We start from the raw sequence: 72,089 nt of genomic DNA on the forward strand, positions 1-72,089 counted from the left end.
TCTGAGCCCTCTCCAATTTATCAACAGCCTTCTTGTATTATGAGCACCGGAACGGGACACAGGATTCCAGCAGCGATTGCACCACTCTCAAATACAGAGGTAAAATAACCTCTCTGCTCCTACTCAAGATTCCCCTATTTATGTCTCCCAGGATCCCATTAGCTCTTTTGGCCACAGCATCACGTTGGAAGCCCACGTTCAGCTGATTATCTACCATAACCCCCAAATCTTTTTCAGAGTCACTGCTTCCCAGGATAGAACCCCCGCATCCACCAGTAACCTGTCCTCTCCATTATTTACCACTCCTCCAATTTTTGTGTCATCTGCAAACTTTATCAGTGATCATTTTATGTTTTCTTCCAGGTCATTGATAAAAATGTTAAATAGCATGTGCCTAGGGCCAAGAACCAATTCCTGCGGGACCCCACAGAAACGGACCCACTTGACAATGATTCTTTGCTTACAATTACATTTTGAGATCTATCAGTTAGCCAATTTTCAATCCATTTAATGTGTGCCATGTTAATTTTATATTGTTCTAGTTTTTTAATCAAAATGTTGAGTGGTACTAAGTCCAACACCTTTCAGAAGTCTAAGTGAATTGCATCAATGCGATTACCTTTATCAAGCAAATTTGTAATCTCATAAAAAAGATAGGCTCTATTTCCATAAATCCGTATTGATTTGCATTAGTTACATTACTCTCCTTTAATTCTTTATTAATTCAGTCCAAGAGCAGCCACTCCATTATCTTGCCCAGGATCGATGTTAGATTGACAAGCCTGTAATTACCTGGGTTTATAATTTTTAAAAATTGGGACAATGTTAGCTTTCTTCTAGTCTTCTGGGACTTACCCCATGCTGGAAGACTTATTGAAAATCAATGTTAATGGTCCTGCAAGCTCCTTTTAAAACTCTTGGATACAAGTTTTCTGGACCTTAGAAAAATAAGTCATAAAAATGTCTAACTTCAGTCGTCTGTTCTCCAGCAACACTAGTAGAATGGAAAGTGTGTTATTACCATATGATGAGACTATATCTGTGTGTTCCCCAAATACAGAACAGAAATATTTATTGAACACTTCTGCCATTTCTGCATTACTAGCCATGATTCTACCATCTCCATCCAGTAACAGACCAATACCATTGTCAGGGGATTCTTTTTCTTCCAATTATATTTTAAAAATCCTTCTTATTGTGCTCAACTCTGCTGGCCATACATTTCTCCTTGTGTTCTTTGTTTCCCTTATCCATTTTATACCTTTCCTAAATTCTGATTTATATTATTTACTATCAATTTCCCCTTCTTCCATTTGTTATATATATTTTTTAATTTTTTTAAAGCGGCCTTCACTTTCCCTCTAAACCAGGTCATTTTTTTTAACCAGCACAGCCTCCTTCCTTAATTGTGGGGTTGTGGCTTTTACGGTATCGGAAATGATTATGTGACACTGTGTACCTCAAAGTAAGCACCCTGGAACCCACATATTCACTGTTGTCATATAATTATGATATGTTTTGTACAAAGTATACCCTGTAGGGTATCATTTTAAAAGTCTTGATCATAGAAGATTAGGGTTGGAAGAGACCTCAGGAGGTCATCTAGTCCAACCCCCTGCTCAAAGCAGGACCAACACCAACTAAATCATCCCAGCCAGGGCTTTGTCAAGATGGGCCTTAAAAACCTTTAAGGATTAAGATTCCACCATCTCCTTAGGTAACTCATTCCAGTGCTTCACCACCCTCCTAGTGAAATAGTGTTTCCTAATATCCAACCTAGACCTCCCCCACTGCAACTTGAGACCATTGCTCCTTGTTCTGTCATCTGCCACCACTGATAACAGCCGAGCTCCATCCTCCTTGGAACCCCCCTTCAGGTAGTTGAAGGCTGCTCTCAAATCCCCCCTCACTCTTCTCTTCTGCAGACTAAATAAAAAACGGTCACTTACCTCTCGTAACTGTTGTTCTTCGAGATGTGTTGCTCATGTCCATTCCAGTAGGTGTGTGCGCGCCACGTGCACGATCGCTGGAAAGCTTTTCCCCTAGCGGTACCCGTCGGGTCGGCTGTGGAGGCCCCTGGAGTGGTGCCTTTATGGTGGTGTATATATGTCCCTGCTGATCGGCCGCCTGCTCAGTTCCTTCTTGCTGGAATATTCTGACCGTGGGGAAGTGGGCAACACATCTCGAAGAACAACAATTACGAGAGGTAAGTAACTGTTTTTTCTTCTTTGAATGATTGTTCATGTGCATTCCAATAGGTGACTTCCAAGCAGTTACCCAGGGGGAGGGGTCAGAGTTCACCTGATTGCTGGGTGCAGGACTGCCCTACCAAAACCAGCATCATCCCTCACCTGCTGGGTGATGGCATAGTGTGAAGTGAAGGTGTTGCCACCTGCAGATATCCTGTAAAATGCCAAGGCATGTCTAACTTCCAAGGAATGGAACATGCGCTCCCTGTTAGTGGCATGGGGCTTAGGAAAGAACACAGGTAAAAATATATCTTGGTTCACGTGAAACTGGGATACAACCTTAGGCAATAACGCAGGGTGAGGCCGTAGCTGCTCCTTGTCCTTATAAAATACCGTATGAGGAGGTTCAGAGGTCAGTGCTCTGAGCTCGGATACCCTTCTAGTGGAGGTTATGGCCACCAGAAAGGCCACCTTCCAGGAGAGGTAGGGCAGAGGACAGGTAGCCATGGGCTCAAAAGGGGGCCCCATGAGTGAGGACAGGACCGGGTTGAGCTCCCACTGGGAAACGGGCCGACATACCAGGGCATAAACTCTGTCCACGCCCTTAAGAAACCTGCCCACCATGGGGTTACCGAACACTGACCCACCCACTGTTCCCGGGTGAAAGGCCAAAATGGCCGCAAGGTGTACCCGCAGGATGATATCGCTAACCCTTGGTGCTTGAGATATAAAAGATTGCCCACAATAAGGGGAATTGAGGTTGATTGTGGTTCATTTCCCCTTTGTCAAGGACAAATGGAGAAACGCTTCTACTTAGCCAGGTACGTGGCTCGAGTTGAGGGTTTCCTACTTCCTAACAGGACCTCCCTCTCTGGGTCTGAGCACTGAAGCTCAAGAGGGTTCAGCCATGGGAGGGAGCGCTACTAGGTGGTCCACTGAGAGGTTCAGTAACATGGTGAACCAGTGCTGGTGAGGCCACGCGGGCACTATGAGGATCAAAGAAGCCCCATCCTGACGAGACTTGAGGCACACTCTGCACATGAGAGGGAATGGTGGGAACGCGTACAGCAGGTGACCCGTTCATGACAAGTGAAAAGTGTCCGCGGCGGAGCCTGTGCTGTGGTTCAGGAAGGAGCAGAACCTCTGGCACTTCCTGTTGCTCCATGTCACGAACAGGTCCGTGTGGGGAGAGCCCCACCTCTGGAAAATGGAGTGAGCGATGTCTGGTCTGAGGGACCACTCGTGTCCATGGAACAAGTGACTGAGGCAGTCTGCCAGCTCGTTCTGCGCCCACAGAAGGTGCAATGCCTGCAGGTGTATAGAGTGGGTGATGCAAAAGTCCCACAGCGCGAGGGCTTCCTGACACAGGGGACAGGAGTGAGGACCCCCCTGTTTGTTTATATAGAACATCGCTGCAGTAATGTCCGTGAGCACTGATATGCACGTGCCCTGAAGGCAGGCCTGGAACGCTTGGCACGCCAGACAAGCCGCCTTCAGCTCCCTTACGTTGATGTGCAGCGATAGCTCTGCCTGGGACCGGAGGCCTTGGCTTCTGATATTGCCCAGATGTGCTCCCCAACCAAGCACATCTGGGCAATATCCGTGACCAGGGAGAGCGTAGATTGGGGTTTGGCAAAGGGTACGTCCCCACAAACCAGTTGTGGTTGTAGCCACCAGGGGAGAGAGTGGAGAATCCAAGGCGGGAGAATCACTATTGAGTCCAATGGGTCCCTGCCCTGTCTGTGCACCTGTGCTCACCAGGCCTGGAGGGGCCGAAGGACAGCCTGGCATGCTGTACCACGTATGTACAGGCTGCCATGTGCCCCAATAGCTTCATACAATTTCTGGCTGTGGTTGTGGGCAAGTGGTGTAGGGTCTGGATAATGTCCGTGAGCGCTTTGAAATGCAGTTCCAGAAGGAACGCTCTCACGTGCGTGGAGTCCAACTCTGTCCTTTGTGTGGGGGTCAATGTGGTCTTGGGCTCATTCAATATAAGTCCCATCGTGTGAAACGTAGCCCGGGCCAGGGACACGTGCTCTGCTACCTGTGCTTGGGACTCGGTCTTGATGAGACAGTCGTCCAGATACGGGAATACCTGCACCTGGCGCTTGTGGAGGAAGGCCGCCATAACCGCCATAGACTTGGTGAACACCCGGGGGGCCACTGACAGGCCAAATGGGAGCACCCTGAACTGGTAGTGCCGGCCACTGACCACGAATCTGAGAAAGCATCTGTAGGCTGAGATAACAGCAATATGAAAATATGCGTCCTTCAAATCGAGGGCAGCGTACCAGTCTCCTGGATCCAGGGAGGGAATGATGGCAGCCAGAGAGACCATGTGAAACTTCACCTTCTTTATGAACGTGTTGAGATCTCATAGGTCCAGGATAGGCCGAAGCCCGCCCTTGGCCTTGGGGATGAGGAAATAGTGGGAGTAGAACCCCTTGTCCCTGAATTCGTGGGGAACCTCCTCTATTGCCCCTAGAGAAGGAACGATTGCACCTCTTGTAAAAGGAGTTGCTACATCATCTATCAGTAGGCTGCCTCCCCCATTCAGTAAGGGTCCCACACTTTCCCTGACCACCTTCTTGTTGCTAACATACCTGTAGAAACACTTCTTGTCCTTCACATCCCTTGCTAGCTGCAACTCCAGTTGTGCCTTGGCCTTCCCGATTACACCCCTGCATGCTCGAGCGATATTTTTATACTCCTCCCTAGTCATCTGGCCAAGTCTTCACTTCTTGTAAGCTTCCTTTCTGTGTTCAAGCTCACTGAAGATTTCACTGTTAAGCCAAGCTGGTCGCCTGCCATATTTGCTATTCTTTCTGCAAATTGTAATGGTTTGTTTCTGCAACCTCAATAAGGCTTCTTTAAAATACAGCCAGCTCTCCTGGACTCCTTTCCCCCTCATGTTATTCGCCCAGGGAATCCTGCCCATCAGTTCCCTGAGGGAGGCAGAGTCTGCTTTTCAGATGTCCAGGGTCTGTATTCTGCTGCTCTCCTTTCTTCCTTGTCTCAGGGTCCTGACCATTAATATCCTGTTGGATTGTATGTGCTGTCATTGTATGGGAAGTTATGAAGTTTTGCTGTGTGCGTTATTGAAATATGTTGTGAGATGCCCACAGCCAACCTTTCAGTTACAGCAAAGGACCAGCCAGAGCCGTGCTGATGGCCCATTAAAGGGAATCCACTCTCCGAGTGGCCATCCCAGAGACTTCTCTGAGAGAGCAGATATCACTTCATGGCAGGGATCTCTCTAGCAAGCTGGAAGAAGGTATAACAAGAGAGACAGTGACATCATTACCTGGCCTTTCCCACATGCCCCCTCAACACCTGGAAGAAGGTCTGGAAGACAAAGGCTTTGAACTGGGGAAAGGTGGCTCTGGCCTGTGTACTGAGGAACTGTTACCTTCTGGTACCATTTGTCAGGATGAGACATTTTTTTGATTCAACTCTTGCTTAGACTAAAAGTTTAGGATTTAGAATGTATAAACACGCATTTTTCATGTTCTTACATCTCTGACCTTTATGTCTTCCGTTTATAATCACTTAATCCATCTTTCTGTAGTTAATAAATCTGTTTTTTGTTTTACCTAAAACTACCCATGGCAGAATCGTAACCTTAGTTATGAACTGCCAGGTCTCGTCTCTGACTTCCTCTCTCAGATTCCTTGGAGGCCAGCTCCCTCCTTCCTTGAACTTGGTGTCCTGGTGTTTCCCAACACTGGCTGTCTAGGACCTCCTCAGCTTCTCTGATTAGTGGGATGTGTTTGCATCCCACTAAGAAGCACTTGGTAATTATTGGGGGGCGGGGAGAGTTGGAAACTTTCTGGCTTGAATGAATCATGGGGTTCTCCATGGGCAGGATGTGAACCCCCCCTTTGGGAGGCTGGCCCCTCGGCCCTGCCCCTTCCCCCCCAACACCCCACCCCACCCCTTCGCCCCTCACCCCCTGGAGTCCTCCCCCCACTGTGGCTGGAGGAGCCCCAGCTGAACCATCCCAAGCACCGGCCCGCCTGTCCACCCTAGCCACCTTGAGCCGTGGGCCCCTGGCTGGCCTGCCCCAGCCGCACCGGTTGCCCCATGTCCCGGGCTGGTGGCTGCCCTGAGCCCCAGGCTGACCCCTGGGCTGCCGGCCATCCTGAGTCATCCCAGGCCACCGGCTGCCCTGGGCCACTAGCTGGCCCTGGCTGAGCCCCAAGCTCCAGGCCGCTGGCCCAAGCTGAGCCCCTGCCAGCTTTGGGGCAGAGGGGGAATGAGGGTGGGGCCGAGGGTGGGTGGGGCCATGGCCTGGGTTTGGGGAGACTTAGCCTCCCTTGCCTATTACACCCACCACGCATGGGGTTCTCCCCAATTAAAGTGTTTCCATATGCCACCGATTCAGGCTCAGCAAATATGATCTGTGCATGAAACCAGCCAGGCATGGGCCTTTGATCTAAGGACTTTGCCTTGCCTCTTATTTCAAGGGGGTTACCTCATTCATTTGGAGCTGTGCATAACTGATTCCAATAGTAGGATCCAGCTTCCTTATCGCCCAGAAGAATTTACTCTGTAGCTGCAGAAACTGACACACACAGCAATAGAGATGCCAGCAGAACTGACTGGACCTTCTGTCTGTCGTCCACCACCCAGGATGGGTTTCACACTGCTTCAGTCAATAAGCTGAGTTCCTTCTTCCCATGGATGTTTGCAGCATAGGGAATGGGGGTCGGGGTGGAGATGGAACCTGAAAAGACTTTCCTGATTCAGAGTTTCCCTTTCACTTCAGTTTTTCAGAAGAGAGGGGAACACCTGGAGCATGAGGTTACATCCCTGACCATCTTGGCTAATAGCCACTGATGGACCTATCCTCCAGGAACTTACATAATTATTTTTTAAAACCCAGTTATAATTTTGGCCCTCACTACATCCCCTGGCAACAAATTCCCCCGGTTGACTGTGCGTTGAGTGAGGAAGTACTTCCTAATGTTTGTTTTAAACCTGCTTCCTGTTAATTTCATCCGGTGCCCCCTGGTTCTTGTGTTATGTGAAGGGGTAAATAAGGCTTCCTTGTTCACTTTCTCCACACCAGTCATGATTTATAGACCTCTAGCACATCTCCCCTCGGTCACCTGAACAGTCCCAGTCTTTTTACCTTTTTCAATTCTACTTTATCTTTTCTGAGATGAGGTGATCAGAATTGCGCACACTATTCCAGGTGTGGGCATAACATGGATTTACAGAAAGGCATTATGATATTTTCTGTCTTATTAGCAATCCCTTTCCTAACGGTTCCTAACATTGTTAGCTTTTTTGATTGCTGTGGACCACAGAAGTTGATCCAATAAAAGATATTCCCTCCCCCACCTTGTCTCTCTAATATCCTGGGACTGACCCAACTACACAGCTCTGCATAAAGCCCGGCATGACCTTTACTGGGTCAGGATTTTGGTTCTTTCCCCATGTTTTGCATATAATGAACATTGAACCTTGTCATTAATATTGCTATTTCCATCTTGGGGATGTATTTAGATACGTGTTGTTCTATTATATGCTTATATTTTACATTAAAAAATAAAACTAGTTAAAACAAAATCACATGGCTTTTCATTCCTTGGGTTCTGGTGCCATCATGTGGCCATTTTGTTCCACTCCTGCCAATTAAAAGCTCTAGCATTTTGTAAAGAAACGTTAGTTCAGGGGTCGGCAACCTTTCAGGAGTGGTGTGCTGAGTCTTCATTTATTCACTCTAATTTAAGGTTTTGTGTGCCAGTAATACATTTTAACGTTTTTAGACGATCTCTTTCCATAAGTCTATAATATATAACTGAACTATTGTTGTATGTAAAGTAAATAAGGTTTTAAAAACGTTTAAGAAGCTTCATTTAAAATTAAATTGAAACACAGAGCCCCCTGGACCGGTGGCCAGGACCCAGGCAGTGTGAGTGCCACTGAAAACCAGCGCATGTGCCATAGGTTGCCTACCCCTGCGTTAGTTCCTTGGGAGAGACCCTGCAGGGGAAGCTGCATTCATTTAATCTTAATAATTAAATAAAATAAGAGTGAAATATTCCCCTGGCAGCTGAGTCCCAAGCTGCCTGCCATGCCTCTGCCCAGCTCGCAGCCCAGTGGTTGCTGATGCCCCTCAGCCCCAGGGTGTGAAGCCATGGCATGGTGCACTCCTTGCTCTTCCACAAACTTCTGCAACCTCGTGATCCAGGAATCACCCAGAGTCCACATGTTGGCAACCCGGCAGCGCACACATTTCTTTCCCCTCAGCAGTGCAGGTACCTGTGCTGTCAGTTCCAAACCTCTGCACTGTGTCTCTTTGGAAACACCACATTATCCTGCCCCAAGAGTAGGAATAGCAACTCACCTCCCAAGAGGCTAGTAAATTAAAGATTTTTTGTCAAGCAACTGGCCCCTTCCAAAAGGACAAGACCTCCCAGAACCTGGCTCAAGGGGTGGGGGAAGAGGTCCGTGTAGATGGGCATGGGCCACCCAGATCCTGACGCACACATGGGGGGCAGCCAGAGGAGCTCAGACACCCCCCATATCCGTTTATAAGAGGGATGCTGGAAGGGGCAAGAGCCCCCCAGATCTGGGCACTCATGTGGGAGAGGAGAATGTAGGGCTGAGAAATGCCTCTGCCCCTATTCTCATCCAGTCGCTCTGCCACTGATCCTCGTCCTGTACTTAACCTACCTCCATCCCGAGCTTTAAACTTAACCCTAACACTGATTCTAACTTCAGTTCTACCAGAGGACGGAGGAATAGGACTAAGATTATCTTGAATATTTTTGTACCATCTGAAAACCTTGCCCTGCACCTATATCTTACCCTACCCTAATCCTAACCCTACGTGTACAATGAACCCTAATCATAACCCTACACCCAAACCCTAGAAGTGTCACAAATCTTAACCCTTACCGTCGCCAACCCCAACCCTGGCCCAAACACCAACCTCAGTCCTAACCAATGTTCCCTCTAAATTTTTCCATCCATGTGCGGAATTAATTTTATGTGCAGCAGTATCAAGGTAAAGTGTGGGTGTGCACCACCAGGAGAAACAAAAAGCCTAGATAGAATATACATATTTTAAAAGTTACCGGAGGGATAATTACTCCAGCCAGGACAGGTTAGGCATTTTAGAACTCAGTACTCAAAGATTTAAATTTAAGCATAAGAGAGAAATAAAATTATGAAATGCACAGACCAGTTAAAAACCTAAAATAACAGCACTGTGAAAGAATAAAAGCTCAGAGAATATATGTGCATTGCAGGAAGTACCAAGAAGTAACACCACCAACACAAGAATGTGTTGGGAGGTGAGTGTGAAAGAGCCAAAGTTTGTGTGTGACACACAGAGACTCTGTGCGTGTGTCTGAGACTGTGTGTGTGAAAGACAGACTGTATGCGTGAGACACAGCATGTAAAAGTGAGAGACAGTGTATGTGTTTGTGACAGTGTGTATGTGTGAGAGACACAGACTGTGTGTGTGTGTGTGTGTGTGGGCTGCTGGGGAAGTCTGAGAGACCGTGCACTGCAGTGTTTTCCCCAGGAATTAAAATTAGGGGGGGGTGTTCTAATTTACAGGGGCAAGGATCAGGGTTGATGAGGGGTGAGACTGTGAGGGTGAAGGTGGACTGTATGGCACATTGTAAAAACTGAAAAAATGTTTCATGACCATTTTATTAGATTTAACTCATGTTTTAAAATCTTTGCACAAATTAAAGTTGGCTACTCAAGCCTTCTATGAAGCACTACAATACATCCTTCTTGGTTTCTTGTTATAATTTTGCACAACTCTGTTAATGAACTTCTTGAATGCAATGCGTTCATCTTTGGTGGCTTCTCATGTGTCTGGTACTTCCATTCCTTCAGTTGATATGCTCATTAGTTCATTCAAATGATCAGGCACAAGGCGACTTCTTTCAAAACACAAAATTCTATTCAATGATGAAAAAGATCGCTCAGCTGTAGCTGTTGTGACTGGGAGTAGCAAGAGATTAATTCCTACTTCTTTCAGCCCAGGAAACAGAACACAAAGATCGGGTCGAGCCACTAGTGATGATAAAAAAGAAGTTGAAATCAAATCTTCATTCATTCGTCGTATGATATTCCACTCTGTGTTCAAATTCTCTATTCTGTCCTGAGCACATGGCAGCCCCATTGCTGGTAGAGCCTCACTCCACTCAATTGTCGGTGTTTTATAGGACAGGGATCTGTAAAAGCTATGTAGAGGTTGAGTAGAATCTAGAAGTCGCTGTTGTCGATTTTTAAGCATCAAGTCTGTGTACTTTTTCAGTTGTCTTCTTGTCCTATTCACTTAAGGATTCAGTATAAATGCCTTCATTAGTCAACTTCTGAACTGAAGTCTTTGCTTCTTCCAGTACTTGTTCAATGGATAGCTCTCTGATTGATCCAAATGTAGCTTCTATTGCTGGACAAAGATCTACTACTGTTGTAGCAGATGCCTGGATGGCATTGTTTAATGACCCAAGTGGTTTCAACAGTAGACTTACGAGAGGGAGAATGGCAATAGTCTTCTCTGAACGTAGTAGCAAAAGTAATCCACCAGCCTCACTACTTAGATCCATCCCATCTTGGTAGATACTTTCCAAAGCCAGTAATAATGGCTGGAGTAATTTTAAGACAACAGCCAAAGATCGCTCATGAGAAAGCCAGAGGGTTTTCCCAGGTTGGACTAATTTGAACTTCAGTCCTAGTGTATCTTCTATATTTTCCAAGATATTCAGTGTAGACGAGCTCTTCGTTGCTCTACGGCACTAATTCGCGGGAGACCACTCTTTCAAACACCAGGGCCCTTTTATTTCCTTGTATTTTCCCACCACCACGTATCTACAGCTTTATACAGTTCGCTATCAGGCAGGTAGCCCCTTGGGGAACAGCTTGTTCTTACAGCTAACTGGGGGCAACAGGCCCTGACTCCTCACTTTCCTGTTCCTCCCCTCCTCCTTCCTTCCTGCTTTATAGGCCTTCCCCCATCAAGCTCACAGGTGTCTCTCCTTTAGGGCTTTAATCAGCCACCACCTGGCAGCTCCAATCTCTTCCCCTTACTCGGAGCTGAGCTAGCAGGCTCTGAGCTAACGGGCTGAGTCAGTGCCTTTTGGCCAGCACCCTGTTGCATTCAGTCTTTTTGGACTCTTGCTGAAAAAAATAATATAATGAAAACTTTAAATGTATAGCTTTTTAAATGTCTTTTGAAGAGTCTGCAGCTCGTACTAGATATTGATTTCAATTACAACACAATACAAAGTGTACACTGCTCACTTTATATTTCTTTATTACAAATATTTGCACTGTAAAAACAAAATAGTATTTTTCAATTCACCTCATACAAGTACTGTGGTGCAATCTCTGCATCACGAAAGTTGATCTTATAAATGTAGAATTATGTACCAAAAAAATAACTGCATTCAAAAACAAAACAATGTAAAACAAGTCCACTCAGTCCTACTTCTTGTTCAGTCAAATGCTCAAACAAGTTTGTTTACATTTGCAGGAGATAATGCTGCCCGTTTCTTGTTCACAATGTCACCTGAAAGTGAGAACAGGCATTTGCATGGCACAGCTGTAGCCAGCGTTGCAAGATATTTACATGCCAGATGCGCTAAAGATTCATATGTTCCTTCATGCTTCAACCACCATTCCAGAGGACATGCTGACGACGGGTTCTGCTCGATAACAATCCAAAGCAGCGTGGACCAACGCATGTTCATTTTCATCATCTGCGTCAGATGCCGACAGCAGAAGGCTGATTTTCTTTTTTGGTGGTTCAGGTTCTGTCATTTCCGCATAGGAGTGTTGCTCTTTTAGGACTTCGGAAAGCATGCTCCACACCTCGTCCCTCTCAGATTTTGAAAGGCACTTCAGATTCTTAAACCTTGGGTCGAGTGCCGTAGCTATCTTTAGAAATCTCACATTGGTACCTTTTTTGCCTTTTGTCAAATCTGCAGCGAAAGTGTTCTTAAAATGAACATGTGCTGAGTCATCATCCGAGACTAACAGAACATGGCAGAATGGGGGTAAAACAGAGCCGGAGACATACAATTCTCCCCCAAGGAGTCATGAATTTAATTAATGTTTTTTTAAACGAGTGTCAGCGTGGAAGCGTGTCCTCTGGAACGGTGGCTGAAGCATGAACGGGCATACAAATGTTTAGCATATCTGGCACATAAATACCGCTTGTTTTTGAGCGAAGTTATGTAACAAAAAATAAAATCTACATTTCTAAGTTGCACTTTCAAAATAAAAAGATTGCACTATGGTACTTGTATGAGGTGACTGAAAAATACTATTTTAAAAATAATTTGTACAATGCAAATATTTGCAATAAAGTGAGCAGTGTACACTTTGTATTCTATGTTGTAATTGAAATCAATATATTTGAAAATGCAGAAAAACATCCAAAATATTTATGAAATTTCAATTGGTATTCTATTGTTTAGTAATGTGATTAAAACTGTGATTAAATCACCATTAATTTTTTTTAGATTAATTGACAGCCCTAAAAATAACCATCCAATCCTCCACATTGTATTGCTTTGCAAAACCTACATTATTCACACACGAGTCACATGAACAAGCGGGATGGCTACCTTTCCTTTTGCTGAGCGGCCAGCGCTGGTCAGAAAGGGGGGCAGCAGGCCTTTCTTCAAAAGCAATAAAACTTTCATAACAACTGGAACATTAGCAAGTCCATGGAACTGGCTCAGAAGCAAGACGACATTTCTGATTAGACTGAATCCTGGGCAAGGAGGAGGGGAATTTTGCACACAGCACATGTACGAAAACCGCTGTTTCAGGCCAATCCTGGTTTATGTTGTGAGAAGGGCACAGGAGATGGTTGGTAAGAGGGCCAACAGAACTGAAACTGCCAGCTCTAGAGCAGCCAACATCGCTAAAGCTGGCTAGGTAACATTGTTCAAGCACAATACAGGAGAGAAAAAGCTTTAGCTATCATTCTCCTCCTTTAGTGACTGCTTAAGCAAGCCCTAGGAGGTTCCACAGGTGACTGCTGAAAGAGGAGTGTCTAAGGCACCAGGGAATGGGACAGTACTTGCACCCCCACGCCCCCCAGGAGAAAAAAGGAGATTGACAAGGAGGTAGGCAGTAAGAGGAGCCTACAGTCCAGTTTTGTTTTTAAAACAAACAGCTACCTGTTGACTTGCAGAGAGCACACTCCAGGTTATGCCTAGAAGAAGGGCATTAGCACCCAGACCACGATGGGGATTTATTGCAGGGATTCTTGCCTCAACCAAAAAAAAAAGGAAGGTCTCTTTAGTAAAATAGGAGGACTCTTAACCAAGCATATTTTGAGGTCAGAGAACTTCTGTTCCAAAGGATTTATTTCCACAGCTGCTGCTTCAACTCAAAATAGAACAGAACAGATTGAAACTAAAGTAAAAATGGCATCCTTGTCCATCTCCACTCTCAGCTTCCATCCCAATGGGCTTGTTGGTGGCACCAGGAATAGCCCAGTATTAACAAAACGGTGGAAAACAACAGTGCCAATGAAGGCTCCCTGTATCAGGCCTCTGTTTGTCCGAACCGCTTCCATGTTTAGACTTTAATTAACCCCACAGGCCAGATGGAAAGAATGGAATGTGTGGCAACTAGTTATCAGTGCAACACTGATACCAGGAGGCAATTATAAAGCCTGCTTGCACCTGGCTGAAGGAAGTAAAACAAAATAACCGGTCGGGAAAAAGTTACTAACGAGCTAAAGTGGTTTTTGCCAAGTATGATTTAACCTGCGTAATGTACTTGCTATATGGGAACTAGAAGGGAGGGAAGAAGAGGGGGGGAAGGGGGGGGGGCTGGGCAGTGGGGGTAATAGAAATGCTTAGCTAAAATCATGTATAAAGAAAGAGAGCTGCTTGTATGGAGTGTGCTTGATTTGAGACGTGTGTGTCTCCGAGCATCCTGCTGCTTTGAGATCTCAAATAAACCTTTGTTTGCTTCTCCACCTTGGTGTGTCTATTGGAGCGAGGCACACCGGGCAACGAACCACTGTTGCTGTCGCCTCAGGCCTTTGTGCCGGCAACAGGCTGGATGGCCGTTGTATATGCAGTTGGACTAAAAAACAGAAAACTGAGCAAGCCAGTGTGCCTGAATGTACAGTAATGATCTAAATGACAGCAAATGTGTAGCTTGCTGGGGAAGGGTCCTGCCTCGTTATATGAAGAACGCTGCCATTTAAGGTGCAGCACTGCAAATTTCATGGCCAAATGGTGCCCATACAAGCATAAAGTCCGTGCACACTCAAGCTGTAGTTCTCTTTCTACGGACACTTTCTTCTCAGCAACAGACCTGGTTCTGCCACCACTCAGATCCCAGCAGTCCCACAGAACTTCAGCTCCTACGCTGGCAGAAACCTCCCCTGTGATTCTATAGATTTGGCCAGGCCAGCTCTGCTGCAACCCCTTGCCTCCTCTTTCCTCTAAGGCTCAAGGGCACACCGGGAAGGGCTGAACCAATTTTTCATTTTCTCGGCTGCTCAGAAGTTTTCCTGATTTGATAACATTTTTCAAGCACAATTTCATCTGCTACAGCAGATGAAAGAGAGGACTAGAAATCTAGGGTGCTCACAAGCATAAACAATGCTTGAGAAGCATGGAGCATTCTGACACATACAGCTCAGGGACTGTGGGTTTTTTTCACCTTCCGCTGCGGGATGGATAGCCTAATGGGATCATCTGGGCACGTCTCACCTATCAATTCCTGCCATTGCAAGGGCATCGGTGGCACCTCAGTTTCTTCTGTTTTCCGCCTGGGGCACGCAATGGTTCAGTCTCTCCCCACTGAAATAATTTAGTCAACTCATTAAGCTCAATACAGGATGAAATGTAATAGCCTGTGAAATACAGCAGGTCATACTAGATCCCTGCTGGGGTAGTTCGTACTTTAGTTCAGCCCATTTTCTTGCCCACAGTAACTAGACATTTAAGTTTAGATGAAAAATGTACCGGTATTCCTTTTCTCCAATTTTCAACAGGTTACCTACCGCTGCAGTGTACAGAATGCAATGCACAGAAATACACCCACTGCATTGGGGGAGAGGAATGTTGTGCTTATTGGTGATTTGTTTTGTTTTTTTTAACAAGATACCATTGCACCAGTTACAGAACACTGAACTGGTTCCCAGAAAGACACAAAACGTGTCTACATTATGACAGCTCGGCAGCATGATGACCAGACACCTGGAAATCCGGGAATGCTTTAGACTTCTACAGGAAGCTGGGGGCAGGAGCGCCAGTGAAGGCTGTTTAAAGTGGACTCCTCCCAAGTTCCAGAGATAACTATTCTGTGACAGAAACCTGTCCGCTGGCGGGAAAAAAATGGTGATGTTACAATGAGACACTGTTTTCCTTACTCCACATTTAAAAGCAGGTAAAGTTCTGTGGCTAAGAAGTCATCATGTCTCATTCAGCTGTTTCCTCTAACTCTCCTTCAGGTGCAAAGATGCTTTTCAGAGTTGACAGGGAGCAGGGGTATATAAAGGATAACCCTTCCTCCAAGGCTGCGGGACAGGAATTTCCTTTCATTTCTGGCCAGAAAGCTTTAGGAACACCACGCTTCCTCTTTCCTCCACCCCAGTGGCTGTAAGTTTGAGGTTTATTGCGCTGTTTCCATCCATCTCTGTGATGTGTTGTGTGAGGTGCATGTTATTAGCCAGGCTGGGCAGGGATGGTGTCCGTAGCCTCTGTTTGCCAGAAGCTGGGAATGGGTGACAGGGGATGGATCACTTGGTGATTCCCTGTTCTGTTCATTCCCTCTGGGACACCTGGCACTGGCCACTGTTGGAAGACAGGATACTGGGCTAGATGGACCTTTCTGACCCAGTATGGCTGTTCTTATCCCAATGCTAAAAAACCACCTGTCCCACACAGGAACTGGCCAGGCTGCATTTCAATTTCCTTCTGGAAACCTTGTCAAAATACCAGCTCCAGAGCCCCAACAGGGAGGGAGACTGAAACCAGCTTGCCAGGACAGACTGGCCGTGCAAGCAAACAAAGTCTTATGGTTTTTTGAGGTTGGACCTGTCAGAGAGACGAATCGGATGAAGCACAGAACTTCTTCTAGAGATACAAATCTACCGAGGTATATCCCTGCTCCCCAGCTGAAGGCAAGGGGATGAGAGAGCGGTTCCTAAAAGGTGGTAGGAAGAGGAGGAAAAGTGGAGGTTAAACTAGACATTTAAAAGCATTCTACTGAACAGTATTTCTGCGCTTCTGGGGTGAAGCACTCAGCATTCACTGGGAAAAGTCAGCCTGGGAAAGGCCTTTCAAAGACATGCAGGAGGTGTGGAAACAGACTCAGAAACAAGGGAACAGCAGCAGCCGCCGCAGAGCCTGAGGCAGGAAGAGCCACAGTTGGGTTAAAACTGTCTTTACCCTAACAAAGGAACTTGGCAGCGGCTGCGGTGATCGTGCCCTTCCCTGTGAGAGCTACGCCCCACCTCTGCAGAGGGGTCAGTTTCCATTTGGGGACCACTGAATTCACACTGCACCCCTCTCCATGCGTGTATGCTCTGCAGGGCAGGCCCCTGTAGGGTTTTATTACTTTCCTCACAAGACGTCTGCATGTGGAAAATAACACAGAGAAACCCCCAGCACAGGGAAGGCACATCACATTTTTCCTTACAGTTCTTATCTCCTCCATCCCCTCTCCACTCCCCCCCACCCTCAATAAAAAACCGAGGTTATCACAACCATTGCTAGTAGTAGAGCTGATGAAAAATATTCATTGCGCCCATCTCCTGTGTAACTAGAGTCTGCAGTACACAGGCAACAGGCTAACCACATTAAAGGCTGGGCTTCTAGTTCCAATTATGGCATCCTCGGCCACATTTGCTCCCCTCTGCATGGCCCATATGTGATTACATCTGCGTGTCACTTGGCACACACTGCAGTTTACAGAGCAGGACTAACCCAAAGGTCACAATGAACTAGGCAGTACACATCTGGGGAGGACAGTCTGTCTTCATCCAAATGGTTCTCTCCTCTAGCTCGAATGATCAGCTCACGTCAGGTACTGCACCACAAGGAACATGATCACGCAGCTCAAGAGCATTCCGCCGATCATGAAGTATTTGTCCTGGAAAGCCCGCTTCTCAATCAGTCGCATCACTGTGTTCGATAAGCCCAGCATGTTGGCAACATCTAGGATTTTTTTGTGAGTGCCCTGAGAATGACAAGGAGTTAAAAAAACACCAAATCATTAGCTTTGTGTCCCAGCACTTCTCATACCACATTAAGGATGTTTTAGCTCTGGAGACAGGTGCTGGCCTATTTGATCTCCACATAGGAGATGGAGCTCCCCACTGACCAACAATTCTCACCACTCAAGAGGGAATAGGACACTTGGGAATCAACTGAGATAGAAAACACACAAAAATCCAGAACAGGAGTGAGATCAAAGGTCCAGAAGGAAGGATCCAGAAGGGGACATCACACTGAGGATCTCAGCCAGTGTCTGTTACTCCAAGAAGATATTAAGGGAACCATGTCAGGGAACTTCTGGGTGGTGACCCAGATACACGATCTAACAAATACACGTAAGATTTTACAGTCAGACATGCCTCTCATCCAGCTTCTTCCTCCTAGACTAATGGATGGCCAACGCCAGGAGGCTGACAAGGTCTCAAGACTTGTGGGGCCATTGACAAGGCGTGTAAAAATGAAAAGGTGTGTGAGAAATGCACCCAGAATCTCAATAAGAGGATCTGGAGGAGACAGAAGAGGGCCTGCAACCTGGCGCACCATGCCTGGCATGTCCCATGGACTCCCTCTTGCTGCTAAAGGGAGTTGGACTAGATGACCTCCTGAGGTCTCTTCCAACCCATATCGTCTGTGATTCTAAAGAGGCAGGCATGGGGGTATCTGAACTGCACCAGCCACACCCCCATACTCACAGCTATGTGAAGGAGCCATCAATTTAAACTCTTGGAGAGCCCTGGAACCAGGGGGGATTAGTAACTGGCCCACTGGGATCTTCACCATTGCATGATGGCAGTATGCTCTGCCACACGGTGTTGGGCGGGACTGAAGGGCGAGGAAGTATAAAGGGAATAAAGGGTGGCAATTACTGACAATGGTGATAGCAGCTTTGAACTGGACAGACAAACAGCCATTTGATAGTAACCAATCTAGCCAGATTTGAACCGGCCACCGTTACTACTCCCCATCATCGTTGTAACAAACAGAACTGCATATTGCAACAGATACCAACATTATCACTTGTGTACACAGAAGCACTGGTATTTGCCCAATTAGTTTCTTCTCCCCAGCTGATGAGACCAGTAAGATTCCTCCACCCCACCCATGGGACTCTCATTAAAATTTGGGAATGCTTCACTTTCAAATTCAACCTTCCGTCTGCCTCTGCAGCAGCCTATAACACTTCAGCCTCTTTCAAAGAATCCTTGCTGCATCAGAAAAAACAGAAGGAGCAGAACCCAGAGAAGTATATAGTTTTGCCTTGCTTGGTAACAGTGAGCCCTTTAGTGGTCATTCTTGTTAGGCCGGCCAGAAAAAGCTGTACGCAGACTAGCTGAGACTACCATGTTCCTAAGGCCACTACTATTCATGAGTCCAACCCACTTCCCGCCATCCGCAGCACAGAGAGGAAAAGGGCTGAGAGCAAATCAAAAGACACTAGATATTTATGTGCAGTAACTCCTCACTTAAAATTGTCCAGGTTAACGTCGTTTCATTGTTATGTTGCTGACCAATTAGGGAACATGCTAGTTTAAAGTTGTGTAATGCTCCCTTCTAAGTCGTTTGGCAGCCGCCTGCTTTGTCTACTGCTTGAAGAAAGAGCAGCCCATTGGAGCCAGCTGGTGGGGGCTTGGAACCAGGGTGGACCGGCAGCCCCTTATCAGCTCCCTGCCCGCAGTTCAGCTCTGTCCCTCCCCGCACTGCCATGTGCTGCTCCTGCCCTCTGCCTTGGAGCTGCTCCCCGAAATTCCTGTTTGCTGTGCTGGGGGGGAGAGGGAAAGAAGAGGGGGGCTAATGTCAGGGTGTCCACCTCCCCCATGCTCCTGCACCCCGCTTACCCCATCTTCCATAGAGCAGGGCTCAGGATGGAGGGACAGCAGCTGTGGTCTCAGCAAGCTGATCTAATTAACAAGGCAGTGTATTTATGGGAAATGCGCATATCTCCCTCCATTCCTGCTGCCTTGCAGAGTGAGAGAATTAACCCTTGAGGGCTCAGCCAACTGCTAGTTCATCATTTAGCAGTAATGGAAATATCCCACCCTCTGACTCCTGCACCTCAATCAAGCTTCACAATCATCATCACTATGTACCAGTATTAAATTGTTTGTTTAAAACTTAGAGAGAGAGAGAGAGAGAGTGTGAGTGAGTGTGTGTGTGTATATATATAGTCTTTTGTCTGTTGAAAAACATTTCCCTAGAACCTAACCCCCTCATTTACATTAATTCTTATGGGGAAATTGGATTCGTTTAACATCGTTTCGCTTAAAGTCGTATTGTTCAGGAACATAACTACAACGTTAAGTGAGGAGTTACTGTAAACTGCTCCCAAGCACTTTCACCCTTTGCAAATTTGAGATGTGGCACTTCCTCAGCTGGTAAGCAGATTATGGCTAGACTCCTTCAAAGCTAGGATGGGAACTTTCAAGGTTTGGCCACGAAACTAGTCTTATTTACAGGTGAGAGTGCAAGAATTCAGGACTAATAAAAAAGTTTAGTACCGACACCCTTTGAGTCCTCTGGTCTGCCAGAGAAAAAGCCTAGTATACCTAGCAGCAACGTGAGCTTTCTCAACACATTTGTGTGTCAATATGCCTCAGTCCTGGAGAGAGCATGTCTCTCAGGGTGAGAAGAACTATATCACCATGGCTCATTCAGTTCTTGGTAGGGTGACCAGATTATAGGGACAATCCCGATTTTTGGGTCTTTTTCTTATATAGGTTCCTATTACCCGCCACCCGTCCCGATTTTTCACACTTGCTGTCTGGTCACTCTAGTTCTTGGTTTATCTGAGCAGAATGCCAGCAAGAGGGCCAATTCATGACAAAGTCTGATGGTGTTTTTGGTGATGTGAACACTTGTTTCCTGGAAATCAGACAGACCATGAGCACTGCACAGCCGTCAGATGGTAACAATTTTAGGTTCTTACTGAGCTGGGCTGGATGTGACTCAGTGATGTACGGCTAAATGGTAATTCAATAGACAGCCGGAGGCACACAGTCCCCCAAAAGGAAGCAATGTCAAAACATTTAAGAAGGCGATTAAGCAATTCTCCCCACATTCAGCTGGGACTTTTGAAAGCTGTCACAATATAACAAGTTTGTAAGTGTAAAAGCTTAAAATGTTAACCCAGAAATGCTGGGTTAACCCATGCTGATGCCTTCTGGATTCAAATGACATTTGAGCGTCCCCCACTCTGCACTAGCCCAGGTTCCTCTGGTCATTCATAGAACCTCAGGGGGTTCTAGTCCAACCCCCTGCTCAAAGCAGGATCAAACCCAACTAAATCATCCCAGCCAGGGCTTTGTCAAGCCTGACCTTAAAAACCGCTAAGGAAGGAGATTCCACCATCTCCCTATGGAACCCATTCTCTCTCATGTTCCATGAAAGAGTTAATTCTGTATCTTTGAGCTGCTGTCACATTTGAACAGAGCCTGAAACAATCTTTAAAATAAGGGCAAAATGCCCTACTGATCAAGGGACATCAAGAGATATGGCCCCCTTCAATACAGAAATTCAGACAGGAATAGACAGTTTACATGTGCTGGCTCTTTGAGACAGCATCTTTATCAGATAACTCAGAAAAAAAAAAAGACAATTACTTTACAGAAACCTTAATATAAGTAGCTGAAAGATCTTTCCAGACATTAAGGCCTGGTCTACACTTAAAACATATACCAGATTAGCTATGTTGATTAGGAGGGGGTTGTTTTTTTTGGTTGTTGTTTTTTAAACCACCAAACATAGCTATGCCAGAATAAGTTATAACGTAGACGCACTTATGCACCTCTACCCCGATATAACGCTGTCCTCGGGTGCCAAAAAGTCTTACCGTATTATAGGTGAAACCGCGTTGTATCGAACTTGCTTTGATCCGCTGGAGTGCGCAGCCCCGCCTCCCCGGAGCACTGCTTTACTGCGTTATATCCGAATTTGTGTTATATCGGGGTAGAGGTGTATTGGCATAAAAGTGCTTTTGCTGGTATAGCTTATATCTCTCAGGGAACTGGTATAAAAGCTACATGGGCAAATAAACTGCATCTGTACTAGAAGGGTTTACTGCTGTAGCTATACCAGCAAACCTTTTCTGGTGTAGACAAGGCCTTAGTCTCAGAATCTATTGATAAGGTATGCGTTATTTCCCCCATTTTACAGATGGGTAGACAAGATAGAAAGAGAAAGTGACTTGATCAATGCCCCATAGTGAGTCAACAGCACAGCTTCAGAATAGCACCCAGGGGCCTGATTCCTAGTGTCCTATCCTGCTAAGGCATCTAGCTCAAAAAGTTGTTTCAAGTTCTTGTCTGCTACCGCCTAAAACAAATTTCGAGGATTTGAACTTGCAGGTTAGTTGAAGTGCAGGACTGTTGTGGCCCCACACTCTGGACCTGAAGTGCTGGGTTTAAACAAACCAAGGGGTGTCTATTAGGCCTGGTCACCATAAATGAAGGAACTTGGGGTCTTTTTGGTAAAAGGGATGCCCCACCTTTAGTGTCATTCTCTGGTCCCTCAGCCCATGCAGGATGCTGGTCCCACTGCCAATAAGATCATCCATGCCACGATGGGCATTCTGGAGGGATTCATTAAACTGTAATGTTTCGTCGATCGGTATGGTGGTGTCAGAGTCCTGTGGGGAAATGCAGTTTCTTGGTTACCTCTCCAGCTTGCTGAGTCACGCTCCCCTTCCCCAAGCCCCAGGCGACTGTTTGAACCAGAATGGACAGACAAAAAATGAGCAGGGTGTGGGGGGAAATCTTGGGGGAACTTGTTTTGTTTTGAAGAGAATGAACTACACAAATACGATGGCATCAACACTAGGAAACTGGTTCAGATGAGCCTAAGCTGACAATGCTTGAGGGAAGCGTTGTCCAAAGGGATCAGAGTCGGTCTAACTCTGCTCTCTGACCACAAGGGAGCAGAACTAGGCTAAAGCGGGTGCTTTTGAAACCTCTACTTTAAGTCCATGTAGAATAGGGCACTACAATAAGGAGCACTGAATTTACCACTAAGAGCAGAAAGGGGATTTACAAGGGAGTCACTTTATCATGGTCTGTAAGTATCCACAGGGGGAAGATTTCTGATAGCAGAGGGCTCTTTAAAAAATAAAAAACAAAGACATAAGATGTAATGGCTGAAAAGTGAAGCTGACATTCCGTCTAGAACAGGGGTGGGCAAACTATGGCCCGCAGGCTGCATCTGGCCTGCTAGCCATTTTAATCTGGCCCTCGAGCTCCTACTGGAGAGCCGAGTCTGGGGCCTGCCCCGCTCCGGTGCCTCAACCGGGGAGCAGGGTCAGGGACTGCTCAGAGCAGCTTCACACACTGCCCTTGCCTCAAGCACCGCCCCTGCAGCTCCCATTGCCCAGGAACCGCAGCCAATGGGAGCTGCAGGGGTGGCGCCTGTAGACAGGGCAGTGCATAGCAAAGCTGCCTGGCCACACCTCCGTGTAGGAGCCGGAGGGGGAACATGCTGCTGCTTCTCCAAGCTGCTTGAGGTAAGCACTGCCTGGAGCCTGCACCCGAGACAACCCCCATGCCCCACCCCCCCTACCCCAGGCCTGATCCCCCTCCCGCCCTCCGAACCCCACAGTCCCAGCCCAGAGCACCCTCCTACACACCCCAAACCCCTCATTTTTGGCCCCACCCCAGAGCCTGCACCCCCAGCCGGAGCCCTCACTTCCTTCCCACACCCCAACCCCAATTTCATGAGCATTCATGGTCTGCCATACACTTTCTGAACCCAGATGTGGTCCTTGGGCAAAAAGGTTTGTCTACCCCTGGTCTAGAACAAAGGCACAATTTTTTAACAGCAACGATAATTAACCATTGGAACACACTGCTCTAGGACTCATCAGTTAAGTCTGAGCTAGAACATCTCTTTCAGCAAGAAACATCCAACCAGAAAGTTCTGGGCTTGACACAAGAATATCTTGGTGAAATTCTAGGGCCTGTGGTGGGAAAGGTCAGAGTAGGTGATCACAACGGTTCCTTCTGACCCTTAAAAAATACATTAAAAAAAATCTATGAATCCTATCTTCTCTGGACACAGGGCAGATTAAAAAAAAGCCAGGCAATAGGCAGTGAGCCATGATAGAGATCATGCACTCCCATCCTGTTTTACAAACAGTATCCCTTGTGGCACAGTTAGGGTGACCAGACAGCAAGTGTGAAAAATCGGGATGGGGGTGGGGGGTAACAGGAGCCTATATAAGAAAAAGACCCCAAAATCGGGACTGTCCCTATAAAATCAAGACATCTGGTCACCCTAGGCACAGTAAAAAGTGGGTATGGGAAGACTGTTCCAGCTGCTTCCTTGTACTCTGAATGGCAACAGCATCACCCCTTTTTACTATAATGGGATGTGTAACGTGAGAATTAAATAATAACATGGACCCCCTAAGAATGCCATATGGCTTTACTGTGTAGGCTTGTGGCATCACACTTGTCCAGAGCGGATTCTGAGGATTATCACAGTGATACATTGATATGGTGCTGAGGGTGCTTTAAACATGTTTATCATCTGACCACACCTTTCTTCTGGCTATAAAAAAAACCCCAACATCCAGAAAAAGGGGGTTTAATTTCAGCTAAGGTTCCCTTCCATCAATGGAGAGGGAAATTGGGAGTTCAGAATATTTGAAGAGCAGGGCCATTGGTAGCAAAGGCATCCCTTATACCAAGGTTTTATTAGACACTGGACTTCAATGAAGTGTTCATGGCTTTGAAGAAAGAGTCCAACTGCAAACTGCCTAGTGATCAATCTCATGGATTGTCATTATCCCATGAGTCCATAACACTTCTGAGCAAAATGACCTCAATTTCCAATGCAAGACATTTTTCAGGCCACCTTTATATATCACAGATCACCAAGAAGAGGGCATAAGCCTAATTTTTTCTTCTTTCATTAGGACAACAGCATACTGCTAATACTATAAAATCATGTTATTTCTACAGGATGGTGCAGCAGAAGCTTTAACATAAAGATGAAATTTAAATATCTGTGAATCAAACAAAAGGACCCAAACAATATTATAGTTTTCAATAGTACCATTTTCCATCCTAAAGAGCTCGATTCAGTTTGGTTATATACACCTCTACCCCTATATAACGCTGTCCCCAGGAGCCAAAAAAATCTTACCGCGTTATAGGTGAAACCGCGTTATAATCGAACTTGCTTTGATCCGCCAGAGTGTGCAGCCCTGCCCCGCCCCGGAGCACTGCTTTACCGCGTTGTATCCAAATTCGTGTTATATCGGGTCGCGTTATATGGGGGTAGAGGTGTACTTATCTCACACATTTTTGCTTAACACAACTGCATAAGATACTATGGGTAAAAGAAAAATGCAGAACTATATAGATCATAAGCTATCAAATTTTCAGGGACTTTAGAGTCCCAAAGGGTAAGTGCTATGGCAGCAGCTGAAGCAAAAATTGTATCTATTTGTGAATTAAAGAGACAGGCCAGAGCTTTAAAAGTGACACCTTGAATTTAGTCTCACTGAACATGGAACTGAAAAAGTTTAGAGGAAAATGATCTCTCCATATTCCAGTTTACATTTTGCATCTGACAGCCCTTTGTACAGATAGTGTTATGTTACTCTTTGTCAGTTTTCACTTCTGTGGATTTTTCACAAAACCAGGGAGAGAAAAATCAATGTTAGGAAAATGCAATTGTAAAGATACAAGAATTTGCAGGAGAACTCAGTGGAAGTCATAGCCCCCAGAACTGTCACTTTTAAAAACAGACTACATTCCACGTTGGCATGTTCAATGGGACAACCATCTATAACTTTGGGGTGGCCAATCAAAAAGCTAAATCCTCGAGAGGTGCATTGACATTGGCCTTGGCACAACAGTCATGAAAATTTAACGGCTCAGGCCTAGATTTTGCTTGACCTCCCTTTACAATAGTGAATGAGGACAAGAAAAATCAACTGTATTTTATTTGTCTGAAAAAAGTTACTGGCCCTGGGCTAGAAGAAGCAGAAAACTGGAAGCCTGACCTAACTATGTTGCTCAGAGCAGAATTTCTCCGTGTTGACATGGTGGTAGAGTCTCCCCATGTAGCAGCGAAGAACTAAACTGTATTTAACATTTAAACGCAGCATTTGAGACTCTAAAGGGCAGCTGCCATCTTGCAAGAAAGCTACGCTTATGGCAGAGGGAGGTAGGGGACCCCAGAATCAAACTTAAGCCTGTTTCCACCTAATTCTTGTTTGAATCAGAAAAGCTTCTGCACTAAAGCTACACAGAAAGGCTCTTGCAACTGTACAATCTTACCCCAGACAGATGAGAAATAACTGGCAGTCCCTGGCACGGAGGTGAGTAAAATGCTGTTAAATGATACCACTTTCCAACCATATTGCGGCTCAAACGCTGTTCTTAAAGGACATTTTGAAGCCTATCTGCGTGGTTGTTGTGGAGTGCTAACGTAAACTCTCATATTCCTGAACTGGAAATAACCTGCACATTTTTAACAGGGAGGGTTATTAATTATGGGAACAATTTACCAAGGTTTATGGTGGGTTCTCCATCATTGGAAACGTTTAAATGAAGACTGGATGATTTTCTAAACGATTTGCTCTAGTTCAAACACGAATTATGTTGGGAAAGCTCTATGGCTCATGTTATGCAAGAGGCCAGGTTAGATCACAGTGATCTATGAATCCCCACTACAAAAAGCACAACAGGGGTGCTTCTTTCTAGAGAAATTCTCTCTCTTTTGTGCTTGCCGTTTAACACTTTTGGCTTTGCTTTTAAAATATTGCCCTACATCCAAACCCAGAGTTTTCCTTTTCTACCTTCACAAACATTTGTGTCATCTCGCAGCAGACACTTTATGGCAGGGGAGGGCAAACTTTTTGGCTCAAGGGCCACATCTGGGAATAAAAATTGTATGGTGGGCCACGAATGCTCACAAAATTGGGGTTGGGGTGCGAGAGGGGGTGCGGGCTCTGGTTGGGGGTGTGGGCTCTGGGATGGGTTCAGAAACGAGGAGTTCAGGGTACAGGAGGGTGCTCCGGGCTGGGATCGAGGGGTTTTGAGGGCGGGAGGGGGGGATCAGGGCTGGGGCAGGTGGTTGGGGTGCGGGGAAAGGCTCGGGGGTGCAGGCTCCAGGCGGCACTTACCTCAAGCGGCTCCCGGAAGCAGCAGCATGTCCCGTCTCCAGCTCCTATCTATGTGGAGGCGCAGCCAGACGGTTCTGCATGCTGCCTCATCCACAGGCACCGCCCCTGCAGCTCCCAGGCAATGGGAGCTGCGGGGGCGATGCTTGTGCTGGGGGCAGGGTGCAGAGCAGAGCCCCCGTCTGCCCTTTCGTGTAGGAGCCAGAGGGGGGCCATGCCGCTGCTTCTGGGAGCTGTATGGAATGGCCCCCGACCCTGCTTCCTGGCTGGAGCGCCGGAGCGGGGCAAACCCCATACCCTGCTCCCCAGCGGGAGCTCCAGGGCGGGATTAAAACGGCCCGCAGGCCGTAGTTTGCCCACACCTGCTTTATGGTCTAATCCTGTATCCTCCACTCCATCTCCTCCCCAAACCTTGATATAAAGGAGGCTTAATGTTTGGCTGCCCCCGGTTGTAGAGCAAGGGATATTTACATTAGCAGTGAAAGTGCGTGCCAGGAGCTCCTCTCGCTGTTTCTCCTGTTGCTCCCGACTGTAACGACGATGCTGGAAGTTCCTCAGTGCTGACTGCAGGTGCTGGACATCATATTTTAGCTGGTCAACTCGGCTAGAAAGAATCAGTGAGAGGAAGACAATAACCCCAAGGAAAATTCACTGACAAAAAACATTGTTAATGCAGAGTAAAAGTGACCCAGAGGTGTCTCATGCCCTTCCAGAATATCAAATTCAGCAAACGTGAAAACCAAGAAATACAGTCTGCTTAAGTTACACACCCACACAACCTACACTCTGCCCCCTTTTCAATATGCTCCTAACACATACTTGGACGCTGCCTTTGCACTGTATTAAACAGGAGCTGCCTCCACCTGCTCTACACACTGCTAAATTTTACACTTCCAACCCTTTTACAATCTCTTCATTTTTATGTGCATGACGCCATCTAACACGATATTTTCACTTGCCCTTCTTTAAAAGTACAGACCACACTCATCTCCCATCTCAATAGCAAGACCACCCCCTGCCCTGCTACTGACACCCATAAGAACAGCCATACTGGGTCAGACCAAAGGTCCATCTAGCCCAGTATTCTGTCTTCCGACAGTGCCCAATGCCAGGTGCCCCAGTGGGAATGAACAGAACAGGTATCATCAAGTGATCCATCCCCCATCGCCCATTCCCAGCTTCTGGCAAACAGAGGCTGGGGACACCATCCCTGCCCGTCCTGGCTAATAGCCATTGATGGACCGATCCACCATGAATTTATCTAGTTCTTTTTTGAACCCTATTATAGTCTCGGCCTTCACAGCATCCTCTGGCAAAGAGTTCCACAGGTTGACTGTGCCTTGTGTGAAGAAAAACTTCCTTTTGTTTGTTTTAAACCTGCTGCCCATTAATTTCATTTGGTGACCCCTAGTTCTTGTGTTATGAAAAGGAGTAAATAACACTTTCTTATTTAATTTCTCCACACCAGTCATGAGTTTATAGATTTCTATCCTACCCCTTCTACCCCCCCTTAGTTGTCTCTTTTCCAAGCTGGAAAGTCCCAGTCTTATTAATCTCTCCTCATACTGAAACTGTTCCATATCCCTAATAATTTTTGTTGCTCTTTTCTGAACCTTTTCCAATCCCAATATATCTTTTTTGAGATGGGGCAACCACATCTGCAAGCAGTATTCAAGATGTGGGCGTACTGGGATTTATATAGAGGCAATATGATATTATCTATCCCTTTCTTAATGATTCCTAACATTCTGTTCCCTTTTTTTGACTGCCGCTGCACACTGAGTGGATGTGTTCAGAGAACTATCCACAATGATTGCAAGATCTCTCTCTTGAGTGGTAACAGCTAATTTAGACCCAATCATTTTATACTCAATGCAGTCCTGTAATGAGGTGTACAGGATCTCTCCAGGTACACATGCTCCTCTTTTCTTTGATCACACACACACTGGAGTCAGTTAGAGAGGCTCATACATCCCCAGAGGGGCACCGCCCCTCCAGATTGCCTCCTATCTGGAACAGAGCTCTGCCATGCTGTTTCAGCTAAACCCACTCAGTACAATTACACCTAATACAGCGAATGCAGCTGGAGTACATGCAGGTAATTCCCACTGGCTACTACCAGTTTCAGTGGGGCAGAATTAAGGTTGTGTGGGCATGTACCTTAGCTCTTCATTGCCTGATTTTCAAATGTTTATGTTTTCTGGTCTTGAAGGGCACAAGAAACCACCAGGCAACCTTAACTCTGCATTAACAATTTTTTTGGTCAGTAAATCGTTGTGCTTTAGTTCCCCGTCTGCACTACAGAGATTATACTACTATTTTTTTTTCATGTGTTGTCTGTGTCACCCCTTTCTAACCTAAGCACTTAGCCAAAACTTGGGGTCCTGCAGGTTATTTCAGCTAGGAGGAGAAATCAATGTTGGAGTCAAGTATTTCCTTTGATACAACCCTGTTTATTTACAAAAAATGTACCAAATCCTGCTTCCCTGTATGCAGCATAAATCAAACAGGAGATCTTTATTTTATTCTGGAAGGGCATGAGAAACCAGCAGGCAATCTTAAGTATTTTGTCAATGAATTTTCTAGTTTTTTGAACAGAAAGAGAAATGTTGTAGGAGTTAGTGGTCATTTAGCCAGTTATGTAGGTTTGCAGCTGCGATGCTGCTATAGATCCCAAAGAACTTTACTGTAAGGAGGGAAATACTATCCTCATTATCAGAGGGGTAGCCGTGTTAGTCTGGATCTGTTAAAAAAAATAAATAAATAAATAAATGGCGATATACCTATTTCCTAGAACTGGAAGGGACCCCAAAGGGTCATTGAGTCCAGTTCCCTGCCTTCACTAACGAGGACCAAGTACTGATTTTGCCCCAGATCCCTAAGTGGCCCCCTCAAGGATTGAACTCACAACCCTGGGTTTAACAGGCCAATGCTCAAACTATTGAGCTATCCCTCCCCTACAAAGCTTTCGTGGGTGAATGCATCCGACGAAGTGGGTATTCACCCACGAAAGCTCATGCTCCAATACGTCTGTGAGTCTTTAAGGTGCCACAGGACTCTTTGCTGCTTACACTATCCCCATTGTACAGATGGGAAAACTGAGGCCTAGTCTATACTACAAAGTTGACATAAGATGTTTTGCATCAACCTAGTTATGCATGTCTACGCTGAAATCTGTCTCCCACAGCCATAAGTACCCCATTATGCTGACATAATATCACCTCCCTGAGTGTCACAAAACCATGGTTGGTGTATGGAGGTTGACACAGCGTGAGCATAGACACTGCATTACTTATGTGATCCCTGACAGTCCTCCAGGAGCTATTCCACAATGCCTGATACTCATTGCTCTGTTCACCATTGTGAGCCCCAGTGCTCAGGGGTCACAGAAGCGGGAAGCCCCGCCCCCCGGCCACTTAAAGCCCCTGTGAATTTTTGAAATGCCTTTTCCTGATTGGATTGCTGCTCAGCTGCACACTGTAGTGTGTAAATGCCCAGCTGCCTGTGCCAGCGACATGCTCCGGACGTGTGTCCGCCTGGAATAGACAGGCAATATCGGACGTCCTTGGCCTATGGGGAGAAGAGGCTGTGCAAGTACAGCTCCAAACCAGCCATAGAAACATCAACATCTACAAGCAGATTGCTCAGGGGATGCCAGAGAAGGGGTACGACAGGGAGCAGCAGCAGAACCATGTGAAAGCCAAGGAGCGGGAGCAGGAGCAGGAGCAGGAGCCGGGGGGGGGAAGCTCAGTGGTTTGAGCATTGGCCTGCTAAACCCAGGGCTGCGAGTTCAATCCTTGAGGGGGTCATTTAGGGATCGGGGGCAAAAATCTGTCTGGGGATTGGTCCTGCTTTGAGCAGGGGGTTGGACTAGATGACCTCCTGAGGTCCCTTCCAACCCTGAGATTCTATGAAATTCTATTAAATCTATGAGCTGCGGCAGGCTTACTGGGAGGCCAACAATCAATTGGGTGCAGAGCCACAGACATGCCACTTTTACAAGATGCTGCATGCCATACTTGGCAGAGACCCCCACCACGACCCCACACACCACCATGGCTATCTCCAAGGAGCTCAAGTCACAGGCCCCAGCTGCGAACAGCAAAGAGGTGGACGAGGAAGAGGCGTATGGGAGACAGGTAACCAGGGGATCCAGCTGGAGAGTGAGCCAGGATCCGTTTTTGACTCCATGGCAGTCCAGCCAATCAAGCACAGGCGAGCCCAATGCAGTGGAAGGAACATCAAGTAAGTTTGTAAATAAAATTTCCATTGCAGGGATGGCACCCCCAAATTAGCAGGACACAGATTTCAACTTTTCATTAATTTACTCACGCCAGCAGAGGTAGCGGTACAACAAACAGAGGGAGTGTTGCTAACTGCTTTTCATTCCCCTGCAGAGTTCGGCAGCAGGGACCCATGCAGAACACTTTGTTTATGGACACAGGGATGTCCCTTTGAATCCTCTTGAGAGATCTCAATGAAACTTCCCTGGAGGTACTCTACAATCCTCTCCCCAAAGGTTTCAAGGGAGGGCTACCTTATTTCTTCCGCAATAGGGCACTTTCTACGCCAGGCGGTGAGAACTTCAGCAGGCACCATTGCTATAAACAAACTAGCGGCATACAAGCCTAGGCAGCTTCAGGATGCCAGCAGCAGCTGTGCTGCCTCTACCTTGGTTACTCTCAGGAGTGAGATATCAGCTAAAATCACCAGCGCCCGTGGAACATGGTGCCAGTATTCAGTACCATTGCCCTACATTCATGCAACCGAGCAATTTCCTCCTCTGTTCCCAGACCCCTGGCAGATCATACTCACCATAACTTGAGTTGAGAGTGGGTCCAAAGCAGAAGTGTCAATATTCTAGTCTTGTTTTACACTTCTGGGGAGCAAGTGAAAGGGGAGATTTCTGAATCTTCCATTCCTACTATCCTGACTATTCCTTTTGTGTATACAGACTATACCTGTCTGGTGATGTTCTCCTCCTAATACAGCATGGCAAGAAAATCCTGCAGCCTTGAAGGGGACTCTCTTCATGATGGGTGATCACTCATTACCGAGTATGATCATCTTCCATGGGAGTTATGGGTCCTCAGATGGCTAATAAGGCCAATCCTTGAACCACAAGTTCTATTGCAATGAGAGCAGATGTTTTCAGGCTTAGCAGGAGGCTGATGACCATGACTGAAGCCAGTCTCTCCTTCCTCCTACGCCTCTTGTCCTCTTCAGCTTGTTGGCGAGCAAGTTCAAAATGCAGGGAGCCATCACGTAGGACTTCATTTCATTTTAAGCGATACTGGGCAAGTGTCTCCCAAGTGTCAATGTCAATATTACACTTTTTTAAACAGAAAGGAGTTCTCAACCTTAACTATAGCAGAGCAGACACTCCACTATAATGCAAAAGGAAGCAACCAGGAAACCTTTCTTGGTCTTCAATTTGTGAATGGGTATTAAAAATTCATTATGATCAGGGTTAAAAATAGTATTTTGTACTTATCTAGAACATTATAGAACAATTAATGAAGTCTCAACACCCAAGAATGATAATACCTGCGGTGCCTCAGTTGTGCAGCAAAACAGAGAAGTGATTTAGACATGGGCAGTGGCAAAATCAGAAGTAGGCCCCTGACTGCCTCAGGCATGCTCCCTGACTAGACTGCCTCCAGACTAGCAGTTAAAACCTAATTTCAGATAGATTTTTGAAGGTAGGAATTGAACAGTTTTTCTTGTTTACTTCTTGGCCCATGACTCCAGATGCATCATTTCACTATTAGTGAAATGGAACAGGGTTCTGAAAATGCCTTTTATCAAAGCCCTCTGCCTAAGGTCAGGATTTTCAAAGTTCCCTACAGGTTGAAGAGCAGCACTGGAGCGAAGTGTGAGGCAAGGTTATAGAACATAAATTTTCTGACTAGAATCAGACATGAGATAATGCTTCTCATTACCATTGTACGAGCAGAAAATTGAGAACAAGAGTTACTCTTCCAAATTAAAAACTTGAGAGACCACAAATCACAGCAAAACCACCTAAATCAACATCATATACAAGACAAAACCACCCGACAACACATTCAGCAAGCAAATCGGACTGAAAATCAACCGTGTATCATCACCAGTACAAATAGCGGATCACGTTCTCACCCAGGGGGGAGGGATAGCTCAGTGGTTTGAGCATTGGCCTGCTAAATCCAGAGTTGTGAGTTCAGAGGCCATTTGGGGATTGGTCCTGCTTTGAGCAGGGGGTTGGACTAGATGATCTCTTGAGGTCCCTTCCAACCCTAATAATCTACGATTCCATGTAGAAACATTCACACACTCAGACAGCAGCAGCAGCCAGGATGGTGGAACAAGCCAGGACATCAGACACAGAATCAATAAAGCCAGGAACATCTTTAGGGGCTTAAATGCAGTCTGGAAATGATCGAAATACAACACCAAAACCAAACTCGAGATTTATCAGTACTGCGTACTTTCAACATTACTTTATAGTGCGGAATATTGGAGAATGACAAAATATGACACGTCCAAACTGTTTTCATTCCATACAACCTGCCTCAGAAAAATCCTTCGTATCTCTTGGCTCAGAACAATCTCAAACCAAGACCATTCACACAGTGCAGCCAAGTAGATCTGAGCACCATCGGTACCAGAAGGCAATGGAGATGGATTGGCCATGTGCTTTGGATGGAAACTGATTCCATCACCAGAACAGCAATCAGATGGATACCTGAAGGCAAGCGAAAATGAGGCCACCTAAAACAACGAGGTGAAGAGCTGTAGAAGCTGAGCTGAAAAACCTGGGGCACAGCTGGTGAACCATTGAAAGGCTTGCCAGAAACAGACAGGAGTGGGCGAGCTTCATTGCTGCCCTAATCGCCAGAGGCATAATGGGCACTATAACTAAAAGACAGAGATAAGGAGGCTCAATAATGCAAAGTTGAGATCCTCTGTTGAAAGATGCTATGGAAGGTAAAGGAAAGCGCACACTTACAGTTTGGCATTCTGCCGTTTGTTGGCAGGTTCTTTGCTAGACAGGATCTCCAGGCGTTCCAGGTTGCTGAATATCCTGTCTATTCTTGCCTGAATTTCATTTTCTACCACTGTAAGAAAAAAAGAGGAACAAGTTGTTGGAAGAGACTAAATATACAATGCACTGTCTCTTAAGGAACTGGAGACACATTAGTCCAGATTTTGAAAGATATTTAGGTGCCTAACTCCCTAACCCTAACTCATTGAAAACAATCAGAGTTCAACATCTAGATAACTTTAAAAATCTGGTCCATTGTATACTACAGCCTCAAAACAGCCGAAATTAAACAGACAGAGCACGCTAAGGCAAAGAAAATGAGCCTGCATGTTTGGCTCAGTGAACCCTGTGTCAATTGTTCAATAAAATGTGCACTTCTGTGGCACCTCCCACCCAAGGATCTCAAAGACTCAGACCATTCCTGCAAGATAGGTTAAATAACCTAATATCGAATTTTACAAAAGCAGAAAAGGGAGACCTGCCAAAGAGTATACAGAGAGAACGGAGAATAAGACCCAGATCTTTCAGCGTCCAGACCTGCTCTTCAGCCAAAAGACCAGCACTGCCCTTATGAATTCCTCAAGTTCACAAGAACGTGTGCTGTATGCCTCACTGGATTTATGGAGCAGTGTATTTACTGTTTTACAAATACAAAAATCCTGGCCCCACAATCTAATTTAATTACATAATTACTGGTGTAATGATGATACTACTATCATTTAAAAAAGTAGCAACAAACCCTGGATTTGCCCCTCCTCCACAAACCTGGAACCGATTAAATTCTGAAAAGCAAACAGGGACCTGAATTTGCGTAACTTCTCCTGAGACCAAGTTCTCAAGTACAAATTTGTATGTTTGTGCGCGCTCACCTGCAGAGGCAAAAATCAACTCTATACATTTATTTTTGAAATCTGTAACACCAGTGTAATAGTCAGGAAATTCACCTCCACCATCAAGATGTAAGGGAAGAAGCTTTTGGCAGCTAAGTTTACAACTTATAAGGCCAGAAGAGACATGTGATCATCTAGCCTGACCTCTTGTATAACACAGGACATAGGAATTCCCTGAATTAATTCCTTAAATTGAGACTACCAGGGAGAAGGCTTCGGTCCAGGGCCTCTGTGGTAGATCTCTCTGAAATGCTTCCAATTCACATGCGGGTTCAGCTAGGCAAAGGGAATTTCAGATCTCAATGCACGATTGAGACGATGATGTAGAGAAAAGGGGTTTCCATTTCCGAGGCTGAGGGTGCTTCTGGGGAAAGGAGACGACTATACATTTAGGAATGGGGCCCCTCCTTTAATCAAAATGGAAGCAGACGGTGGCACACAAAATAAAGAAGCTGTTGACTGAGGTTTAAACTAGCAGCCAGAGGAAAGCTGACAGGGGCCAAGGAGCACACATGTCAGACAGACATCCGTCTAGGATAGGGTTAATTGTGAATCTAATAAAGGGTCGGACACAAAAAACAAAACTGACCTAGAGCAGGGGCAGCAAAAGAACACAAACTTCTGAAACCCGCTGACGTCACAGATTAATAAAAAGAGGCACCTGGGCAACAAGAACTATAAATGATCTTTATAGAAACGAGAGCCACTTAAAACCAAAGGCAGGCAATGCGTCACAGCAGATAAGGACTCTGTCGTTATGGAAGCCTGGTGGAACTACAAAAATCAATGGGATACTATAAAACCCGGGAGAGCTACAAGTCTTCTGAGGATGCTCAGAGCTTCCTGTTCCTTCCACAGCCCATGGAGGCAGGGAATGAATTCATAGATTTACTGATTCCAAGGCCAGAAGGGACCATCATGACCATCCAACCCTCCCCTCTCCCCCTTTCAGGCTGTAGAATTTTTCCAATAGAATGGATTGAAACATATTTTTGAAAGATATCTGATCTCATTTTAAGGACTTCAGGTGATGGTGAGTTCACCACCTCCACTGGTAAACTGTTCTAATGTTTAACCTTCCTCACAGCTAGGAAACTGCATCTTAGTTCAAGGCTGAATTTGTCTAACTTTCAACTTCCAGTCATTGTTTCTTGTTCTGCCTTTGCCTGCAAGGCTGAACACCCCTCCCCCAAGCACCACCAAGTCATTGCTTTTGTCCATGTGTCAGTGCCTAAACATAGCGATCAAGTCATCTCTCAACCTCCTTTTTGATAAACTGAGTAAGTTGAGTTCCTTAAACCTCACATTGTAAGGCTCATTTTCCAGCATCTGGATCACTTTTGTGGGGCTGCTTTGAACTCTCCAACATTTCCACATCCTTCTTGCAACGTGAACACCAGACCTGGACAGAGTATTCTAGCAGCAGTTTTACGAAAGCTGTGTAGAGGGGCAGAATCACTTTCCTATTTCTACTTGATAGTCCTCTTTTGAATACATCCAAGGATCATCTCAGCACTTTTTGCTGTAGCATTGCACTGAGAGCTCCTGCTGAGGTGATTGTCTAATGACCCCCAAGTCCTTCTCTGAGTCTGCTTTCCAAGACAGTCTCCCAACTTGTAAGTATAACCTACGTTCTTTGTTCCCAGGTATAGAGCCTTGGGTTTGGCTATGTTCAAATGCATTGTGATAGATTGTGACCATTTAAGCAGGTGATTCAGATCACTCTGTGCTCTTTACTCTGTGTCATATACAACCTTTACCAATTGAGGAAGGTAAGACAATACTGAGAAACTAAGTTATTTCTTTGCATCAATCTTACCAGCACACATTAGGGAGATACATACACTGGCCTGGATCTTTTCTGGTAATAAAGATGATGTACTATGAGAGACTGAGATGTAATAACAAGAGGGCTGGAAAAATCTGGTAATTTAAAAAGCAATAAATTACCAGGCCCAGAAGGTACATCCAAGTGTTTTAAAGGAGTCCTAGTATGATGTGGTTGAGCTGCTACCAAAAATAGGTACTCATATAGTAGAGGATTGGAGGGTAGCAAACATTGTACCTATATTTTAAAAAGACAGTAGGGATGATCTCAGTATGGATGATCTCCTGAGGGAATTCTGTGCCACTGCACATGCACAGAATTCATTTCCCCCGCAGATGTTTTTCTCTCGACAGAAAATACATTGTCAGACACTTTGCAGTTACACTTTCTGCCCACCAGAGAGTGCTGTGGCACCAGAACAGAGGGCAGCCGGCTCACCAGCCATAGCAAACAGCTATGTGTTCCTCACTGCGCCCTGCCGGCCGGAGGTCAGACAGAGTGGGGCACACGGGGTTGCTGGGGGCGGGTCACACAGACTGGAGTTCAGAAGGGCTAGTGGGAGGGACAGACTAGGGCAGGGCCCACATGGGGATGCAGGGCCCACATGGGGACTGTGTCTTTTTCTGACCCACCCTTCGGAAAGCCCTGGCCTTATTTAAATCCAACATAAAACTGAACTGGGTAATTAGAGTTTAGTTTTGTGATGTGGACCGTTGTTTCATTCCCAGGAGGCAAAGACTGAACTCCTTTCATAAAGAACAGCTAATGGAATCTTAAAACATCTGAGTTTAAATGCTAATAGGAAACGTGACCCAAGAGCATTAGATCACACCAACAGTTGAGTCGCCGGATTTAGTTGTTAACTTACAGTGCACTGACTGCTTGTCGGAGGTCTCCAGATGCCCCATGTAAGACTGAACCTCATGGACTTGCCTATCAAAGGAAGAGAGGGAAGAAATGGGAATTAGAGTCAAGCAACAGCTATTGAATCAGGAAAGATTTTTTTTTTCAGTACAAACAAGTGGCAGACTTGAAATACTAAACATATAGTGTAATGTAACATTCAGAACTAGTAACCATTCAGAAAGGGAACTAGGTTTCCATATACTAGTGCAAACACTTTACAGCATTTCCTAAGAATGTGAGGCACAAAGAAGACCTTAAGTGTCAAGAAGCCAAAGTTCCCTCTCAATATGTACCTGCCACTGCAGTATTTAAGGTGTAAAGACCAGAGTAAAAATCCAATTGAATTGACAAAGCTTTTTCTGAACGTTTTCTGAAAGTTAATAGAGCAGGGATTGGCAACCTTTGGCATGTGGCCTGGACCGGGCCGGTTTGTTTATCTGCCATGTCCGCAGGTTCAGCTGATCGCAGCTCCCACTGGACATGGTTCGCAGTCCCAGGCCAATGGGGCCTGCAGGAAGCGGCGGCCAGCATATTCCTCGGCCCGCGCTGCTCCCCGCAGCCCCCATTGGCCTGGGACAGCGAACCACGGTCAGTGGGAGCTGCGATCGGCCAAACCTGCAGACGTGGCAGGTAAACAAACGAGCCCGGCCCAGCCTGCCAGGGGGCTTACCCCGGCGGGCCGCAGGCCAAAGGTTGCCGATCCCTGTAACAGAGTAACACGAGACCCCATTCAGATTCCACTCACTTTATATATTCCATAAAGTGAGCCAATACAGTTACCTGGTATGTGTCAAGAACCACATCCAAAACAAACAATGTGAGTGGTATGGTGGGAACCACTAATTCTGCCAACAGCCAGACCTGTTTGTTTTGGAAAGACTCGGACTATTAGGCCAGAGGGTCACAAAGGGCAAAAACAGGACAAGGAAGCTCTAGCTGTCAAAGGAGAGAATTGCTGCTTTGCCCTTCAGCACCGCTGTGAAAACCACACATAATGGAGCCCACATTGTACCCACCAAGAGGGAAACAAATTTTCAAATCAAGATTGGATGTTTTCTGGCCTGTGTTATACAGGAGGTGAGACTAGATGATCATAATGGTCCCCTCCAGCCTTGGAATCTATGAATCTAAAAAAGTGTCTTATTGTGACCATCTGACCTCCTGTATAACACAGGCCAGAGAACTGCCTCAAAATAGTTCCTAGAGGAGAGGTTTTAGAAAAACATCCAGTCTTGATTTATATTTGTTACTATCAACATTCCCGACCTTCCATTTGTTATGTATTCTTTTCATTGCTTCCTTCCCTTCCTCTCTAAATGTAAGTTTATCATAACATGTTTTCTTTTTTTAACAAATAAGACCTTCTTCCTTGGTTGTGGACTGTGGCTTTATGGACATTGAAAAGTGTTCTTAAACAATCAGAGAATTGAATTGGTAGATCTAGTCCTTGTTCAGCTGTTGATTTCATGGGAACGCTCTGGATCTAGGGGAAGAAGAGATTATCTGGAATACTGAGTTCCATGGGCTGAAGGTTAACGGTTAGGTTGGGTTAACCGGTAAAACTAATGCTTACCAGTTAATCGTTTACTATTTTACATCCCTAAATTCCAACGTTGCTCACAGTAGCTGTGTCCAAAGTCCTAGCTTGCTTATGGAACCAGCTATGAGCATCACGGATCAGCTATTTCAAGCATATAGAAAAACATATAATATGATGCCAAAGGTCAGTGTGTCTTTTAGTAGCTTAGTCTCCAGAGATAGACAGATTAGATATTTATTAGCAGTAAAATTAAGTAGGGTGATTACACTACTGCATAGGTGAAACTGCTACTGGAATACTGTGTACAGTTCTGGTATTCACAGTCCAGCTAGAGAGAGTTCAGAGAAGAGCCACGACAACGATTAAAGGATTAGAAAGCAGGCCTTAGAGTGATTCAGCCCCTTCCACCTATTTAGCTTAAAAACCAGAGGGTTAAGGGATGACTTGATCACAATGTATAAGTACCCACATGTGGAACAAAACTTTCGTCATGGGCTCTTCAATCTAACAAAGAAAGGTATAACACAATCCAATGGCTTGAAGTTGAAGCTAGCCAAATTCAGATTGCAAATAAGGCTTAATTAACAATGAGGGTAATTAACTATTGCAATAATTCACCTACAATTGTGATGGATTCTCCATCACTGGCTATTTTAAAATACTGGGGGGGGGGAGGGAGAAAATCGATCTAAGTTACGCAACTTCAGCTACGTGAAAAATGTAGCTGAAGTCAACATACTTAGATCGACTTACAATAGTGTCTTCACCGTGGTGAGTCGACTGCTGCCGCTCCCCCGTCAACTCTGCCTGCTCTTCTCGCGGCGCTGGAGTACAGGAATTGACGGGAGAGTGCTTGGGGGTCAATTTATCGCATCTAGACTAGAGGCACTAAATCGATCCCCACTGGATCGATCGCTGCCCACCGATCCGGTGGGTAGTGTAGACATACCCTAAATGATCCCTCTGTCACCTTCTGGCCTCAGAATACATGAAAATTTTGCCTAGGGGATATTGGACATAGTAACTGGTCTAAGGCAGTTAAGACTCCACACAACATCAGAGCTTCTTCAAGTCCCTCCTTAAAACACCTTATTCTAAAGGGCCTAATAACTGTTTTTATTAGTTAAATAAAACTACCTTAAATGTGCTGAATACATAAAAACGTAAGTTTATCATAACATGTTTTGCATTTAAAACCAATGATTAAACAAAGAAAGTATTATCAGTAGTTAGTGACCTGAACTGATTACTTCTGACTACCATGTGCTTCAAGATTTTAGAAGCAGACCTCATTCTCTCATGCCTCATTTTTATTAATAGATTGGAAAAGAAAAACTAGTTTTCCTACTTTTTTCATCTTCCAAATGGTTTCTCAATTTTGAATAAAATAGTGATTGAAATGAACTGAAGAAAGTGAAATGAAGAATCCTCTCTCTGCATCTGCAGAAGAGGCAACTGGATGTCAAAAGCCTTTTTAGCACAAACTCTGCAGTTCAGTTGTTTCACTTTCTTTGAAACTTCATCAGCAAACATATTACTTATTTGATTTATTTTATTTTAATAGATTATAGTAAATTTAGGCCTTAACATAAATTGTCATAAATTTATTCAAATTTAATTTGAAATTTTGCAAAATTTGCAGACAATTCAAAATTACTCAAGACAAAAGTTGGGACTGGACAATGGGATGGATCTCTTGATATTACCCTATTCTGTTAATTCCCTCTGAAGTATCTAGCACCAGCCACTGTCAGAAGATACTGGTCTAGATGGATAGCTGGTCTAAGCCAGTAACGCCAGTCTTAAATTATTTAAAAAAAAAAACAAACCAGCCCTGTATTTAAATAAAAACACAATTTTTGATTAATAAAAATAACCAATTTTTATCCACATTCCTCCTCCAAAATACTTCCGAACATCCACCTGTTTTTTGTAAACTGCTTTAGTAATAACTCCACTCTGTTTTGTGTTGTATCCACTAGGGCTTTTTAACAGTAAAATCTTGAGACAGATACTCATATACTCTACACATTATGGTATCATCCAGAGGCCCCAGTTGGGAAGGGGGTTCCTTTGTGCTAGATGCTGTACAAACAGACAAATAGACACTGTTCCTTCCTTAAAAGAGCTTACAATGTGGTGCTACATAAATATCGGCAAGTCCTGCGTATTTCAAGGACATGCATGCTTGTTGATAAGAAAGATTGGTTTTAATCTTGTGTACCCCCTCTTGCCCTTATCTACCCTTGCTCCCATTTCCAAAAGAAATATAATAATGGAACAAGAAAGCCATGCATTTTACAAAGAGAAAGACAACACTACTGTAAAACTACTATTTACATTTAGACACTATGATTAAATTATTATTGCAGCAAATGTATTGATACTAAAATCACTAACGCAATACCATGGACAGCAAATTAGCTCACATCTGCCCACTGCAAGGTTTCTTACACCTTCCTCTGAAACATCTGGTGCTGTTCTCCACTGGGAGATAGATACCAGACTACATAGACTTCAGGTAATCCCTGTGTTGTCCTCTTCCCCCTAAACTTTATTAGTTATGCCAATTCCAAGACAAGCTATTCGTTTGTTGGCACTTACTCAGAGGACACCATTTTTCAGTGTTCCAGAGTCACTGTGCTGATACCACTTATGCCATAAACACCAACCACTGCAGCGCCTCAGCTGAAATGCTGCCCCTGGAAGTGCGGGGGTGGGCAATGTATTCACTCCACAATAACGAGCCTGACCAGCCCTTTAACGCTTCCCGCACGATTTCATTTTGCCCCTTGCTGCAAACCAGGAGATAGAGATTCGGAGGAACAGCAGAACAATGAGGTTCCGGACACTAGAGCGCCCAGGGCACTTTCCACGTCCCTAATATTGCTGGACACCCCCCCGCCGCTTCCAGTCTGGGCCATGACACTTCGCCCGCTTCCACCCCCCGCCCCCGGGAGCGCACGTCGGGCAAAGCCTCGTTCCGCGCAGCGGAGCAGGGCTGAGCCGCGACAGGCTCCGCGCCAGAGGTGGCAGCCCACCGGGGGGGGGGGGGGATTCCCGCCCGCCGGACACAGCCCTGCCCCGGCTCGGCTCTCACACGGCCGAGGCGGGCTCGGCTCGGGAGGCGGGACTGGGGCTCCAGCCCCGCAGGCGCTTCAGCCCGGCCCCGGGCTCCCCCTCAGCCGCCCCCGCCCGCCCCGGAGCCTCGCGCCGGCCCGGCCCGGCCCCTCCCTCACTTGTTGGTCTGGTGGTAAAGCGCCTCCATCGCGGCCGCACCGCCCGGCCCGGCTCCGCGCGACACGTCAGCACCCGCCACTTCCGGCTTCCGCGCGCGCGAGGCCCGGCTCGCTTCCGGCTCCGCGAGAGGCTGCCCGCGCTGCTGCCTGACGGCGGGAGGGGCGCGCGCGCTGCAGCCGGCCCGGCGGGGGCCTTCAGGGCCCGGCCGCGCGAGGAGCGTCCTGCGCCGCTGGGGGGCGCCGCGGGGCTGCGGCCTGGCCCCGGGCCGGTCTCAGGGCGGTGCTGGCGGCCCGGCTCGTCGCACCCTCCCCGCCCCCGTTCACAGACCCTGGCTGAGCTGCGGCCCCTTTCCCGGCCTGCGCTGGGGGCCCGGCCTCCGCCTCCCCCCGCCGGGCGGTGCAGGTGCAGGCGCAGAGCTGTGTCCCGTTTGGTCCCCCCCCACTACAGACAGGATGGGGGCAAATTGGAGCGAGTCCAGCGGAGGTCAAGGAAAATGATTAGGGGGCTGGAGCACATGACTTATGAGGAGAGGCTGAGGGAACTGGGATTGTTTAGTCTGCAGGAGAGAAGAATGAGGGGGGATTTGATCGCTGATTTCAACTACCTGAAAGGGGGTTCCAAAGAGGATGGATCTAGACTGTTCTCAGTGGTACCAGATGACAGAACAGGGAGCAATGGTCTGAAGTTGCAGTGGGGGAGGCCTAGGTTGGATATTAGGAAAAACTTTTTCACTAGGAGGGTGGTGAAGCACTGGAATGGGTTCCCTAGGGAGGAGGTGGAATCTCCTTCCTTAGAGGTTTTTAAGGTCAGACTTGACAAAGCTGTGGGTGGGATGATTTAAAAGGTAATAATTGGAGATATATCAATCTTCTAGAACTGGAAGGGACCTTGAAAGGTCATTGAGTCCAGCCCCCTGCCTTCACTAGCAAGACCAATTTTTTTGCCCCAGATCCCTAAGTGGCCCCCTTAAGGATTGAACTCACAACCCTGGGTTTAGCAGGCCAATGCTCAAACCACTGAGCTATCCCTCCCCTCTAATTGGTTATGCTTTGAGCAGGGGGTTGGACTAGATGACCCCCCTGAGGTCTCGTCCAACCCTAATATAGCCTAAAAAGATAAGAGCAGCCAGACTAGGTCAGTGCAAAGGTCCATCTAGTCCAGTATCCTGTCTTCTGATAGTGGCGAATGCCAGGTGCCCCAGAGGGAATGAACAGAACAGGGAATCATCAAGTGATCCATCCCCTGTCGCCCATTCCCAGCTTCTGGCAAACAGAAGCTAGGGACACCGTCCCTGCCCATCCTGGCTAATAGCCATTGATGGACCTATTCTCCATGAACTTATCTTGTTCTTTTTTTAACCCTGATATAGTCAGATGACTCTGCTGATAATCAGCTAGTGGGGTCCTTGGCAGCAGAGATGACAGCAGAAGAGGGAAAGTGACCTCTTGCGTGGGGAGATGTGCCCCCTGCTGGCAGATTCCCCTCTCATCTGCTGACTCTGAAGGAACTGCTTGGGAGCTAGCCTTGGGGGCAGGCACAGAGCTAAAGATAAGCACAGGGCTGAGGCACAGCTGCTTCCCTTCAGTTCTGGATCAGGTGTCCTCTGGGGGGTGGCAGTGCTGCTGCTCTGCCCCCTTTACTGCCCCCCCCCAAGAAAGTTCAGTGGGAGGAGCTGGCTAAGGAGCAAGGGGTTTTTTGGGCGGGGGTGTTATTGGTGCCACCCCTCCACATACACTAGAGGAGCCCATTGTGGAGGAGTCTGCCTGTGTCCGTAACATCTGTCCCTGCAGTTGGTGCCAAGGTTGAGATTTCTTCCTCGTTTGCGAGTGGGGCAGACTCTGTGAGTGGGGACCTCTCAGACTGTCCCTGCAGTTGGGGGCGATCAGGGCTCTGGGTACAGTTGACCTAGGCTCTGTTAGTTCTGTTGAGCATGGTGGTGTTGCTGACATAGAATCATAGAATATCAGGGTTGGAAGGGACCTCAGGAGGTCATCTAGTCCAGGGGTCCCCAACCCCCGGTCCGCGGCCCGGTACCGGTCCGCGGCCTCTTACAAACCGGGCCGCGAACCGACCCAGTGGACCTGCGGGAGGTCTACCCGAGCCGCGGACCTCCCGCAGGCACGCCTGCGGGAGGTCTACCCGAGCTGCGGGACGAGCGCTCCCTCCGCAGGCATGACCGGTCCCTGGTCCTGAAAAGGTTGGGGACCCCTGATCTAGTCCAACCCCCTGCTCAAAGCAGGACCAGCCCCAACTAAATCATCCCAGCCAGGGCTTTGTCAAGCCTGACCTTAAAAACCTCGAAGGAAGGAGATTCCATCACCTCCCTAGGTAACCCATTCCAGTGCTTCACCACTCTCTGAAATATCCAGCCTAAACCTCCCCCACTGCAACTTGAGACCATTACTCCTTGTTCTGTCATCTGCTACCACTGAGAACAGTCTAGATCCATCCTCTTTGGAACCCCCTTTCAGGTAGTTGAAAGCAGCTATCAAATCCCCCCTCACTCTTCTCTTCTGCCTTCTCACCTGCCATATTCATTATTCTTCCTACACATTGGGATGGTTTTTTCCTGCAACCCCCTGTCACAAACATCCTCTAGAGATACTAGGGGAATGGAAACTATTAACATTACCATATGATGAGACTGTATCATCATATCTCTCCCAAATATAGAACAATATTTATTAAATCCTTCTGCCTTTTCTGCATTATTATTGATAATTCTACCATTTCCATTTAGCAATGTAAAAATACCATGTCAGGATTCTTTGTGTTCCTTATATAGTTAAAAAATTCTTCTTAACCGTTTTTAACTCTGCTGGCTATAGATTTCTCTTTGTGTCCCTTGGCTCCCCTTATCAATGTTCCACATTTCCTAACTTCTGATTTATATTCATTGCTATGAACTTCCCCTTTCTTCCATTTATTGTATATATCTTTTTATTTCTTATAGCTGCCTTCATTTCACCTCTAAACCAGGTCAGTTTTTTAACCAGCACGACCTTCTTCCTGTGGCGTTGTGGCTTTGGGGGCATCTAGTAAGGTGTTATTAAGTTATTCCCACTTATCATTCACATTTTTTTCTGGTTAAATTCTTCCTCCCAGCTGTTTTGGCTCATAATTGGTTTTAGCTTTATGAAATTGGCCCTATTAAAGCACCAAGTATATATATTACAGGTCTGGACTTTGTTTTGCTTGCACATTATACATTTGATCAAGTCATGATCACTTGTACCTAAGCTACCATTAATTTTAGTTCTGTGATCATTTTCTCTTTATCTGTTATTCTAATAAAGAATTCCCACATGTTGGCATTCAAGATCATATTCTTCCAAGTTATCAGTGACCTGGAAACAGGTAATGCCATTTTTGACATGAGTGCACCTTGCCCTCCCCTTTTGCCCATTCTGTCATTCCTAAATAGATTATAATGATCAATGTTTAAGATTCCAGTCGTGCGAATCATCCCACCAAGTAATATCAACTAGGTCAAATGTATGCTCATACATGAGCAATTCCAAATCCTCTCGTATGTTACCCAGTCTCCTAGCATTGATGTACAGTCAATTAAATAATTTCTTCTCATCAAGTCCTTTGGGACCTTGCTTAATTTTGTTCTCAACATCTTGATCTTGTGCTGAGTGCTCATATCTTCCCTCTTTTTACCCTCCCATTTTGCAATTAGTTTAATTCTCTCCTGTCCATTTTAGCCACCCTTCTACCGAAGTGGACCCCATGCAAACTATAGAGCACCCTCTCCCCATAGAAGGTGGACAAACCACAAAATCAAAACCCTCCTCTGTACACTACTTACCTAGCCAACTCTTCACTTCCAGAATCGTCTGCCTATGTTTTCCTTTGCTCATGGTCCAGGAAGGATCTCAGAGAAGATTGTGTGGACTTTCTTTTTTTTTCAGTATGTTTCCAAGTTCCATGAAGTCATCTAATTTCAGTGGGGTATCCCACAGTGCAGAGTCATTAGGGCTAATAATAACCATCATCAATGGATTCTTGCCCGTCAACTTCAGAAGCTTGTGCAATCATAGAGTGATGTCTCATGTTTTAGCTCCAGCACATCATACTGTTGTCTGTCTGGCCCTTATGGAATATTCTTTCAATTCTTCTGAGTATTGAGTCTCCAACAAGGATTGTCTGTTTTCCTAGGATGGTTGGAGAACTCTTTGCAGGGAAGCTTGATTTTCTTACAGGTTGGGATAAACTGCCATCCATGTGTATTTCCCATACATCTCTCTGTTCCCTTGGACCTGCTGGATACTGACAGGTATTTTCTAAAGTTTCCACATTGAGGACCTGGTATTGATTGGAAACTTCTAGCTGTGTGGAATTCCTTCCAGTCCTCTTCTCTCTCCTGCCCACAGCCTGCCCATCCTCATCTGTCTCCAGTCATGCAGAATGGCATCGTGACCTCTTGCCTCTGGTGCTTACAAACCACCAGGCCTCCTCTCTGATTTCCACTCTCTCTGATTCCGTGGTGGCCAGTTCCATTCTTACTCAAACCTGGGGTACTGTTGTTTCCTGAACCTGTCTGTCTAGGACTTCCTAAAGCTTCTTTGTTTCTCAGCAGTGTCTGTACTTGCCCCTTGAATCCAAGAATCTTCTCCTTAAGCACAGCCACCAATTTACACTTCATGCATATGACATCCTGTCTTCTGGCAGGAAAGAGAACATGGTTCATCCATTGGAGCTCACCACTACTGGCCACCTTGATATCACACACAGTGCTGAACCTGGAAGGAAGGCCTCTCATGTTCCCTATCTCAACTCCCTCCAAAACTCCCCTGTTGGCTGTCTCTGTTCGCAGCTTTTGAATTTGCCTAGCAAGTGACTTTTTATACTAATTCTTCCCCATGTCACTCAGCTCAGTTCTGCCCCTCACCACCAGGAAGCGATTAACCACTCAGAAACTCAAACAGCTGGGCTGATCAGAACCCCAAGAGTTAGAGCTTCATGGCCTTTAGCAAGGCATCCTGCTTACTCAGCCCGTACACAGAGTACAGAGAGTCAACCAACCTGCACCACGTCCTGCTACCTCCATGCACAGTCTGCAGCTACTGCCTCTGAAACTCCCCTTAGCAGCTCTTAAAGTCACTTAGCAAATGACTTTTTATACCAAATACTAATGAATGGATACCCAGCGCTTCTCCCTCCTCTGCGTTATACTGAAAACAGCCTTTTGTTTCTATTCATAGACAAGGAGAACCTGTCTGTTGTAAAGTTCCTTCTTTACCTTCAAATGGGTTTGACTGTTTGCATTTGCCTCTGATGGTTTTCCACGGAAAGTCTTGGTATTGAGCAAGGCAAAATCAGGCAGGGTGACAACTCCCTCCTGCCACCACGAGACGTATTATCCCCTGGTGACTAACAGCATATTTTTAATATAATTACATTATTTTTTAAATATTACCCATACATACATCTCGCAATGGCTCTGAATCGTGAAAAGTTACGAGCTTTCTGTAGATGCCTTACATTGTTATTCTTTATGGATAAATATCCTGTAAGATGTGTTTGGTATGGTGACTTTGTCAGTCTGAGGTGAGAGTTATTTGCAAAGAACAGGGGACCCTTTGCCAAGGAGCCTCTATGTCACACAGTGAAGTTAAGGTTTAAAGAGTTAGTGGTTTGATTAGTTTATGGGATTTTTTACATTTAAAAAAATCAACTGAAGTTAAGTTGCAGGTTGGCTCCTTAGCTGGTGTATGTTGTCACAGCTAATCTGACCTGAAAGGAGCTAAACTCATATGCCAGCTGAGGATCCATCCCAATCTAGTCTGTATCCTCCCCAGATGTTCTCAAAGCTTCCAGAAACAGCCCCAAACCTCAGCTGAAGTTAATGATGCCAAAACATCATGAGAGTAAATAAATGAGATGATATCTGTCCTCACAGATGCCGACTTTCTGATTCCCCGGGGATGCCCCCCCCCACTCCATCTCAGGCCCTGCAGCCACTCCATCCCCTCCCCTGAGGCCCCACCCCTGTCCCGCCTCTTCCCACCCCGCTCCCTGTTAGTTACCCCTTCCTGTCCCGTTCTGCCCCCTCCCTGAGCATGCCTCACCACAGGGGACTGGTGCCTCCGGGGGGCGGGGGACAACAATGTAATGGGGAGGTCACATGACTGGTCACATGTACCCGCACCCAGCCCGGGGCCACTACGCTCTCCCTGCCCCACGTTACCTGCAGGGAAAGGCACCATGTTCTCCCACTGTGCCTGCCCTCCTCCCCCGGAATGCTCCACTGCTCTCCAGCAGCGTCCCAGCGGCTGGAAGGGGCTGGTCCCACCCCTTCCTCTCCTGGCTCCCTGGCCCACTCCTCAGCGCCTAGGGCAGGGGTCCCCAACGCAGTGCCCGAGGGCGCCATGGTGCCCGCCGGGACGTCTAAGTGCGCCCGCGTCCCGGCTGGTGGAGGAGCATCCGCTGAAATGCCACCGACAAGCAGCATCATTCAGAGGCGCCGCCGCTGAAATGCTGTCAAAAATCGGCGGCATTTTGGCGCCGCCGCCTCTGGATGACGCTGCTTGTCGGCAGTATTCAGCAGCGATGCCTATTGACGTTGCCATTTGTCGGCAGCATTTCGGCAGATGCTTGTCCGCCGCTATGGTCCTCCGTGGCTCATCGTCTGGCACCTGCCAGACAAAAAAGGTTGGGGACCACTGCTCTAGGGAGTACCCCCCCCCGACGTGTCACCCAGCCCTGCCTTCGTTCTGCCTCTTCCACGGAGTGGTGCTGGGGGGAAGGAGTAGGAGGGGCCCGCTGGTGGGTGCTAAGCACCCACTATTTTTTTTCCAGGGTGCTCCAGCACCAGAGCACCCACAGTGTCGGGACCTATGCATGTCCTGATTTACAGTCCATGTTTCTGGCTCATAGACTCATAGACTTGAAGGTCAGAAGGGACCATTATGATCATCTAGTCTGACCTCCTGCACAATGCAGGCCACAGAATCTCGCCCATCCATTTCTATAACAAACCCCTAACCTATGTCTGAGTTATTTAAGTCCTCAAATTGTGGTTTGAAGGCCTGAAGCTGCAGAGAATCCTCCAGCAAGTGACCCGTGCCCCACGCTGCAGTGGAGCAAGGCCCTACACGCAACTCGATGGCATTTCTCTAAATAAAGGGCTATTTCCAGTGTGCAGAATCCATTTAGTTACTAATGTCCCAACTGTTCCATTCTCTGACATGTATCATCAACAGAACTGCCAGTTAAGTGCTAAATCCAGGATTTTTATAGCAAACATTGATTTAAGAAGCAAGCAGGATTCACTTTGGAATTTCAAGTACTAGCAGCAGGCGTTAGAAAGCTCAGGTTTGCTTTAAAACGGCATAATTTTTACAGAGGGTCATTATCCTGAACTGCTAACTAATAAGTGAAGTTAAATGCAGTCTTCTCATGGATCCATATTTTCTGTCCCTAGCTGAGCCATCCAATTCTGAACAGTAACACAACAGACCAGGTGCAGTTCTTTGGAAAAAGACCCAATCCCAAGTGTTCTAAAATCATGAATCAAGCCTCCCAGAATCAAGATACTGGCTCAAAGTGCATGAGATAAAACAAAACAAAAAAATGAACAAAAATGTTGGGTTCTTTTTACTTGCCTTCTAGTGTCTGAGCCTTTAGGTCACACTCAGGTCACATTTTAAAGCTTTTCTCTGAAAACCACAAGGGCTAGAAACTTACTTTCAAAAAACAAAGAAACAAAAAATCCCATACAAACCAACCAACCAAAAAAACCCCCCACCCCAAACCAAACAAAATAAAAAACCAACCCTGAGATTCTCCCATAGTCACATGCCTCCAGGAGCTGTGGCTTTAAGAAAATCGCCAGGTATGTTGGCAGCACTATAATGTATTTCTGCTTTTGGGAGAAACTGTTTTTTCTGAAGTCCAGCTGGTATGTTTGTTAGACTTTGAGAGACAAGGTAGGTGAACTAATATCTTTATTGGCCCAGCTTCTGTTGGTCAAAGAGACAAGCGTTCGAGCTACACAGAGCAATTTTTTAGGTCTCTGGAGGTTCGATTTTGAGTCCTTCCCAGGAGAGCCTGTCAGCAAATTGGCTCATTTAGCCACAACAGCCAGGTGCATGGACGGTAAAGAGGAGTTTTGTTCCAGGAAAGCCCCTGTATTGTAAACAGGATAAAAGGGGATGGAAAGAACCACTTATCACTGTCTAATACATCCCCAGGTCATTCCTGTGCTAGCTCCTAGTGGAGGAAAAGGATTTCATGTTAACAGGTCTTGTTAACTCCAAGGCCAAAGGTTGGGATTTTTTGATTGTTGAGCAGCCAGCAGCCATAACGTGCCTTGAGTAGAGCAGCTCAAACCCTCCCTTAGCACAGCTCTGCACTGCCCCCTACTCAGAGCTGTGGCTAAAGTCACAAATTGCACCCATAAGGAAATCCAACTCTTGGCAAAGTCACCTCCATCTGGCTACTCTTTCAGGATGTGACCCCAATCCACAGTCAGCAGAGCATGGCAGGGGCAGAAGAGGCTTGTTCTTGCCTCGCCCCATAGGAATCTTTCTGAAGAGAAGACTCCAAAAATAGGGCTGTTTTTCTAACCCCAGTCCCCAGCACCTTGACAGAGAGACACGTATGTGCACACACCCGCACAGGCAGTCTCTTGCACTCTCACTGGTCCTGGGCTTTCTAGGAGATGAGCGTGCCTCCTTAATACTAATAACCGTGGAGCTTTGAAAGCAAGGAATGCCGAACCTCGGGGCATGCTGAAGAAACGAGAAATGTAGATGAGTGCTTGATAGAGACTCATCGCTCAATCCGGCTCCAGGCTATGGGACCTGCATGTCCGAACTTTGACAGGCTCTCTTTTACATAAGCCAGACCTCCCAGAGCGCCTCACAGCACTTTGGGAGCACTGGGGGAGGGAGGGGGTCAGAAAAAGAAAACACGACAAGAAAGTCGGAGGCTTATCCATCAAGATCCTTCAAACGCTGGGCAGCATGCTGATCTCCAACCTGCCTGAGCACTGACCTTCGTAAAGGTGCGCGGCACCTCCTCCCTTCGCTGGATGAAGCACATCTCCCCAGTAACGTATCTGGGAGGTGGCAGTAAGATTGGCTGCCAGCTCGGGATGCAGTGCCCAGCAGTTTGTAGGCAGTTTGCCATCGTGCAAGAAACAGCATTAGATGGAGAACCCCAAAAGTGAATATTTTCGCGGCTACACTGTAAAAATCCATGTGGAAGCTGGTCACTTAGGCCTTGACCCTGTAAGCCCTTGTGCCCGGCACAGCAGGGACGCTCCAGCACTAATGCAGGCAGCACCTATTTGTGGGTGCAAGGAGGGTTAAGGGCTGGGCATATCTTCCACCCTGCAGGTGGTGAGTGGTATGTCGACATTGCAGCTGGGAGGTGTGATTGCAGACATGTCCGACCTGGCTTTGATCTAGGAAACGTCTGCACGGGAGCTGGAAGGTCTAAATTTCAGTTGGGGGAGACAGCCTTGCACTAGCCCACACTGAGCTAGTGTGCTCGAAGTGGAGGGTAGCGACAGCAAAAAGTGTGTAACTATCATCCCCATGATACAGAGGAGGAAACTGACCAGAGAGAGGCTGAGCTGCCCACAGTCACACAATAAAGCAATAACAGAGTGAGGACTAGAAACCAGGGCTGCTTCCGTCAGAACTGAGGAGTGTTTTGGGGGACTCAATTGGAGATACCTTGAAGAAGGTGATTGTTGGAGGGAGGGTGCTCAGCACTTTCTGAAAGGCCCCCCTGCGGGTTGAGAACCACCACACTAGCTTTTTACTGCTCTGTTTGCAGCTTTCCACTACCTGAAGGGGGGTTCCAAAGAGGATGGAGCTCGGCTGTTCTCTGTGGTGGCAGATGACAGAAGAAGGAGCAATGGTCTCAAGTTGCAGTGGGGGAGGTCTAGGTTGGATATTAGGAAACAGTATTTCACTAGGAGGGTGGTGAAGCACTAGGGAGGTGATGGAATCTCCTTCCTTAGAGGTTTTTAATGTCAGGCTTGATGAAGCCCTGGCTGGGATGATTTAGTTGGGGATTGGTCCTGCTTTGAGCAGGGGATTGGACTAGAACCTCCTGACGTCTCTTCCAGTCTTAATCTTCTATGATCCTATGTTGTCAATCAGTAGACCTGCAGGACTCATGACTTTCACTCAGCTTCCCATCACGTTCCTAACATTGTGAACACACCCATCAGTTAACATAACTAAGAATAAATCAATCACAATCCCCCACATTAGACAAAAGGCGTTTTGGAATAAGTGTCTGGAGGGTGCTATAATTTGTGAGTCTTGGGTGGCAATTTGATGTTGATGACAATGTAATCAAAGTCTTTGTGGGGTGATGGGTGGAATTAGGCATGTGAATGCTTCCTGGGCAGGGAGCAGTATGGAGTCATAGGAGTGGAGAAATAGAGGGAGAATGGTGTGGGGCTGCAGCGAGGGGAGAGGGGATTGTGGGGAGTGGGGATAGGTGGGAGGGGCAGGGAGAAAGATTGGGGGTTCAGGGGAGGAAGACATAGTACCACCCAGCTCTTCCAGTGTCCCAGCCTCCTGCACTCCTCATGCCTGCACTCTGCCAGTGCACCCCAACCACTCTGGGTCCCAAGCTTCCTGCAGCTCAACCATCCTGCAGTCTCAACCCTGCCAGTGTACCCTGACCACCCAGCACCTCAACCCTCTGTACCCCCCAGCACTGCCAGTGCAGCCCAACCCTGGTGTCCTCTAATAACAAATGGGGAGTGCAAAAAGCAGTAAGATCGGAGCACTCAGTACAAAATTGAGAGGTTGAGAACAAAATTCATTAAGGAACCAAAGGAGGTGAAGAGAAGAAATTCTTGAATTGCCGATACACCAATGCTAGGAGCTGGGTAACAAACAAAGGGAGTTGGAATTGTTCATTTCTGAGCATACATTCGATCTAGTTGGCGTTACAGAATGCTGGGGAATGATTAGCATGCTTGGAATGTGAAAACTAGGATTTTCAAGCAATTAAAAATTTGCTATTAATCGCACTAACAATAATAGAATACCATTTATGGAAATATTTTTGGATGTTTTCCACATTTTCATATCTATTGCTTTCAATTACAACACCGAATACTGAGTGTACATTGCTCACTTTATATTTATTTTTATTACAAATATTTGCCCTGTAAAACAGAAATGAAATAAATAGTATTTTTCGATTCATCTAATACAAGTAGTGTGGTGCAATCTTTTTATCATGAAAGTTGAACTTACAAATGTAGAATTATGTACAAAAAATAACTGCACTCAAAAATAAAGCAATGTAAAACTTTAGAGCCTAGAAAGTCCATTCAGTCCTACTTCTTGTTCAGCCAATTGCTCAGACAAACAAAAGGGGAGGGGAAGTGGCACTCTATTTCAAAAATGGCATTACCTGTTTCCAAGTCACTGATAACTTGGAAAAAAATCTTGAATGCTTATGGATCAAGTTCCTAACAGGCAAAGAACAAGATGGGGTATTAGTCAATGTCTGCTTCAGACCACCAAATGATACTAGGGAATAGGATGACAATCTCCTTACACACCTATCTATAATGTGTAGGAACAAAGGCATGATCATGGGGGACTTCACTTTGAGTGGCATGTGCTGGAGGTGTCATACTGCCAGTACCAAAACATCCTTGCAATTTCTAAATATTATAGATGAAAATTTCCTAACTGAAATAACATTGCATTCAACTCAAGGGAATTCTATATTAGGCCTCGTCTTGACAGATAAAGAGGAAACGATGACAGAACTAAAAGTGAATGGCAGTTTAGTACAAGTGATCATGACTTGATCACATTTATAATGTGCCAGCAGAATGAAGTCCAGACCAGTGATAAACATACTTGATGCTTTAAATGGGCCAATTTCACAAAGCTGAAACCAATTATGAGCCAAATCAGCTAGGAAGAAGACTTTAATCATAAAAATGTGAATGATAAATGGGAATTGTTTAAGTACACTTCACTAGATCCCCCCCAAAACTGCAGTCCAACAATCAAGGAAGCAGGACATATTGGTTAAAAACAAACTTGGCTTAGAGACTGAAGGCAGCTATTAAAATAATAAAAATATATATAACAAATGGAAAAAAGGAGAAGTTGACAGTAATGAATATAATCAGAGGTTATGAATTGTAGAAAATTGATAAAGGAAGCAAAGAAGCAATCTATGGCCAGTAAAGTTAAGGACATTATGAAGGAGTGTTTTTTAAAGTATATTAGGAACAAAAAGCATCCCAACAATGGCAATGGTGGAATTAGTAATAATAATGCAGAAGTGTTCAATACATATTTCTGTTATGTGTTTGGGGAAAACAGATTAAGTAGTTGGATCAGGAGATAACACTCTTGCCATCCCACTGGTATCTCAGGAGGATGTTAAACAACAACTACTAGACATTTTTAAATTAGCGGGTATGGATAATTTGCATCCAATAGTTTTAAAACAGCTGGCTGAGGGGCTCCCGGGACTTGATTAATAAAGAACTAAAGAAGGGTAATATAATTGATGGCAATCAACATGGGTTTATGGAAAATAGAGCCTGTTAGACTAATATTATATCTTTTTGATGAGATTTCCAGTTTGACATTTTGATAAATCTAATAATATTTATGTAATACACTTAAATTTGACTTGGTACCACATGACATTTTGATTACAAAACTTGAAAGATATAAAATAAACACGGGACACATTAAATAGATTATAAACTGGCAAACTGATAGGTCTCAACAGGTAATTGTAAACTGGGATTCATCATCAAACAGTATGTTTCTAGTGGGGTCTCAAAGGATGTTTCATTTTTATTAATGATCTGGTGGTCTCAAAATGTAATTATAAGTAGGGAATTGTCATTGAACTGGTGTGTTACTAGTGGGTGCCTGAAGAGATTGGTTCTTGCCCCTGTGCTATTTAACATTTTATTAATAACTTGAAAGAAAACATAAAATCATTACTGATAAATTTTGAAGATGAGACAAAAATCTGGGCAGTGGTAAATAATGAAGAGAACATGTCACTGATTCCAAGTGATCTGGATCGCTTGGCAAACTAGCTATAAGCAAACAGTAGGTGTTTAATATGGATAAATGTCTAGGAACAAACACAGGTTGGGGCACTATATCCCGGGAAGCAGTAACTTTGAAAAAGTTTTGGGGGTCATGGTGGATAATCAGCTGACCATGAGTTCCCAGTGTGACTCTGTGGCCAAAACAGCTAATGCGATCCTGGGATGGATAAATAGGAGAATCCTGAGTAGGACGAGTGAGATTATTTTAACTCTGTATTTGGCCCTAGTGTGACCACTGCTGGAATACTGTGTCCAATTCTGATGTCCTCAATTCAAGAAGGATGTTGATAAATTGGAGAAGGTTCAGAGAAGAGCCACGAGAATGATTAAAGGATTAGAAAACCTGCCTTACAGTGGTAGACTCAAGGAGCTCCATCTATGTAGCTTAACAAAGAAAAGGTTGAAGAGTGACCTGAGTATAGTGTATAATTACTTACATGGGGAACAAAGTGTAAGTAATGGGGTCTTCAGTCTAGCAGAGAAAGGCATGACACCATCCAATGGCTGGAAGTTGAAGCTAGAGAAATTCACACTGGAAATAAACCATCAGTTTTTAGCAGAGAGGGTAGTTAATCACTGGTACAATTTACCAAGGGTCTTGGTGGAGTCTCCATCACTGACAATTTTTATATCAAGATGGGATGTTTTTCTAAAAGCCCTGCTCTAAGAATTATTCTGGGGGCAGTTCTCCAGCCTGTGTTATACAGGAGGTCGGACTAGGTGATCACAGTGGTCCCTTCTGGCCTTGGAATCTAGGAATCTTGTCAGCTACTCTGGCTAGCACAAGATGCCTCCGCGGAAGATGCAAGAAACCCTAGGGAGATGTGGGATAATCTGTTGCTCTGTAGGACTCATCCAAATCCTTAATGGTTAGGAGTTGTAGCACAAAGATTTATATCCCTTCCAAAATGTTTGAATGAACTATTCTAATGCTCATTATTCTCAATAGCCATGTCCAATTTCTCTTTGAATCTTGCTAAATTCTTGGCCTCAACAATATCCTGTGGTAGTGAGTTCCACTGTCTCATTTCACACAGTGTGTAAAAATGTTTACTTTGATTGATTTTGAATTTATCACCTCTCAAATTAATGGAGTACTCCCTTTATCATGTGTTATGAGTAAGGTGATGATTTTATCACAGAGATTGTGGAAGTCATGGAATCCGTGATTTCCAGAGACCTCCGTGGCTTCAGCCCACGATGGCTGGGAGATGCAGGGTCCCCCCGCCGTGGCCGGTGGCCGAGAGCTGTGGTGCCCCAGGAGCTCTGAGCTGCTGTGGATGGTGGGAGGACCCCACAGCTCCAAGCTGCAGGCAGAGGGGTGGTGGGGGACCCTGGAGCTCTGAGCGGGCCCTGCAGCTGCCCAGCCACTGCAGGTGGTGTGGGGACCCCGCAGCTGAACTCCCCATTTTGTCATGGATATTTTTAGTAAAAGTCACTGACTTTTTCCATGAATTTTTCTTTATTGCCCGTGACCTGTCTGTGACTTTTACTAAAAATATCTGACAAAATCTTAGCCTTAGTTATGAAACAGAGAGATCAGAAGCTCACGATCATTCACTACTTTATGTATTTTTATCATGCCCCCTCTTACTTGTCTCCTCTCTAAGGTAATATTCCCAATCTAGTCTCTCTCTCTTCGTATGAGAACTTTTCCAGGCCATTGATCTTTCTCACCAGCCTTCTCTGAACCCCTCACACCCTGCAATATCCTTTTTTAGATGGGGGTGACCCATGCTGCACACAGCATCCAGATGACGCTGCACCTTTGTGTTATATAAAGGCATTAGAATAGTCTCTGTGTTTGTCTCCATCCCATTGCTTACCCATCCCATATCTTGTTGGCTGCTTTGACTCCCGCAGCACATTGAGTAGAGGTTTCACTGAGGTCCTCAGCGGTGCCCCAGTCCCTTTCTCTGCTGCCTGTTTTTAGAATGGAGAAGGAGGGGTGGAGAATTGAGAGATTAAACAAGACAGAGCAGAAAGCTTTGAATTTTTCCCTTAATACTCAGCCATTTAATGACTAGCTTGATGACAAGCATGAAATTAAATAGACAAAGGAAATTCTCAAGTGTCTGGGAAGCAGATAATCAGGCTTTGCCTGGGACACTATGAGATAGTACATATTAAAGACTGAGTGAGGTTCTGCTTTGTCTGTGAGGTTGGTTTAACGTTGTGGCTGCCTTGGTTGTCCCTGGAATCTGACTGCTGATTTCTGCTGGTCTGACTTTGTGTATTCACCAGATCTCTCTAATGGCCAAATCCTGAGGTCCTGGCTTAGATTTTACTCGGTCCTTAAAAAGGCAAAACTCCCAGTGAAGCTAGTGGGAACTGCAGTTGCTCAGCATCTTTGAAAATCAGGTTACTTAGTTAGGTGCCTTAGTATGGATTTTGGTGCTTCAGTTCAGCCCCACAGGTTTGAACATTTTGGCCTGAGTAAAGAATGAGTTAGGGCCTAAGAAATGAGCCCAAACACTTAGGCCTAGATCCTCAAAGGCATTTAGGTGTCTAACTGCCACTGATTTCAGGGGCCACTTAAGAAATCTACAGTGAGTGAGACATAATTAAATGAGAATGTCAGAATAGGAGTGGGAGGGGGACATGGGGAACACTGCTGGAGACTGGGAGTGCCACAGGACCTGGCCGTGAGCTTTTGGACTCAGGGTTTTAAAGACCTGATCCAAGCTGAACAAAATAGGAGACTAAAATGATAGAAACTGGGACCATGCAATCTTCCAGTGAGGCAGGCAACGCACTCAGGTGCTGCTGCACCCCCCTGCAGAACCACACACACCACATGAACAGGGCCTAGCAGGTCTCATGGAGCTGGTGTGGAATTTTCCAACAAAATGTTTTTATGTTGGGAAATGCTGATTCATCGAAACCAAACCTGTTTGTGGGGAAGGGTTAATTTCTACGACTTTCCCAGGTTTGAAATTTTTTGAAAAAAGAGTTTGGAAATTGTTGAAATTTAACAATTTAAAACCAAAAAAATTTCATTTTTCATTTCAAAACAACTTGTTTAAAAATTTCAGTTAATTTTACTAAAAAAATTAACAATAAATAAATAAATTAAAAGGGCAAAAGTGAAACAGAGCTTTTCAAAATGATCAGAATGAAACGTTTGGATGGACCCAGTCGAAATCTTTTTCGTCAGCTTTTGAACATTTTCGAGATTTCAACTTTTTGTCTCAGTCCATGACAGGATTTTTTTTTTTTTTAAATCTTGGCAATTCTCTCAGGTTGGGAATAACTATTTCCCTCCTTGGTGTGATCCATACAAATGGGGGCAGGGGTGGCAGAGCTTGTCCACCTGCCAGTCAGTCATTGCAGTGAGAGGGCCAGGGGAGGGATGAAGGGGAGGCAGGGAGGGAGAGCGTTGCTCAGGGATGCTGCTCATGAGTCTACAAAGGCCAGACTCAGACGTTAGACTCAGACATTCTTTGAGCCTTATGTGCAGCCTGAAGCTATTCAAGAACTCAAAGCCCAAACACACACACACAAAGAGTTAGCTTTTAATGGATGTTAAATGTTTGTAGAGACCTTTGACCTGTGTTAATGCTGCTGCTGACCAGCCAAGGGCTCAGTAATCAGTGACCACACATTAGGCTCAGCTGCTCACTTCAGTGCTCAGGGCCGTGCTTAGACTCAGCTGCTTGGGCAGGGGCCCAGTCAATGGTTTTTAGGGGATTTTACAAGGGCTGTGCTGCTAAAAAAAAAAAAGCCTTCTGTGTAGCAGCCTCTCCAACCTGTCCAGTTCATTACTCAGCAGATTTGAAGGGGGTTAAAGAAATGGCGCCTGGCATTTGGGGCTGATTTGTTCTACCCAGCAAACAAAATGAGCTGGAAAACCATGCTGGTAAGGAAAGAGGTGCATTTAAAATGTCCCTGAATTGCAAGGGGAGGCAGGGAGAAATGGCTCCTTCTGAAATCTCAAAGGCATTGAGTTCCAGCCCTGGTCTTGGTCAATAGCTGAACCTTCTCCAGATACATGAAGAGAAGGAACAGTACAACTAACTGCAGGGTCTTATTATTGCAGTTTTTTTCAGACTGATAATCCACGGTCATTTTAGTAACCTGCAATACACACCAGATTGCGCAAAGATAGATCCATTCCCATCCCAAGGTCATAAAATCATAGAAGATGAGGGTTGGAAGAGACCTTAGGAGGTCATCTAGTCCAACCCCCTGCTCAAAGCAGATCCAACTCCAACTAAATCATCCCAGCCAGGGCTTTGTCAAGCCGGGCCTTAAAAACCTCTAAGGAAGGAGATTCCACCACCTCCCTAGGTAACCCATTCCAATGCTTCATCACCCTCCTAGATGGCAGAGTGGTGGAGCTTATTCTGGCTCTGCTGTGAGGACTGATGAGACCTCAGTCTCCAGGGCTGGCAACCTGGCAACCAGCACAAAATTCATGTAAAAGCTGGTTTCTAAAAAGGAAGTGATGATGTATGGAAAACGAGTAGTAATGGGAACAACCCACCTCCCTTAGTTTTGAGACAAAAGCAGGGATAGGGTAAAATTCTGACCTTGATACCATGCGAGTATCCCCACTGAAATGAATGGGTACCTCAGAAGCAGAATGTGGTCCACGGCTCTCCCTGTGACGCTGGGCAATGGTACATTAGAAGGATTTGCACTGTGGGTGTCATAACGGCTGCTGTTCTGGGAGCTGCACAGGGGCTTGACGGATGGTCTGACACAGAGGGAACCTCCAGCCAGAGTCCAGACATCTGTGGAGTCTGCAGAGGAGATTGCACATGTGCCCCTCTATGCATGCACGTTACATGGGGAAGCAGAGATAGGCCGTCCTCATGCCTATCCTAACCTAGTCCCTGCAAATCCTACTCCCACCATAGTGTGTCAGAGCAGACTCTGAGACACCGAGTGCTACACTGGCACCTCGCCAGAACTCCAAGGCTGGACAAAGCCATGCAACATGTTCCTATCCTAGCATCTTCCTTGATCAATTAATAGAAATGGCCAATTGTTGACAATTCAACATTGATGATCACCTGCCATTGGTGAGCTTTGTTGCAACCCTGCGGTTATAGTCAAGGGTATGTTTTAGGATCCTATGGGCCACACTAGAGGCAACACTGTCATGTCCAGCTTTTCAAAGGAGGGTGGGAGACTGAAATTGTCTTCAGTAGTGTCACCACAACACTCAACAGTGTAATGATCTCTCAGCTCATTGCAGTATCTGTGGGCCCCTCAGTGATGCATATGGTGGCAGGATCAGAACATAAGAACAGCCAGACTGGGTCAGACCAATGGTCCATCTAACCCAGTATCCTGTTTGCCGACAGTGGCTAGTGCCAGGTGCCCCAGAGGGAATGAACAGAACAGGGAATCATCAAGTGATCCATCCCCTGTTGCTCATTCCCAGCTTCTGGCAAACAGAGGTCAGGGACACTTCAGAGCATGGTTTTGCAACCCTGCATCCTGACTAATAGCCATTGATGGACCCATCCTCCATGAATTTATCTAGTTCTTTTTTTAACCTTATTATAGTCTTGGCCTTCACAACATCCTCTGGCAAAGAATTCCACAGATTGACTGTGCGTTGTGTGAAGAAATACTTCCTTTTGTTTGTTTAAAACCTGCTACCTATTAATTTCATTTGGTGACCCCTAGTTCTTGTGTTATGAGAAGTAGTAAACAACACTTCCTTATGTAATTTCTCCACACCAGTCATGATTTTATAGATCTCTATCATATCCCTCCTTAGTCATCTCTCTTCCAAGCTGAAAAGTCCCAGTCTTATTAATCTCTCCTCATATAGCAGCCATTCCATACCCCTAATCATTTTTGTTGCCATTTTCTGTACCTTTTCCAATTCCAATATATCTTTTTTGAGATGGGGCAACCAGATCTGCATGCAGTATTCAAGATGTAGGTGTACCTTGAATTTATATACAGGCAATGTAATATTTTCTGTCTTCTTATCTATCCCTTTCTTACTGATTCCCAACGTTCTGTTTGCTTTTTTGACCTGCCGCTGTGCATTGAGTGGATGTTTTCAGAGAACTATCCACAATGACTCCAAGATTTTTCTTGAGTGGTAACAACTAATATAGACCCCATCATTTTATATGTGTAACCCTTCTGCCAGGCCGAATTGATAACAGCAAGGGCCGGGTTCAATACATAGGGGTCCCTTACCTATAACGGAATGCAAAACCAGCTCGGGCCCCCACCCAGTGACCTGGGAAAATCTTACACACACACCCCTGGGCACCTCGAAGAGGCAATACTTCCCCTCTCGCAAGCACAGAGTCTTGGTGTAGCAGAAAATGTTTAATAACATGAGATAAACAACATAGCATTAAATTGGGAAAACACCTCAACTAGAGTTCATAGACCAAACCATGAGCAAAGACCCACCCCAGGAAATTGGGATGTGTCCTTTTCCCTGGTCTCTTGAGTCCAGCAACTCCAAAAGCACCCCAAGACTCCAAAATCCAATACCCCAAATGTCCCTAGAGTCCAGGAACCCAAAGATCACCCACAGTCCCAAAAGTCCCGCAACCCAAAAGTCTCTGTCCCGGGTCAGTGCAGCCCCAGAGTTCAAGAGTTTATCTGCAGGGTTTTCCCCCCACCAGCCTGGGTAGAAAGGGGCACCTTACGTGGTCCGGGGCCGACTGCCCTGCCTCTCTGTGGGGTTCTGCTTCAGCCGACCCCACAAACTGCTCAGCTCCGCTTTGCCAGCTGCTCTGCTCCACCAGCCATCCCGTAATCCGCTCCAGCTGTCCCTGCAAGCTGCTCGACTCCGCTCGCTCCATGGGCCGCTCCAAACATCCCACAAACTGCTCCGCTCTGGCAGTTGCTCTGCTCCACCAGCCGTCCTGTGATCCGCTCCAGCTGTCCCTGCAAACTGCTCAGCTCCATTCGCTCCATGGGCATTCCAACTGTCCCCACAAACTGCTCTGCTCCACCAGCTGCTCTGCTCTAGCTTCAGGCTCCCCCACTAGTTAGCACAGCACTCTCAGCTCAGTAATTTTAGCTCTTTAGTGATTTCAGCTCTTAGTAGAGAAGCCCCGGTGCTGGTGCACCATCAGCCCAAAGTGAGTTCAGCTCAGTAACCTGTAACTAGATTCTTACAAGAATAAAAAATCAGCTCTGATATTCAGGAGAGAAGAGGCAATTGGTACTTCTAGCTCATACAAGCAGCCCACACCACCAGGTACAAATACCTATCCCCAACCTCTCTCAATCCACTGGGTTTTGGAACCCATGTCCCTTGTCTAGCGAGTGCTACTTAATTGATGGTGAGACTCTCTGTCATAAAACAGTTTCATAGTTCCTCATTTACATAATCAGGGTGACAACACTTTATTCCTCCTGCCCCAATAACAAAGAAATTGGGGATCCCACAGCTGTGAAGTAACCATTTTAGGCTGCCGCAGGCTATGCTAGGTGGGGTGGGTGTGCCTAGGCAAACACGAACACAATCAGCCTCTGAAATTCTTTTCCACACTAACCAGAATTCACCACCAGATGTCAGGGTAGAGCTCATCCTGACTCTGCTTACATATGTATAGTTGGGATTATATTTTCCAGTGTGCATTACTTTGCATTTATCAACACTGAATTTCATCTGCCATTTTGTTGCCCAGTCACCCAGTTTTGAGAGATCCTTTTGTAGCTCATCACAGTCTGCCTGGGACTTAACTATCTTGAGTAGTTTTGTATCATCTGCAAATTTTGCCACCTCACTATTTACCCCTTTTCCCAGATCCTTTATGAATATGTTGAATAGCTCTGGTCCCAGGAGAGTCCCCTGAGGGACACCACTATTTACCTCTCTCCATTCTGAAAACTGACTTTTATTCCTACCCTTTGTTTTCTTTCTTTTTAAACAGTTACTGATCTCTGAGAGGGCCTTCCCTCTTAGCCCATGACAGCTTACTTTGCTTAAGAGCCTTTGGTGAGGGAGCTTGTTGAAGGCTTTCTGAAAATCCAAGTACACTGTATCCACTGGATCCCCCTTGTTGACCCCCTCAAAGAATTCTAGTAGATTGGTGAGGCATGATTTCCCTTAACAAAAAACATGTTGACTCTTCCCCAACAAATCATGTTCATCTATATGTCTGATAAATCTGTTCTTTTCTATAGTTTCAACCAATTTGCCTGTAACTGCCGGGATTACCTCTGGAGTCTTTTTAAAAAACAGAGGTCACATTAGCTATCTCCAGTCATTTGATACAGAAGTTGATTTAAATGATGGGTTACATATCAGTTAGTAGTTCTGCATTTTCATATTTAAGTTCCTTCAGAACTCTTGGGTGACACCATCTGGTCCTGGTGACTTATTACTGTTTAGTTTATCAATTTATTCCAAAACCTCCTTCTACTGATACCTCAATCTGAGAGAATTCCTCAGATTTGTCACCTAAAAGGAATGGCTCAGGTGTGGGAATCTCCCTCACATCCTACCTCAGCTGTAAAGACCAATGCAAAGAATTCATTTAGTTTCTCCACAACGGCCTTATCTTCCCTGAGTGCTCCTTCAGCCTCTCGATTGTCCAGTGGCCCCACTGGTTTTTTAGCAGGCTTCCTGCTTCTGATGTAATTTAAAAAAATTCTGTTACTTTTTGAGTCTTTAGCTACCTGTTCTTCAAATTCTTTTTTGTTCTTTCTAATTATATTTTTACACTTCACTTGCCAGTGTTTATGCTCCTTTCTATTTTCCTCAATAGGATTTAATTTCCACTTTTTAAAGAATGCCTTTTTGCCTCCAACTGCTTCTTTTACTTTGTTGTTTAGCCACGGTGGCACTTTTTTGGTTCTCTTACTATGTTTTTTTAATTTGAGGTTTACATTTAAATTGAGCCTCCATTAGGATGTCTTTAAAAAGTTTCCATGCAACTTGCAGGGATTTCACTTTTGGCGCTGTACCTTTTAATTTCTGTTTAACTAACCTCCTTATTTTTGTGTAGTTCCCCTTTCTGCTGCGGCATTTCCCCCACCACAGGGATGTTGAAATTTATTGTTATGGTCACTATTACCAAGCAATCCAGCTATATTCACCCTTGGACTAGATCCTATGTTCCTTTTAGGACTAAATCAAGAATTGCCTCTTCCTTGTGTGTTCCAGGACTAGCTGCTCCAAGAAGCTGTCATTGAAGGTGTCCAGAAACTTTATCTCTGCATCCCGTCCTGAGGTGACATGTATCCGGTCAATATTGGGATATTTGAAATCCCCCATTATTATTGAGTTTATTATTTTTATAGCCTCTCTAATCTCCCTGAGCCTTTCACAGTCACTATCACCATCCTGGTCAAGTGGTCAGTAGTATATCCTTACTGTTATAGGCTTATTATTCATGGAATTTCTATCCAGAGAGATTCTGTGGTACAATTGGGTTCATTTAAGTTTTTTACTTCATTTGACTCTATGCTTTGTTTCACATAGAGTAACACTCCCCCCACCAGCATGACTTTCTATCTATCTATCTATCTATTTACATGGCACTTATCACCCTGCTTCACAGGTCCCTGGCATTTCAGGCTTGGCCAGGAATCATGTCCAAGAGGTGTTTGTAAGTTCACAACCTGAGACACTATCTGGCCCTTGTACACAGGGGCAGCTCTAGGTATTTTGCTGCCCCAAGCACGGCAGGCAGGCTGCCTTCGGCGGCTTGCCTGCGGGAGGTCTCTGGTCCCATGGATTTGGTGGCACGCCTGCGGGAGGTCCGCCGAAGCTGCAGGACCAGCGGACCATCTGCAGGCAAGCCGCCGAAGGCAGCCTGCCTGCTGCCCTCGCGGCGACTGGCAGAGCGCCCCCCGTGGCTTGCCGCCTCAAGTACGCGCTTGGCGTGCTGGTGCCGCCCCTACTTGTACATGAAGCAGGTGATGTGCTGTTCTCCTAAGGTCTGATTTCCTCTTCTTAGGAGACAAGGATGCAATGAAGTCCAGGGACTAGGGAGAGAAGTGCTCAGTTGTTTCTGGTAGGATGCACCCCAGCTCTTGTCTTCTTAACCTTCACAGGCACCCAGCCACCTTCATAGCTTCTGCAAAACCATTGGTCAAAACTTCTCTTATCATTCTTTGTATCACAGGAGCTCCCCTAGGCCCAATGAAATCACGTCCCCACTGGGCTAGGGGCTCTCTGTGTATACAGTAAGAGAAAGAGATAGACACCGCAGCCAAAGGATGCACCTGTGGAGCTGGGGCACTGGGGGTTGTGGGACCATATTTACAATAGAGCTTTGGACCAGATTATTCATGTGCTTGGCACCCACAATTAGGGTGAGATAGTTCAAGAGAAGTTGCACCCATTTAAACATCTAGAGAAGAGCCAGATTTTCAACATCCAATGTGCTAAGCAATTTTGAAAAGCGATTTGCCAAAGGTCGCCAGGGAGTCTTTGGCTGAGCAAGGAATCAGACCGTGGCTATGTCTATGCTGCAGCTAGGAGATGTGATTCGCAGCATGTGGGAGCTCTGCTCCGGCCAGGATGCTAAAAATAGCAGGGTAGCCACAGTGGCACAGGCAGCAGCTTGGACTCGTTTCCCAAGTGCAACCTCATCTGAGATCCTAGGTGCGTCCTCAGATGGTTAATCCAAGCTACTGCCCATGCTGCTGCAGCCACGCAGCTACCCTGAGCAGAGTTAGCACGTGCACCTATCCCTCATCTGGGTATTAATCCTCCCAGGGGTGGTGTAGCTGTACCCAGAGACTCCTGAGTCTCCAGCCACTCCTTTAAACACGGGTCCATCCTGTTCACAGGAAGTGAGTAATTTGCGATTGATAAGGCCTGTGGAAAAGGCAAGGGCAGTATTTAGTTCTCTAATAAGGGATACAGCATGTGTTAAAAGCTCATCTTAAAGCAACTTCAAATAGCAAATAATTTTGTTCAAATTTCAAAAATGTCAAACTCTTTCACTCTGCTGTGTTTCAGAATAGGCTGACTTTCCATTTGTCAACATGTTCCCTCATTCTGGTTTCATTCGCTAAACCAGAACGTTCTCCAAAATGAACATTTCACATTTCAAAATCTATTTTATTTTTTAAACGAGTCTGTCATAAAAGGATCCCACTGTGTGACTAGAATAACCATTCGAAATTAGGGGTAAGGAGAAGAGTGAAACTGGACGCAGGAAAGAAGATTGAAAACAAATACAGGATAAAAAAAACCAACCCAAAAACTGGGTTTGTGGAACCTTTTTAAGAAATCAAACATTGCTGAAAAGTGGCAACATTTTGTCCAAAAAAATTGTTTTTAATAAAAGATTTTGACCAGCTCCTGTTCACAGTCATAAATCCCAGGGTAACTTTACTTGGGTTTATCTTATTGGATAGTCTGTTACTATTTTACATGTAATTTACAGCTTTTCAGCAATTATGCTGAACACACAGAGAACCTGTCCCTCACTACGTTTGTCTATCATGTAGCAGAGCGGGCCCCTGAACTGGCTGAGACTCTGATGCTAGTGCAATATAAATGTTAAATAATAATAACAACAAGAAGAGAACCCACAATTGCTTTTATTTTCCATGACTTTAGCTCTGATGGAAGTTCCCTTGTGATTGAAGTCCTCTGTCGATACCACAGACAGCAGCAGTGCAAGCTTCCTGCAACATGGCCACCCCTTGCCAACATGCCTCATCCCAGATCAGGAGGCACTATCTCCAGATGCCATGGCTTGATCGGTGTTTTGTCTTTCTAGGGACAGCCAATGAAAGTGTCCCTTGGGACCAGCAGTGGTGGCAGCTTTTGGAATTGGGTGGAGACCAGAGCTGGATTAGATGGTTCTGAATCCAATTACCAACCCCTTGACTCTCTTACTACGATGAGAACCCAGGAAATCTTTGCATGCAGTTGCTGTGCACCCCATAGCCCTGCATTATGCAATGCTCAAATCAGCAGACAGTTGACCACATCACAAAAGCCATCAAGGTGGCAGCCTCTGCTCAAAAGAAATAGGCCTGGGAAAGAAGGCATGGTGGGGATCAAGAACGAAATGCCTTGGAGGATCTGCATAAAAGAAAACTTACACCAGCCTGCATTGTGCCTGGCCCTGCTAGTGAGAGTAGGACAAACTGAACACTAGAGAGGGGTCCAAAAGCAACATTCAGAAGCAGATGTTGATCCAATATCTGCAGCTTCCAGGCTCTTTGGATCTGGAGTTCTGGTTCAGGCTCCTGAAGCCAGTGTGTATTTTCAAAAAGAGAGGAAACGGTGTATGTATTTCAGCATAAAATTATGAGACCCTCTTAAATTAACACTCAAGAATGGATCCAGCCTAGTTAAAAGAATAAAGTGCCAGTGCAGCGAAGGGTGAAATGCAGCAGGAAACTGACCTGATAAAGGGATAATCCTGGTCAATGAATAACATTTTCCACGCACCAATGCAAACTACATAATGCATAGTTCATAAAGCAGCAGTGGCAGCCTCTGTAACAAATCTCTTCTATGGGAAGGGTAGACTTGGAAGAGAGTTGTTCTAGGGTGAAATTTTCAGTAGCCCCCAGTGACTCAGGAATGTAAGTCCCATTTTCAAAAGTGACTAAATTACATCTGCAACTGGGATTTAGGCTCACGAGTCACTTAGGTGCTATTGAAAATGCCAACAAGCAAAGCTGCGGTCTAGTGGTCAGACCAGGCGAGACTGGGAGTTCAGACTCAGAGGTTCTGTTCCTTGCTCTGAAATGCACTGTGTAGCATGGCTGCCAAAGAAAACTGAAAGCCAGGACTCCTGGGTTCAACTTCTGGCTGGGCCTCTGGTTCTGTGTGTGACCTTAAGCAAGTCTCTGTGATTCTCTCTTTTTAGCTGCACAATGGCGCCTACCTCCCAGACGGGCCTCAAACAGCTGTTCATGAATCAAATCCTTGAGCTCCCTGGATGGAAGGTGTCTCATAACAGGCCAAGCCCTAGGCCCATGGAAATCAATGGACATTTTGCTATTGACTTCAGTGAGGCCAGGCTTTGCTACAGGAGGATTTTAGTGGGAGGGGAGGGAAGGAGGAGGACTGAGGAAAGTTGAACCCCTCCTTCCTAATCAGGGACACAGTGACGCAGCTGCCTTTGGAACCAGAGCAGAGAGAAGAGCTGAGCAGATGTGAAGCCTGGAGTTCCTCTTGGTCAGCTCGCCGGCCATGCGGGCTCCAAAGCCCCTGCTGAATGGGGTGAGTTAGGAGGAAGGGAAGGAGGGGGCTTCATCCTGTGAGGTTGACACTTCTGAGTAACCTGCCTCTTAGCAGCCTCTCTCCTGGCGGCACTACTGCTGGCGGAAGCAGCCGGATCATTTTTGAGGTCAGATAGTGGAATTTTAGCTGGAGGCGCTTTGTGTCTCAGGAGAGCCCTGATGGTTCGTTCGGCTGAGAGATCTAAGGGGGGGGCCGCTGCTGCAGAAATGGCTTGTTTGGGCCATGGAACTGCTCCAGTACATTCATGCAGGCCCCCCACCGTCTTGTTTAATCTTTCATGCAGCTCCAATTGCCCTAGGCTGGACACTTCAGCGAGGCAGCTTGATAGAAGTGATGATTAGCTCCCCACCCCTCTGTGCTATGCGGGCGACTGGGAAATGTACGTCTAATGGCCAACCCTTCACGGATCCCCAGCCATGCCCCTGAGGGCAGCAGGGGTCATTAGCGGCAGCTCGCACTGGAGGGGCGTGCTGTTTGTCTCATTCTCCTGGTCAAAGGCACATGAAAGAGCTACAGGTGCAGCAGATCTGACCTGCTTGTTTCTGCCGGGTGCCTCCTCCCCAGTTTCCCTGCCACTGGGACTCTGGTGTCCCCTTGAAAGTGCCTTTGAGATAGACCTGAGCGAAATGTGTCTGTCCCCTGCCTGCTCACACCTAGACTTCTCCTTGCTGCCTGGTCTGAAGGGTGAGATGGGGACCCAACCCTCCATGGACCCACCCTGGCTCCAAGCTCCCTCCCATCCACCAAAATCTCCCCTACCTCCCCACAGGGACTGATCCCTGCTCAGTTACAAGCCCTTCCCACATCAGTCTGCCTGGGGCCCACACATGTCTTACTTCCTATAGAGCCTCACAAAACCTAGGGGCTGTTCTGGTGATTGGTGCCTCTCGAACTAAACACATGCCTGGGAAAGAACAAGGGCTAACAACAGACGGGCCCAATCCCCAGCCCATCGGTCTGCGTATCAACTTCATCAATGTTTGGGAGGCTCAAGATCTACGGGAAATGGGAATTGGGACCTCATCCCAGCCAGAGTTGGTTGACTGAGTAGTTAGTGTAGATCATCAGTAGCTGGGATCTTTGCCTGGGAAAGGCAGCAGTTGGAGCAGCTCCTGGCAGAGGAGAACTGCTCTGTCCAGCATGCAGAGGAGTGGGGTCATATTGAAGAAAAGCCGTCCCTCTGTCCAGAGTTTTGGAAGAAACCAGAGAACAAAGGATGGATGTACAGGCTCAGATCAAGGAGGCTGAGCCGCAGGAAAACCTGGCCCAAGAAGCAGGTGAATGCTAGAGGAAGCTTGTTAAAAGAGCGCAGGTAGTCCCGATGGCCTGTATGTCCCACAGCCCACATACAAACCTGGTGCCCAGGACTCACTGGACTTCCTTCTTGAGGCTAAACAGAAAGTGATTGTGGAACACAAAGGTGTTGTAGGGCTGGCTATGGAAAAGCAATTTTGGGGAAGTTCATCACTCTGCAAGTGTATCCCAAATGCCATAGTCCTCTCTGTCCATGTCCCATCCTGGGACAGTCTGGTGGCAGTTCTGTGAGCGGGCTATGAAGCCTGGTGTGATGCAGGGCTCACATGGGAGGGACTAGCTGACACATTGAAAATGATACCAGGCAAGTGCAAAAGTCCCAGCCATGATGACATGGTTCTTGGCTCTTGGCACAATGGACTGGGGCTGTGCCAGGAACTGAGAACTGGCATCCTCAGTATGCTGAGACCAGGGCGAGGGGATGGAAACAGGCATGCTGGGAACATGACACAGGCACACAGCACTAAGATCAGGAGAAGTTAGCTGAATTCACACTTCTCAGGGCTGTTGTTTCATGCTGTGTTCATCATCATGGGATGTTCTCATTCAGCTGAGCACAGTCCGTTGAGATGAATGGGACACTTTCTTAGATTCATAGACTCCAAGGCCAGAGGGACCGTTGTGATCATCTAGTCTGACCTCCTGTATAACATAGGCCAGAGAACTGTCCCAAAATAATTCCTAGAGCAGAGCTTTTAGAAAAACATCCAATCTGGATTTAAAAATGGTCAGTGATGGAGAATCCACCACGACCCTTGGTAAATTGTTCCAGTGGTTAATTACTCTTATCATTAGGACATAAGAATGGCCATACTGGGTCAGAACAAAGGTCCATCTAGCCCAGTGTCCCATCTTCTGACAGTGGCCAATGCCAGTTGCCCCACAGGGAATGAACAGGTAATCATCAAGTGATCATCCATCCCCTGTCCCCCAGTCCCATCTTCTGGCAAACAGAAATCCTGTCTCTTCGCTGCTACGCGAGAGTCTGCCTTTGTCCACGACATTGCTTCGGCTGGCGTGGCCTTAGCTGTCACCTGTTCCAGAGCTTCACTCCTCTAATGATTAGTAACCTTCATCTTCTGCTTCCCTGGTATTTATCCCTCTGATGTATTTTTGGAGAGCATTCATAGCTCCCCTCAGCCTTCTTTTGGTTAGGCTAAAAAGCCAAGTTATTTAAGTCTTGTCTCATAAGGTAGGTTCTCCATTCCTTGGATCATCCTAGTAGACCTTCTCTGTACCTGTTCCAGTTTGAATTCATCTTTCTTAAACATGGGAGACCAGAACTGCACAGTGTTCCAGATGAGGTCTTACCAGTGCCTTGTATAACGGTACTAACACTTCCTTCTCCTTTCTGGAAATACCTTGCCTGATGCATCCTAGGATTGCATTAGCCTTTTTCATGTCCACATAACATTGGTGGCTCAGAGTCATCCTGCGATCCACCAATACACCCAAGTCTTTCTTCTCCTAGGTCACTTCCAGCTGATAAATGCCCGGTGTACAGCAAAAATTCTTGTTGTTAATCCCTAAATCCATGACCTTGCACTATTAAATTTAATCCCATTTATATTACTCCAGTTTTCACGGCCTTCCAGATCTTCTTATTCTGGTCCTCTTCTGTATTGGCAATACCTCCCAACTTTGGATCATCCACAAATTTTATTAGCACACTCCCAGTTTTTGGCAAAGGTCATTAATAAAAATCAGGGTTTTCAAGTGATTCAAAAAGTAATCATGATTAAAAAAATTAATCGTGATTAATCGCATGATTAATTGCGCTGTTAAACAATAATAGAATACAATTTACATAATTTTTTTGGATATTTTCCACATTTTCAAATATATTGATTTCAATTACAACACAGAATACAAAGTATATAGTGCTCACTTTATATTTATTTTTAATTATAAATATTTGCACTGTTAAAATAAAAAAAAACAGTATTTTTCAATTCACCTAATACCAGTACTGTAGTGCAATCTTTTCATCATGAAAGGTGAACTTGCAAATGTAGAATTATGTACAAAAAATAATTGCACTCAAAAACAAAACAATGTAATACTTTAGAGCCTACAAGTCCACTCAGTCCTACTTCTTGTTCAGCCAATCCCTCAGACAAATAATTTCCCATTTGGAACTGTATCAAATGCCTTACTGAAATGAAGGTAGATTAGATCCACTGCATTTCCTTTCTCTAAAAGAATCAGTTATCTTTTCAAAGAGAGATCAGGTTGGTCTGGCATGTAAAACCATGTTGTATTTTATTGCAATTGCCACTTACCTCTGTCTTTACTTTCTCTTTCAAAATTTGCTCCAAAACCTTGCATACAATTGAGGTCAAACTAACAGACCTGTGGTTTCCCTGATCACTTTCCCCCCTTTCTTAAAAATAGATACTGTATTAGGAATTCTCCAGTCATAGGGTATGACCCCCGAGTTTATGGATTTATTAAAAAGCCTTGCTGTTGGGTTTGCAATTTCATGAGTCAGTTCCTTTAATATTCTTGGATGGAGATTATTTAAGACCCCCGATTTTGCCCCATTTAAGCTGTTTGAGTTTGACTTCTAC

General features: G+C 45.9%; 1 protein-coding gene and 1 long non-coding RNA gene across 4 annotated transcripts in view; one reads left to right on the plus strand and one right to left on the minus strand.

Moving 5' to 3' along the window:
* Positions 1–1,305, plus strand: part of LOC123356541 — a 1,875-nt gene extending 570 nt beyond the window's left edge. Inside the window, exons 2-3 of the long non-coding RNA XR_006575385.1 lie at positions 28–99; positions 364–1,305. This is a non-coding gene — a long non-coding RNA (uncharacterized LOC123356541). The remainder of the gene's footprint in view (positions 1–27; positions 100–363) is intronic.
* A 12,941-nt stretch (positions 1,306–14,246) lies between these two features.
* Positions 14,247–42,013, minus strand: GOSR2 (golgi SNAP receptor complex member 2). Of its 3 annotated transcripts, none has more exons than XM_044999898.1 (6): positions 41,962–42,013; positions 37,145–37,209; positions 33,523–33,631; positions 27,006–27,138; positions 21,897–22,037; positions 14,247–17,378 (listed from the first exon to the last, which is right to left on the minus strand). In XM_044999898.1, exons 1-6 carry the CDS (start codon positions 41,988–41,990, stop codon positions 17,217–17,219), a joined length of 639 nt encoding a protein of 212 aa, XP_044855833.1. In that variant the 5' UTR covers positions 41,991–42,013; the 3' UTR covers positions 14,247–17,216. The 3 variants fall into 3 exon arrangements, with proteins under 3 accessions (XP_044855833.1, XP_044855834.1, XP_044855835.1); XM_044999899.1 differs by lacking the exon at positions 41,962–42,013 and adding an exon at positions 41,327–41,345; XM_044999900.1 differs by lacking the exon at positions 21,897–22,037.
* Positions 42,014–72,089: the final 30,076 nt, after the last annotated feature.

This window comes from Mauremys mutica, chromosome 25 (genome assembly GCF_020497125.1).
Source record: "Mauremys mutica isolate MM-2020 ecotype Southern chromosome 25, ASM2049712v1, whole genome shotgun sequence".
In the NCBI taxonomy this organism is placed as follows: domain Eukaryota; kingdom Metazoa; phylum Chordata; order Testudines; family Geoemydidae; genus Mauremys; species Mauremys mutica.

Excerpts from the sequence above, each read along its gene's own strand:
- GOSR2 (XM_044999898.1), bottom strand. The coding sequence starts at position 41,990 with ATGGAGGCGCTTTACCACCAGACCAACAA. Across the intron at positions 27,139-33,522 it reads AAACGGCAGAATGCCAAACT|CCGAGTTGACCAGCTAAAAT; the intron begins GTAAGTGTGCGC and ends GATTCTTTCTAG. Across the intron at positions 22,038-27,005 it reads CACGCACTTTCACTGCTAAT|GACTCTGACACCACCATACC; the intron begins GTAAATATCCCT and ends ATTTCCCCACAG.